The sequence below is a fragment of the Jaculus jaculus genome, chromosome 14 (assembly GCF_020740685.1).
Source record: "Jaculus jaculus isolate mJacJac1 chromosome 14, mJacJac1.mat.Y.cur, whole genome shotgun sequence".
Classification (NCBI taxonomy): domain Eukaryota; kingdom Metazoa; phylum Chordata; class Mammalia; order Rodentia; family Dipodidae; genus Jaculus; species Jaculus jaculus.
The window spans coordinates 3,179,799-3,248,975 of NC_059115.1; the positions used below are offsets into that span (position 1 = coordinate 3,179,799).

Here is a 69,177-nt window from a genome sequence, read left to right on the forward strand (position 1 = left end):
TCTCTCTCTCTCTCTGAAATATATAAATAGCCAATAAATAAATAAATAAAATTAAATCACAAAGCCTTTAATCCCAGCATTTAAGGGGACCCAGGTTTGATTCTCCAGGTCCCATGTAAACCAGATGCACATGGTGGTGCATACATCTGGAGTTTCTTTGCAGTGGCTGGAGGCCCTGGCGTGCCCATTCTCTCTGTGTGTCTCAAATAAAAATAAAAAATAAAAAAATAATAAATATTAAAGGAAAGAGTTACAAATAAATCTCACCGCTTAGATTCTGTGAAGTTTCGAACCCACAGAAGTGTTTAGAGCAGAGCCCAGCACCCAGGGGTATGACTGGCTTTATCCTATTTTTCTGACCCCGATTTGAAAGAGGAGGGAGAGTGGAGGGAGAGATTCATCTGTTACTCAGGTCTTCTCTTTCAAATATGGACTCTGTCTTCCTTCAGGAGGAGATGAACGGCTGGCTGGAGGCTGTGGCCTCCTCGGTGGCCGAACACGCTGAAAACAGGCTGAAATCGCGCGCTGGGGACAGACACTACGTACCACATCATCCACGGACCAGGGCAACCCCAAGGGCGGGGAGCGCAGGGCCAGCGGGCGCTGGAAGTGATTTCAGGTACCCCCACCCACGAGGGAGTCTTGGTCTGACAAGTGTGCCCGGGCCTGTCCTCGCCACCCTGTGGGCACAAAGACGCTTTCTCTTCCTCGAGGGCAGGAGCGACACTGGGGATGCGCCGCGGATGGACCCTGGAATGGAGGGGACTTCTGCACCTCAAGAAGCTGGGGTGTCCACTCCCACCCCGGGTGCAGTAACTGAGCGTGGTGGGGGTGATCAGGGAGCCAGCTGAGCCAAGGCGGGTGGGGAGGCCCTCCCCTGCAAGCTCCTGGCTGGAGCACCTCTCTGGGGAGTAGGGGATCGGGGTTGCAGGCAGCCCCCCCCAGGGTCACTTGGAGAAGCCGCTGGGGCCCAGGGCGTGTGGGGCGGTGTGGCAGGCGCACACTGTATGTACCTATAATAAACCCTTTGGCTTTGAAGGTCCATGCTGGTTTCTTCGTGTATGGTGGTCTGCAACAGGATTGGACCGTGGGCAGGGGTGTGAGTGTGTGTATGTGGGGGGGGGGTACCCCATAGCTTTCAGAGACCATAGATGCGCCCATTGGTGACTCCAGCTTGGGAACCCGTCCCGGCCTCACAGTGCATGCGTCTATCTGCATTCAGGGACTATACACAAACTCCTCAAACACGCCCACGACGCCTTAGCTAAACAACAGGAACCTTTAGTGCTGGAGAGATGGCTCAGCAGTTAAAGGCACTTACTTTTATTTTTATTATGATTACTTTTTTAACTTTTTAGTTTTTCGAGGTAGGGTCTCACTCTACCCCAGGCTGATCTGGAATTCACTATGTAGTCTCAGGGTGGCCTTGAACTCATGGTGATTCCCCTTCCTCTCTGCCTCCCAAGGTGTGCACTACCAGACCTGACAAAGGCATTTATTATTACTATTATTTTTCAAGTATTTATTTGAAAGAGAGAAAGAGGAAGACATATATAAATATATATAAATATATAAAGAGGGAGAGAAAATGGGTGCACCAGGGCCTTCAGCTGCTGCAAATGAACTCCAGATACATGCAACACCTTATGCATCTGGCTTAAGTGGGTCCTGGGGAATTGAACCTGGGTCCTTTGGCTTCACAGGCAAACACCTTAACTGCTAAGCCATCTCTCCAGCCCACTTATTATTATTTTAATTAAATTAAATTATTTATTTGACAGAAAAAGGTGTAAAGAGAGAGAGAGAGAGAGGGAGGGAGGGAGGGAGGAGAGAATGGGCACGTCAGGGCCTCCAGCCACTGCAAACGCACTCCAGGCGCTTGTACCCCTTGTCAAAGGCACTTATTTTAAAAAAAATTTAAAAACATTTTATTTATCTATTTTATTTATTTGAGACAGAGAGAGAGACAGAGAGAGATACAGAGAGTGAGAATGGGTGCACCAGGGTCTCCAGCCACTGCAAACAAACTCCAGACGCATGTGCCACCTTGTTCATCTGACTTATGTGGGACCTGGACAATCAAACGTGGGTCCTTAGGTTTTGCAGGCATATGCCTTAACTGCTAAGCCATCTCTCCAGCCCCAAAGGCACTTATTTTTAAGGCACTTATACTTAAAGGAAATAATTTAAAAAATGGAGAGATGGCGTAGCGGTTAAGCGCTTGCCTGTGAAGCCTAAGGACCCCAGTTCGAGGCTCGGTTCCCCAGGTCCCACGTTAGCCAGATGCACAAGGGGGCGCACGCGTCTGGAGTTCGTTTGCAGAGGCTGGAAGCCCTGGCGCGCCCATTCTCTCTCTCTCCCTCTATCTGTCTTTCTCTCTGTGTCTGTCGCTCTCAAATAAATAAATAAATAAATAAAATTTAAAAAAATTGTTTAAAAAAAAAATGGAAACCTCTGAAAGATGAGGAAGTTGGCCAGGTGTGGTGGCACATGCCTTTAAGATTGGCTATGAGTTCAAGGCCAACCTGGGACTACAGAGTTTCAGATAGCCCTGGGCTAGAATAAGCCCTTATTGAAGAAAAGGAAAAGGAAGAAAGGAAAGAAGGAAGGAAGTTAGAAAGAAAGAGAGATGGGGGAGTTATCAAACTTCCCCATAGAAGAAGCCACAGGAGGAGCTGGGAGTGGTGGCGCACGCCTTTAATCCCAGCACTCGGGAGGCAGAGGTAGGAGGATCGCTGTGAGTTCGAGGCCACCCTGAGACTCCATAGTGAATTCCAGGTCAGCCTGGGCTAGACTGAGACCCTAACTCGAGAAAAAAAAGAAAAAAAGAAAACACAGAAATTCTCTCGTTGACTCAGTCCAGAAGGCCCTCCCACCTCTGCCGGAGGCGGAGAGAACTTCACGGCGACGAGCAGGCGCTTTGTCCAATCACCGGCGGCCCCGGCAGCCCTCAGGCCAATGAGCGAGCGGCGGGGGGCGGGGTCTAAGTGCAAACCCGGAAGTAGGCGCAGTCCCGGCCGGCTCGCTGGCGGGGTGGGGTGGGCAGGGGTAGGGGGGGGCATGTCTGCGGCCGGGGCCACTGCAGCCGACGGGGTCCCGGGACGCGGGCCTCCCGGGGAAGTGATCCATCTGAACGTGGGAGGCAAGAGGTGGGTGCGGGAGATGGCCGAGGCTCCATCCTTGGGGATGGGGCACCGTGCGCGGCGGGGGTGTACCAGCCTCTCCTGCGGGGTTGGGGGCTGGGGGAATCCCTGTCCATCAAAGGTTGCCCTCTCCCTGTGCTGAAGGTGGGGGAGTCTCGTAAAAAAAAAAAAAAAAAAAAAAGTGCCAGTGGGGGCTGGAGAGAGGGCTCAGCGGTTAAGGCATTTGCCTGCAAAGCTAAAGGACCCAGGTTCGATTCCCCAGGACCCACCTAAGTCAGCTGCACAAGGGGGCGCACGCGTCTGGAGTTTGTTTGCAGTGGCTAGAGGCCCTGGCGCACCCATTCTCTCTACCTCATCCTCTTCCTCTCCCTGTCTCTCATATAAATAAATAAGTAAATAAACTTAAACAAAATGACTTCTGGGGCTGGAGAGAAGGCTTAGCAGTTAAGACGCTTACCTGCGAAGCCCAAGGTCCCAGGTTCGGTTCGCCAGGACCCACATAAGCCAGATGTACAAGGTCGCACATGCGCCTGAAGTTCGTTTGCAGCAGCTGGAGGCCCTGGCATGCCCATTGTCTCTCTTTATCAGCCTCTTTCTCTCTTCTCTCTCAATTTCTTAACAATGCCAGTGGGGGAGAACTCCCCAGATTTTGCCCGAGCAGGCAGCATGCCTCACTCTCTCTCCCCATCATCTCGCATCCAGGTTCAGTACCTCTCGCCAGACACTCACCTGGATCCCGGACTCCTTCTTCTCCAGGTGATGGGGACTGCCAGTTTGGGGTGGGGGCGGTAGAAGGCGTGGAAGCAAGAGGGTGAGGGGAGAGCTGTTCCTACTGACCCACTTCCCCCACCCCGGCCTGTGACACCTCTTTCTTTCTTTGACCGCCTTCCGTCAGCCTCCTGAGCGGGCGCATCTCCACCCTGAAAGACGAGACTGGAGCCGTGAGTAGGGCAGGACCTGGAAGGACGGGCAGGAGGAGGGACCCCGGAACACCGCCCCCTCCCCCCCCACTCACTCTTGCTCTTTGTCCTTTCCATCCTGTGTCTGCTCCCCTCTCCTCCACAGATCTTCATCGACAGGGACCCCACAGTCTTTGCCCCCATTCTCAACTTCCTGCGCACCAAAGAACTGGACCCTAGGTTGGTATGGATAAATGGGAGCGGGTTTCCCTCATATTCACGCTGTCTGAGGTCTGCTTTCCTCTCAGAATGTCCACTTACACTCTATATGCGTTTATAAAAAAATTTTGTTGATTGATTGATTTATTTATTGGAGAGCGACAGAAAGAGAAAGAGGCAGAGAGACAGACAGAGAATGAGCTCGCCAGGGCCTCCAGCCACTGCAAACGAACTCCAGATGCGTGTGCCACCTTGTGCATCTGGCTAACGTGGGTCCTGGGCAATGGAGCCTCCAACCCGGGTCCTTAGGCTTCACAGGCAAGCTCTTAACCACTAAGTCATCTCTCTAGTCCCTTATACTCTAGTCAAACTTTTCAGAATCATTTTTTTTTCTCTTTTGGGTGGGGGGTTTCAAAGTAGGGTCTCCCTCTAGTCCAGCTGAACTGGAACTCACTATGTAGTCTCAAGGTGGCTGGCCTTGGACTCACAGTGACCCTCCTACCTCTGCCTCCCGAGTGCTGGGATTTAAAGGTATGTACCACTGCACCTGATTCTTTTCAGAATCTTGATCATATTAAAATGATGTATCATCGGGCTGGAGAGATGGCTTAGCGGTTTAGCGCTTGCCTGTGAAGCCTAAGAACCCTGGTTTGATTTCCCACAACCCACCAGGTGTACAAGGTGGCCCATGTGGCTGGAGTTTGCAGTGGCTGGAGGCCCTAGTGCACCCATCCTTGTTCTCTCTTTTCTGTCAAATAAATAAAAAAAATATAAAAAAAATTATGTATCCTCCAAATTTGCATTTGCAAATTTGAACTCACAGCGATCCTCCTACCTCTGCCTCCCGAGTGCTGGGATTAAAGCATTCCTAGAATCTCGACCGAAGAGCTTTGTTATTGGCAGTACTGGGGTTTGGGGCAGTACTTGTGCTTGTTACGCAAGGGCTCTACCACTGGGCTACATCCCCAGTCGTTCCTAGGGTCAAAGTGAGTTAGTCCTCCTTGCCCAGCATTCCCTGTGCTTCATCTTCAGCGGGGCGTGGTGGCGCACGCCTTTAACCCCAGCACTCTGGAGACAGAGGTAGGAGGATCACCGTGAGTCCAAGGCCACCCTGAGACTCCATAGTGTATTCCAGGTCAGCCTGGGCTAGCATTTTTGCCCATCCCCATGCCCCAGGTAGTGACCCCTGGTCTATTCTATCACCCAGGGGTGTCCATGGTTCCAGCCTCCTCCATGAAGCCCAGTTCTATGGGCTCACTCCACTGGGTAAGTGGGGATCCCCCAGTTAGTGCCCTCAGTGAATGGAGAGCTGGCTCTCTACTGATGTTTCCTGAATATCCCCCCCCCCCCCTCATCCCACAGAAAGGTTGGGTTAGAGCTAAGAGCACTGCATTTGGACCTGGCTCTAAACGGAGTGGTGGCTCTGGGGAGAGAGAGAGAGAGATGACAGGTGTGACACGGTCTTATACCTAAGGCCAAGTTTGAGTCTTTCCCCTGTAGTTCGTCGCCTGCAGCTGAAGGAGGAGTTGGATCGATCGTCCTGTGGAAATGTTCTCTTCAATGGTTATCTACCTCCACCAGGTGGGCACTCCTGATGGACAAAATGGGTGGGCTGAAGACTACATTTCCCATGAGGCTGTAGCCCTTGGATGCCCAGACTTTGAGCTCACCAGCACCCTGGGAGTTGTAGTTCTGGATCTGATGCTTGGAAAGGAAATAGGAAAACAGCATGTTCCATGCAAGTTCTCCTTCACAGGGTGGAAGCTTGCACCCGAGCCCAATGGGAGTTGTCATCCGGGTGTGATTCCTGTCAAAGAACTGGGGTCCTTAGTGCATGAGGGGAAAATATTCAAGTGGAGTTATTTACTAGATATCCTATGAAACCTTGGATCTGCCAGCCTATCCCCCCTGGAAAGTCTGCCTCAGAGGTTGATGGGAATCATTATCCACCAGGCTTTGCTGACTGGTAGAAGGAATAGAGTTGACGAAGGCCTTGAATGGCTTTACCTCAGTCATTACCGGCTACCCACGTGACACTTGCCAAACAAAAAGACCTGTACTATTATTTTCCTTAGTTTTACCCCAGTATTATTTTATTATTTAAAAAATTGTTTTGTTCATTTTTATTTATTTATTTGAGAGAGAGAGAGAGATTGGGCATGCCAGGGCCTCTAGCCACTGCAAATGAACTCCAGACGCGTGCGCCCCCTTGTGCATCTGGCTAACGTGGGTCTGGGGAATCGAGCCTCAAACCGGGGCCCTTAGGCTTCACAAGCAAGCGCTTAACCACTAAGCCATCTCTCTAGCCCTACCCGGTTTTTTGGGGGGTGGGACTTATTTTAATAGGAGATTTAAAAAAAATTATTTATTTATTTATTTGACAGAGAAAGGGGTGGGGGAAAAGAGAATGGGTACGCCAGGGCCTCCAGCCACTGCAAACGAACTCCAGACACGTGCACTCCCTTGTGCATCTGGCTAACGTGCGTTCTGGGGAATCGAACCGAGGCCCTTTGGCTTTGTAGGCAAATGTCTTAACCACTAAGCCCTCCCTCCAGTCCTTAATGGGAGGGAGGTTTTTAAAAAAACATTTTATTTATTTGAGAGAGAGAGAGAGAGAAGAGGCAGATAGAGAGAAAATGGCCATGCCAGGACCTCCGCCACTGCAAACAAATTCCACACACATGTGCCACCTTGTATATCTGGCATTACATGGGTAGTGGGGAATTGAACTTGGGTCCTTAGGCATTGCAGGCAAGTGCCTTAACCACTGAGCCATTTCTCCAGCCCTCAATTCCAGCCCCCCCCCCCCCCCAGTAGGTTCTCTTTCTAGCCCAGGCTGACCTGGAATTCACTATGTAGTTTCAGGGTGGCCTTGAACTCATGGCGATCTTTCTACCTCTGCTTCATGAGTGCTGTGATTAAAGGTGTGCCCCACCATGCCCAGCCCCTCAGTCATTATTGACTACCCACATGACACTTGCTGAACAAAAATACCTGTAATATTCTTTTCCTTAGTTTTACCTCAGTTTATTTTTGGGGGGGGGGACTCAACTGAAATAGGAGGCTTTTATAAAATAATTTGAAAGACAGAGAAGAGGCAGATAGAGAGTAGGCACGCCAGGGCCTCTAACCAGTGCAAATGAATTCCACACATGTGTGCCACCTTATATATCTGGCATTACATGGGTAGTGGGGAATTGAACTTGAGTCCTCAGGCATTGCAGGCAAGTGCCTTAACAGCTAAGCCGTTTCTCCAGCCCCCAATTCCCCCCCCCCCAGTAGGGTCTCACTGTAGCCCAGGTTGACCTAGAACTGACTATGTAGTCCCAGGCTAGCCTCAAACTTAGAACAGTCCTCCTACCTCTGCCTCCCGAGTGCTGGGGTTAACGGTCTGTGCCTCCGTGCCTGGCTTTTATCTAAAGTTTCTTTGTATTGGTATGTTTGTGTACACAATCATGTATGTTTTAGGTTGCGCAAGCATGTGTGTGGGTGTGCATACAGAGGCCAGAGGTTGATATCATGTGTCTTCCTCAATGGCCCTCCACCTTATAATTTTTTAAAATTTTTATTTATTTATTTGAGAGTGACAGAGGGAGAAAGAGGCAGATAGAGAGAGACAAAGAATGGGCGCGCCAGGGCCTCCAGCTACTGCAATGAACCCCAGATGCGTGCGCCCCCTTGTGCATCTGGCTGACGTGGGTCGTGGGGAATTGAGCCTCAAACTGGGGTCCTTCGGTTTCACAGGCAAGCGCTTAACCGCTACGCCATCTCTCCAGCCCCACCTTATAATTTTTAAAGTTTAAAAAGATTTTTTTTGTTGTTATTTGAGGTAGGGTCTCACTCTAGCTCAGGCTGACTTGGAATTCAAATTCACTATGTAATCTCAGGGTGGCCTCGAACTCATGGCGATCCTCCTATCTCTGCTTCCCGAGTGCTGGGATTAAAGGTGTGCCGCCTGGCGAGGTCCTATGCTCTTGATCACCTGGGTCTACAGGTCTTCATCACTGGGGGCTGGCTCTGATCAGCAGGCAGTACCACACTGCGTCTGTGATGGGCTTCTGGGTTCTGAACCATGATGCTCTGTCATTGAATGCCATGGCCGTGCACCAGTGTAAATCTTCACTGGGAGTCTACGCCCCACTCCGGGAAAATGCGCGTCTGTTGGAGTTTATGCACCTGTCGTGGCTGCAGGTCGGGTAACCCCACCTCTCCTCCCTGCCCCCTCCCCCAGTGTTCCCGGCAAAGCGGCGAAACCGGCACAGCCTGGCGGGACCCCAGCAAGCTGGAGGTCGCCCAGCCCCTGTGCGAAGGAGCAACACCATGCCTCCTCACCTGGGCAACGCAGGACTACTGGCCAGGATGCTGGACGAGAGAGCGCCCCCCTCCCCGTCAGGTGAGGTTCTGTTGCTCACGCATGCGCGTGCGTGTGTATTCTTTGTACACGTTAGGCAAAAGCTCTCCACCACTGAGTTCGGTCCCTAGCCCTATTTGATTGGTTGATTTATATGTGTGGGAATGTATGGACGCACCAGGACTTCTTGCCACTGCAAAACACCACCAGATGCTTACACCACTGTTTTTTTTTTTTTTTTTTGGTGGTGGGGAGGGGGGTGAGGTTTGAGGTAGGGACCCGCTCCAGGCCAGGCTGACCTGGAATTCACTATGTAGTCTCCTGATGGCCTCAAACTCACAGCGATCCTCCTACCTCTGCCTCCCAAGTGCTGGGATTAAAGGCGTGCACCACCACACCTGGCAGAGAGAGAGAGGAGAGGGAGAGAATTGGAAAGCCAGGGCCTCTAGCTGCTGCAGACAAACTCTAGGCGCGTGTAGCACTTTACGTGGGTTCTAGGGGAGGTCAAACTTGTGTGGTTCGGCTTAATGGGCAAGCACCTTAACCGTTCAGCCATCTCTCCAGCCTTTTTGTCTTTCTTTTTTTTTTTAAAAATTTTTTTTTTTTTTTTTTTTTTTTTTTTTTTTTTTTTTGGTTTTCGAGGTAGGGTCTCACTCTGGCTCAGGCTGACCTGGAATTCACTATGTAGTCTCAGGGTGGCCTCGAACTCTCGGCGATCCTCCTACCTCTGCCTCCCGAGTGCTGGGATTAAAGGTGTGCACCACCACGCCCGGCTAAAAAAATTATTTTTATTTATTTATTTAAGAGAGATTGAGAGAGAGAGAGAGAATGGGTGCACCAGGGCTTCCAGCCACTGCAAACAAACTAGATGCGTGAGTCACCTTGTACATCTGGCTTACGTGGGTCCTGGGGAATTGAACCAAGGTCCTTTGGCTTTGCCGGCAAGTGCCTTAACTGCTAAGCCATCTCTACAGCCTCCCCCCCCCCCACACCTTTTAATTTTAGCCTTTTTTCCTTTTTCAAGGTATGGTCTTGCTTTAGCCCATACCCAGCTTTTTAGACAATATCTCATTCTTTGGCTCAGGGTAGCCTGGAACGTACTGTGTAGCCTCAGGCAATCCTCCCGCCTCAGCTCCTGAACAGCTAGACTCACAGGCCTGCGTGAATAGCCCCGGCTCACGTTCCTGTCTTCTGGAGGTTCAGGACGGCAAGTGGGCCCCTGCAACCCCGCTCCGGTCCTTTCTTTTCCCCCAAGGGCAGCCAGAGGAGCCGGGGATGGTGCGTCTGGTGTGTGGTCACCACAACTGGATCGCCGTGGCCTATACTCAGTTTCTCGTCTGCTACAGGTGCTGGGGGTCGGGGGTGGCAGGGTGGGAGGCCCTGAGCCCCGTGTGCATCAGGAGGGTCTGAGGCGAGTGCTGCTCCTGTCCCCTTTCTTTACAGGCTGAAGGAAGCCTCCGGTTGGCAACTGGTGTTTTCCAGCCCCCGCCTGGACTGGCCCATCGAGCGCCTGGCACTCACAGCTCGCGTGCTCGGTGGGGCTCTGGGTGACCATGACAAGATGGTGGCTGCCGCGACGGGCACTGAGATCCTGCTGTGGGCGCTGCGGGTGGAAGGTGGCGGCTCTGAGATAGGTAGGACTTTTCCTAGCAGCAGCCCCCCCACCACGCCGTGAAGAATTCTGTGGCCTGTGAAAGTAATCCCCACCCCACGAAACTCGTGAGCCCGGAAGAACGTTCCCCGCCACGAGATTTCTGTGCCCTGTGGGAGCGCTCCAGTCCTTCAGGGTCCCGTGTTCCGATGGAATTTTTTTGGCCTGATGGAAAGAACCACCTGTAGCCAGGCGTGGTGGCGCACGCCTTTAGTCCCAGCACTCGGGAGGCAGAGGTAGGAGGATGGCTGTGAGTTCGAGGCCACCCTGAGACTACAGAGTGAATTCCAGGTCGGCCTGGGCTAGAGTGAGACCCTATCTTGAAGAAAAAAAAAAAAAAAAAAAGGAAGAAAAAAACCACCTATGTATATATATATTTTATTTTTTTTTCCTCCATGAGAGCCCTGTCTGTTAGATCTCTTTGCACTCATTGTTTGGATTTAATTTTTGTTCACTCGTTTTAAATTATTATTATTTTAAATTATTACTATTATTTGTTGGTATTTCTTGAGACAGAGTTTCACTCTGGCCCAGGTTGAACTGAAACTCAGTCTCTAGTCTCAGGATGGCCTTGAACTCACGACGATCCTCCTACCTCTGCCTCCCAAGTGTGGGATCAAACGTGTGTGCAGCCATGCCCGGCTCATTCATTTATTTGGGGATGAGGCTGAACTCATTGTATAGCCAGCCAGGCTCATCTTGAACCTGAGATCCTTTTGCTTAACCCTCTCAAGTGCTGGGATTACAGTTGTGAGCTACCATGCCCAGCTAAAGCATTGTTTTTATTTTTATTTATTTATTTATTTTAATGTTTTTTTTTTTTTTATTTGTGTGTGTGAGGGAGAGAAAGAATGGGCATGCCAGGGCCTCCAGCCACTGCAAACAAACTCCAGATGCGTGCGCCCCCTTGTGCATCTGGCTAATGTGGGTCTTGGGGAATCGAACCTGAGCCTTCCGGCTTTGTGGGCAAGCATTTTAACTACTAAGTCAGTTCTCCATCTCTTAGTTATTTATTTACCTATTTTTGGTTTTTCGAGGTAAGGTCTCACTCTAGCCCAGGCTGACCTGGAACTCACTATGTAGTCTCAGGGTGACCTCGAACTCATGATCCTCCCATTCAGCCTCCCGAGTGCTGATATTAAAGGTCTGCACCACCACACCCAGTTTCGGTTTTATTTGCTTAATTACTTTTTTTTTTTTCTTTTTTGGTTTGTGGGGGAGGGGTCTGTGAGCACACACATGGAGGAAAAGTAGACATCAGGTGCCCTTTGCTACATTTCCATCCTATTTTTTTTAACTTTTTAATTAATTTATTTATTTAATTTGAGAGCGACAGACACAGAGAGAAAGACAGATAGAGGGAGAGAGAGAATGGGCGTGTCAGGGCTTCCAGCCTCTGCAAACGAACTCCAGACGCGTGCACCCCCTTGTGCATCTGGCTAACGTGGGTCCTGGGGAACCGAGCCTCGAACCGGGGTCCTTAGGCTTCACAGGCAAGCGCTTAACCGCTAAGCCATCTCTCCAGCCCCCATCCTATTTTTTTTTTTTTTCACAGACTTTTTTTTTTTTCCTATCTTATTTTTTACTTTTTAATTTTCCCCCAGGTAGGATTTTACTCTAGCGCATGCTGACTTGGAATTCACTATGTCATCTCAGGGTGGCCTGGAGCTCATGATGATGCTCCTACCTCTGCCTCCCGAGTGCTGGGATTAAGGGCGTGCGCCACCGCGCCCGGGCACTTCTCTTTTATTTGGCGTCATCATCTTTTCCTCCTATTATGAGGGTCTTGTATAGGTAAAAGCTCAGGTTTTGAAGCCCTTTGCTTCCTTCCTAGGGGGAGTATTGGTCTTGTTGGAAATCTCAGCATGTTAAGTATTTCATATCCCTATTAGAATAAGTGTCATGCCATCAGAATTCTGTGTAATTCCTTCCGGAATCCTCTACACCATGGGGCTCCTACGGCCAACCTAACCCTGTGGTCTTTGTTGTTCGTGTTACCTGTGTCCTCCCGCTGAAGCAATGTTCCATCTCAGCTCTCCTTGCTCCGTACAGGTGTCTTCTACCTGGGGGTGCCGGTGGAGGCCTTGTTCTTCGTGGGGAACCAGCTCATCGCCACCAGCCACACGGGGCGTATCGGGGTGTGGAATGCCGTCACCAAGCACTGGCAGGTCAGTTTGGGCCAACCTGGCATCCCGTTCCCAAGTGTCCAGACTCAGCAGGCCCAAGGCTTCCTTCCCGTCCCACTGCGAGGGGCACTGGAGGAGGGGGGGGGGCCCACGCCGCTGTCTCCCACCTTCCTTGGCCTCAGGTCCAGGAGGTCCAGCCCATCACCAGCTATGACGCGGCCGGCTCCTTCCTGCTCCTGGGCTGCAGCAGTGGCTCCATCTATTACGTGGGTGAGCAGAGGTCATCCTGCAACTAGGGACCGGCCAGGCCCTGCAACCCCCTAAAAACCCGCCCCCACCCCTGCCTGCCCCACTCAGATGTGCAGAAGTTCCCCTTGCGGATGAAGGACAACGACCTGCTTGTCAGCGAGCTCTACCGGGACCCCGCCGAGGACGGTGTCACCGCACTTAGTGTCTACCTCACCCCCAAGACCAGTGAGCCGTGCCCCAGCTTCTGCCCGCCCAGATACCAGCCCTGCCCCCCCCCCCTCCCGGCTTCCCACCCTGTGCAGCCGGCACGTGGGATTTATCAGGAGGAGCGACACATTGACTTCTCATTTCATTCACCAAATGTTTCCTCCTGACCCGTGTGTGCGCACGCACGCACACACACACACACACACACACACACACACACACACACGCACACAGAGTATTTATATATATTTTTGAGGTAGGGTCTCACTCTAGCCTAGGCTGACCTGGAGCTCATTCTGTAGTCCTTGGCTAGCCTCAAAGTCCAGGCGATCCTCATACCTCAGCCTGCCTCAGGTGTGCACCACCATGCCTGGCTCTTAAAAAATAAATAACTAGGGGCTGGAGGGATGGCTTAGTGCTTAAGGCGTTTGCCTACAAAGCCAAAGGACCTAGGTTCGATTCCCCAGTACCCATGTTAGCCAGATGCACAAGGGGTCGCACGGGTCTGGAGTTTGTTTGCAGTGGCTAGAGGCCCTGGTGTGCCCATTTTCTCCCTCCCTCTCTCTCTTGCTCCCTCTTTCTCTGTCAAATAAATAAAAATATTAAAAATCAATAAATCAATAAATGAAATTATTTATTGATTTACTGGAGAGAGAGGGGGACAGCATGGGTGCACCAGGTCCTTCTACTGCTACAAATGAACTCCAGATACATGTGTCACTTTGTGCACCTGGTTTTTATATAGGTACTGGAGAATTGAACCTGAGCTGTCAGGCTTTGCAAGCAAATGCCTTTAACTGCTGAGCCATCTCTTCAGGCCCCAGCATGTTTCTTTTGAGACCAGAGACTCCATATGTAACCCTGGCTGGCCTCAAACTCATGCTCTTCCTGCTTCGGCCTCCTGAGTTCTAGTTACAGGCCACACCTAAGCCCCCAGCCCTCCCCCCTCAGGTGGTTCAGTCTGGTCTTCGCTCTGTGCCTTTGTGTCTGGCCCTCCACTTCCCGCATCTCTGTCTCCTTGGATTTGGGCTTTGCGTCCCTGTGACACGGGCTCACGCTTTGTCCTGGGTCTCTTACCAGGTGACAGCGGGAACTGGATTGAGATTGCCTATGGCACCAGCTCCGGGGGCGTGCGGGTCATCGTACAGCACCCCGAGACGGTGGGCTCGGGACCCCAGCTCTTCCAGACCTTCACGGTTCACCGCAGTCCCGTCACCAAGATCATGCTGTCAGAGAAGCACCTCATCTCAGGTGGGGCTCCCTGCACAAGAGGGGGTTTGGGAAGGCCGGGTGCCCTGCGGGGAGACGGCTCATCGAGGCTGGTGGTAACCTGGGAAGGTCACTAATGAAGCGAGAGAAGGCTGTAAGGGTAGCTGGGTGCAGTCCCTCACTCCTGTGGTCAGGCTAAGAGGAGTCCCCCTGTGAGTTAGCCTGGACTACAGAGAGTGAGGTCTTGTCAGGGGAACACATTCCGAGAGAGTAAACTTTATTTTTATTTATTTATTTGAGAGCGATAGAGAAAGAGGCAGATGTATATGTAGGGAGAATGGCATGCCAGGGCCTCTAGCTACTGCAAACTTGAGATACATATGCCACCTTGTGCATCTGGCTTATGTGGGTCCTGGTGAATCAAACCTGGGTGCTTAGGCTTCACAGGCAAGCACCTTAACCACTAAGCCATCTCTCTAGCCCAATTTTTTTTTCGGGGGGGGGGTGTTGAGGGAGAGTTTTATTCTAGCCCAGGTTGACCTGGAATTCACTATGTAGTCTTAGGGTGGCCTCAAGCTCTTGGTAATCCTCCTACCTCTGTCTCCTGAGTGCTGGAATTAAAGGCATGTGCCACCGTGCCTGGCTTTTGTGACTAATTACTTTTAATATTATTATTATGATGATTTTTGTTATTTTATTAGGCAGGGTCTCACTCTGACCCAGGCTGACCTAGAACTCACTCTGTAGTCCCAGGCTGGCCTCTAACTCACAGTGGTCCTTCTACCTCTGCCTCCCAAGTGCTGGGATTAAAGGCGTGTGCCACCACGCCTGGTCAGTATTGTTTAATACTTATTTTTATTTATTTATTTATTTGAGAGAGAGAGAGAGAGAGGGAGGGAGAGAATGGGCACATCAGGGCCTCTAGCCGCTGCAAATGAACTCCAGATACATGTGCCACCTTGTGCATCTGGCTAACATGGTACCTGAAGAATCGAACCATGGTCCTTTGGCTTTGCAGAAAAGTGCCTTAACCACTAACCCATTTCTCCAGCCCTAATATTGTTTGTTTAATTGAGAAAGATGAAGTGTGATTACCAGGGCCTCTTGCCACTGCAAACAAACTCCCGAAACTTGTGGCACTTTTTGTGTCTGGTTTATGGTGGCTTGGGAATTGAACCCCAGGCTTTAACACACTGAGCAGTCTTCCCAGCCCCTCAGATTTCTTGCTCAAGTGTGTCAGGGTCACTGGAAAGGTTCGGGGAGGCCTGTCTGCGAAAGGACCTTGGAGCAGAAATGAAGACCCTCCGAGCGAGCAGTGCAGATTGGCAGGCACCAGCCTGCCAGGAAGGGAGCGGGCATGCGGAAGGCTCTGTGGTGGGAGGATGTTTGAGCGGCAGAGGGGACGAGGGGAGGAGATAAGCTGCCAGGTGATGAGGGTCCTGGCAGAGAAGGGCCAGGCTTGGGGTGTCTGTCATGTGTGAACAGGCTGTGGGGAGTTAAGAATGCGGGCTGCTGGGCTGGAGAGATGGCTTAGCAGTTAAGCACTTGCCTGTGAAGCCTAAGGACCCCGGTTCGAGGCTCGGTTCCCCAGGTCCCACGTTAGCCAGATGCACAAGGGGGCGCACGCGTCTGGAGTTCGTTTGCAGAGGCTGGAAGCCCTGGCGCGCCCATTCTCTCTCTCTCCCTCTATCTGTCTTTTTCTCTGTGTCTGTCACTCTCAAATAAATAAATAAAAAATATTAAAAAAAAAAAATTAAAAAAAAACTTTAAGAATGTGGGCTGCTGGGGTGGAGAGATGGCTAGCTGGAGTTCATTTGCAGTGGCTGGAGGCCCTGGCCCGCCCATTCTCTCTCTCTCTGCCTCTTTCTCTCTTGCTTTCTAGTAAAAAAAAAAAAAAAAAAAAAAGGAGGGGAGGGGGCAGGGGCTGGACAGATGTCTTAATGGTCAAGGCGCTTGCCTGCAAAGTCTAAGGATCAGGTTTTTTTTTTCTAGGTCCCACATAAGCCAGATGCACAAGGTGGCACATGCATCTGGAGTTCATTTGCAGTGGCTGGAGGCCCTGGCACACCCATTCCCACTCTCTCTCTCTCTAATAAATAAATCTTAAAAATAAAGGAACCTGGCATCATGGCACATGCCTTTAATCCCAGGACTTGGGAGGCAGAGTTAGGAGGATCGCCAGCCTGAGACAACATAGTGAATTCCAGGTCAGCCTGGACTAGAGATCGACCTCCAAAAACAAAAACAAACAAACAGAGAGACAGCTTAGTGATTAAGGCACCTGCCTGTGAAGCCTAAAGATCCAGGCTTGATTCCCCAGTACCTATGTAAGCCAGATAGATGCCCAAGGTGGCATATGTGTCTGGAGTTTGTTTGCAGTGGCTAGAGGCCCTGGCACGCCCATTCTGTCTGTCTCTCTCCTGCTTTCTGTCTCAAAAAAAAAAAAAAAAAAAAAAAAAAAAAAGGCCAGGTGTGGTAGCATATGCCTTTAGTCCCAGCACTTGGGAGTCAGAGGTAAGAGGATCGCTGTGAGTTTGAGGCCAGCCTGAGACTCCATAGTGAATTCCAGGTCACCCTGAGCTAGAGTGAGACCCAACCTCAGAAGAAAAAAATTAATAAATTAAAAATAAAGAATGGGGGCTGGGGGCTGCTGTGGTAGTCTGGGCCAGAGATGAGGTGGCTGGAACCAGGTTAGGGACAGTGGACAGGGCAGTAGGCGGTCAGACCCAGTTCATTTCAGATGTGGAGCTGACTGGACGTCTGGCCATTTGGGCGTCTGGCAGAAAGAACTCTGAAAGGGCAGTGTTCAGAGGGGTTCAATCCCGACTCCTCCTGGAGGGGCCATGATGGCTCTCGGCCCAGAGGGTCGGCCCGGTGGGCGCCGTGGCTAGGCCTGACCTTCCACTGACCTGTGTTCACCAGTCTGCGCGGACAACAACCACGTGCGGACCTGGTCGGTGACCCGCTTCCGAGGCATGATCTCCACCCAGCCCGGCTCCACCCCGCTCGCGTCCTTCAAGATCCTGGCCCTGGAGTCGGCGGACGGGCATGGCGGCTGCACTGCTGGCAATGACATTGGTGCCTGCTGACCCCCGACCTCCCTCACTGACCTGCTTGAGCCCCACTGGCCCTCACCGGCTCACCTGACCCCTGTGGGCCTCTGTCCACCCGCCAGCTTTCCTGGGTGGCCTGCACCTCATTGAGCAGTGCCCCTCCCTTTGATGCACGCTAACCCTATCTGAGGCCTGTGCACCTCGAATGTTCCAAGCCGGTCCTTGTTGAATGAACTCTGTTGGCCTGTTGTGATTCCTACTGACAGCCACCTCACCAAAGGCCTACCCCCATGGGCACAGGGCCCCTGTGAACCTCCCTTCACCCATTTTCCCTAACCCCGTCCAACTGCAGTAGCCCAGCGGCAGGACCTGGGTCTGGGAGGAGGCTCCGTAGTGGGGGGGATTCAGTGTCTTGGGGGGGGTGGACGGCCACTGAAACCTGCCTGACCAGGTCCTTACGGCGAGCGGGACGACCAGCAGGTGTTCATCCAGAAGGTGGTGCCCAACGCCAGCCAGCTCTTCGTGAGGCTGTCGTCCACAGGACAGCGGTGAGGATGGGCCACCGGATGGGGGAGGGGCAGAAAACAAGTAGGCAGAGAGGGGTCCCAGCCAAGGAGTCCTGAAGGAGCAGAGACTGGAGGGTGAATGGGACCAGAGGTGTGATAGATGTGAGGAGAGAGACCTCAGGCCATTGTGCTGGACCTCAGACAGAGACAGTACAGGCAGCTGGGGTGGGTAGGATTGGGGAGCGGGCGGAGGGTTGGAGTGGGGGGAGTGGGTAGAGGGTCGGGGTGGAATGGGGGAGCAGGCATAGGATCAAGGTGATGTGCGGCACATAGGGAGAAGGTATGGGTGCCCAGAGCAGGTGTCCTCACACCTGAGAAAGAGGCAGGAAGTATTGGGGTAGCTGGAGGTTAAGAAGGACTGAGCAAAGGAAAGGAGGGCGGGAGAAGTTAGTCCCAGGAGAGGGCCACACAGAGTGACGGTCCAACAGGGTGACAGGCCAGGTCCTTGTGTCTGAGAGCTAAGGTCTTGTCCTGAGTGCAGGCTGAGCCAGGACCACGTGTGGGGTGGACAGGAGAGGGACAGGAGGCCAAGAGGCCAGGGCTGAGGCTGGGAGCCATCTGAGAGGTGGAACAGGGTGGCAGATTTTCCTGGTAAGACTCAGCAGGCACAGGGACCAGCAGGGGGACTTGGGGACGATCCTGAGGGCCACAGGAGGTGTGAGGCCAGGATGTCCACAGTGCTGAAGCAGAGCTATATGAAAGGGGCAGGAGATGTAGCTCAGTTGGTAGGGAGCTGCCCCAAAGCCCTGAGTGAGGTCCCCAGCACCACACCAACCTGGTGGCACATGCCTTTCATCTCAGCACGGGAGAAGTGGCAGCCAGAAGATCAAGGCTTCAAAGACATCCTCTGCTACATAGAGAGTTCGAGGCTAGCCTGAGCTACATGAAACCCTGTTTTAAAAAATTAGATAGGGCCGGGCGTGGTGGTGCACACCTTTGATCCCAGCTCTTTGGAGGCAAAGGTTAGGGGGGTCGATGTGATTTCCAGGCCTCCCTGAGACTATGTAGTGAATTTCAGGTCAGCCTGGGCTACAGTGAGACCCTACCCTGGAAAACCAGAAACCAAAACAAAACAAATTAGGTAGGTAGACAGATAGCTCAGGATGGATAAGAATTGACATGGTCACTGGAGGAGCAAGACTTGAAGGAACTGTGACACGGGAAGGGTGTGAGGAGAAGGGGGACCAGGCTGGCCCCGGCACAGCCATGGTGACTGTCCACCCTTGGGTCCTGCAGCGTGTGCTCCGTGCGCTCTGTGGACGGCTCCCCCACCACTGCCTTCACCGTGCTGGAGTGTGAGGGCTCCCGGCGGCTCGGCTCCCGGCCCAGGCGCTACCTGCTCACCGGCCAGGCCAATGGCAGCCTGGCCATGTGGGACCTCACCACTGCCATGGATGGCCTGGGCCAGGCCCCTGGTACTCCTTGCCCCAGCCGGAGCCCATCCCTGCCCCCTCACTCGGCATGGACCCTTGCCCTCTGGCCTCTTCCCTCCTCCCGCTGGCCTTCCTCCTGCCCGCAAGCCTGTGCCTTCTCTCTTGGCCTCTGACCTCTGCCCAGGCATCTCTGCCTCCGTCCATCTGTCCCAAGCCCCGGTGCTTGTCCTGCAGCTCTTGGCTCTTGGCCTGAGACCCCTGACCCCGCTTCCTTGTCCCCCAGCAGGAGGGCTGACCGAGGAAGAGCTGATGGGCCAGCTGGAGCAGTGTGAGCTGGCGCCGCCTCGGGCTTCCTGGCAGGGCTCTCTTCCCAGCCCCTCACCCCGGACCTCTCTGGCCAGGTAGCCTTGGCTCCTTGGGGGAGGAGGTGACATGATGCCACCGTGGGGTGAGGGTGGGCTGCTGCCTGGTGATGCTGGGCACTGAGCCTTCCCACCCCCTTAGTCTCCACTCAGCCTCCAGCCACACCTCCCTGTCCGGCGTGGGCAGGGGGAGCCCCAGTCCACCGCGGGCCGAGGCCCAGCGCCGTCCAGGGGCAGGCAGCTTTGCAGAGCGGTGTCAAGAACTGGTGAGGGGTGCACCGGAGCCCCGAAGGCCGCCGACACCAGCGCCCCGGCCCTCTGTGGGGCTCGGGACTCCCCTCACACCTCCAAAGCAGAAACTGAACGAAACTTCCTTTTGAGCCCAGCTTGCCACGGTGCCTTGGATCTACTGGTCCCTCACGCTCCCTGTGGGAGCCCTGGGTTCAGGGCCAGGGCCTCCTTGGAGTGGTCATTGTTACTAAGCCCCCCATCTTCCTCCTCTTCCAAAAGCCAGAGTCACTAACCCCAATAAACTCCTCACTGCCAACACGGATGTCTTAATGTTCTTACATTTTTTAAAAAAATATTTTTATTTGTTCACTACAGTGAGAGAGAATGGGCGCACCGGGGCCTCCCGTCACCGCAACTGAACTCCACATGCATGCGCCACCTTGTGCATCTGGCTTACGTGGGTCCTGAGGAATTGAACCTTGCTCCTTAGGCTTCTCAGGAAAGTGCCTTAACCGCTAAGCCATCTCTTCAGGCCAAGGGTTTGTTATTTTTGGGGGGAGCTGGTGTTTCCTGGGGAAGGGAGAAATGTAGAACCCAACTAGCTTCCTTGTCTAAGCAAAGAAAGGAATGGATCGGTTAACCCACTGGCTGCCTGCATGCCAGGATCCAGGGATTCAAACACAGAATGGCTTTCCACCTCTTGTTTTCCTCTGGGCTGCATTCGAAGTCAGTTGTTTTTTACCCCCCTTTCTGTGACACATATTTCAGAAGGCTGCTTAATTGCCTGCCTGCCTCCCTTCTCCCCTCCCTCCCTTTTTCCTTCCTTCCTTCCTTTTATCCCTCCCTCCCTCCCTTCCTTCTCTCCCTCACTTTCTTTTTTCTTTTTCTTTTTTTTTTTTTTTTTGAGGTAGGGTCTCACTTTAGCCCAGGCTGACCTAGAATTACTATGTAATCTAAGGGTGGCCTTGAACTCACAGCGATCCTCCTACCTCTTGCCTCCCGAGTGCTGGGATTAAATGTGTGCACTACCATGCCTGGTTCTTTCTTTCCTTTCTTCATTGTAGCACTAATAACAAAATGACAGAACTTGGGGCTGCAAAGATAGCTCAGCGGTTAAAGGTGTCTGCTTGCAAATCCTAATAGTCTGGGTTCAAATTCTTAGTCCCTACATAAAGCCAGGTGCACAAGGTGGCACATGCATCTAGAGTTCATTTGCAGTGGCAGGAGTTCCTGATATGTGCACTCATACTCTATCTCTCAAATAACTAAAAAAAAAAAAAAAAAAAAAAAAAAAATTAAAAATAAAAAATTTAAGTCGGAGAGTTAGAGAGATGGCTTAGTCGTTATTGCCTGTGAAGCTTAAGGACCCCGGTTCCAGGCTCAATTCCCTAGGACCCACGTAAGCCAGATGCACAAGGGGGCGCATGGTTTCTTCGTGTATGGTGGTCTGCGACAGGCTTGGACTGTGGGCAAGTGTGTGGGGGGGGCACCCACAGCTTGCAGAGACCATAGATGCGCCCATTGGTGCGTGCATCTACTTTCAGGAGCTGTACACACACTCCTCGAAGACTCACCCAGATGCCATAGCTGGAAAACAGGAACCTTAGTGCTGGAGAGATGGGTCAGCAGTTAAAAATACATTTTATTTTATGTTCTTGAGAGAGAGGGAGGGAGGGAGGGAGGGGACACCAGCGCCTCCAGCGGCTGCAAAGGAACCCCAGATGCATGCGCCGCCTTGTGCATCTGACTTACGTGGGCACTGGGAAATCGAACCTGGTCCAGGCTTTGCAGGCCAGCGCGTTAACCGCCAAACCAGCTCTCCAGCCCTAAATGCACTTTCTTGCAAAGCCCAAAGGCCTGGGTTTGATTACCCAGGACCTACGTGAAATCAGATGCACAAAGTGCTGCACGCCTCTGGAGTTCCTTTGCAGTGACAAGCGGCCCTAGCGCGCCCATACTTTCTCTCATAAATAAGTAAAAACATGTAAAGGAAACAATTTAAACAATGGAAACCTTCGAAAATAGTGAAGTTGGCCAGTTGTGGCGGCACATGCCTTTAATCCCAGCACTCTGGGGCTGAGGTCAGAGGATCGCTGTGAGTTCGAGGCCAGCCTTGGCTACAGTGAGCCGTGCGTCCCCCTCCCCCATCCTACAGGCCACGCCCCCTAGATTACCCGCTTTCCTCCTTGGTAACTTGAAAGCGCTGCGATGACATCCCTTCCTGGATTTCCCGTGGTTATCTGGACCTTCCCAGGCGCAATTTTCATTTTGAAAGCGCACTCCTGCCAGCCAGGAATCTCACTTGCCTCGGTGAGAACTTCCGCCCAACCCAGCTTCCTGCCTCTTTGAGTTAGTTTCCGGGCTGGAGAGACGGCTTAGCGGTGAAGGCATTGGGAAGCCAAAGCACCTAGGTTCGATTCCCCAGGACCCACGTTAGCCAGATGCACAAGGGGGCGCACGCATCTGGAGTTCGTTTGCAGTGGCTGGACGCCCCGGCGCACCCATTCTCTGTTTCTCTCGCTCTCTGCTTGCAAATAAATAAATAAATAAATAAATAAATAAATAAATAAATAAATAAATAAATAAATAAATAAATAAATAAATAAGAAAGAAAAGAATGATAGAATGATTCCAGCGGTGTGTCTGTCCCTTTAAGAAGGTGTTGGAAGGCGGCTACGCTAACCAACGCCTTTAAGAAGGTGTTGGGACAAACCATGTGTGTCTGACATTGGGGGGAAACGACCTGAGATCTGGCGAAGCTTCGCCTTCAGCAATGCAGTAAATTAGTTTATTTCTGGAGCCTCATGCTCTTTTAAGGCGGAAATTTGCCACGTTTCTGGCAAAAGAGGGACTAGACTCCGAAAGGCGCTCACCCCCCCCCGCACCTATGCCACGTGGACTCTTCCGGCCACGCCCCCTGGGACCGCCGAACCCCGCCCCCGGGGACGCGGGCGTTGCTCGGCAACCGCCGGGGACTTGGCCGGCGCCGCTGCCGTCTCCCCGGAGCCTAGAACCGCGGCCCTCCGGAGGCATGGGCGACCCGTCGCAGAGCCCCGACCCCGCCCAGGAGCGGAGGACGTCCCAAGCCTCGAACCCGAGGCGCAGTCGGGAGTTCTCGCAGGCCCAGGTGTCGTTCCCCGACGACGGGCAGCGGGGCCGGCAGGGCGCCCGGACGTCCGGGGCTGGCCTGGGCCAGACCGACGCGCAGAGGGCACCGCGGGCCAGCCTGACCCCACGCGGGTCCCAGGGCCAGGAGGACCAGCCCGGGGGCCCAGTGTACCCCTCAGGCCTGCCCTCGGGACTCCAGCCTCCTGGCTCCGTGGCCGAGGGGACCCCACAGCATGTCCCGCACCCCCACGGTTTCTTCCAGCAGCTGCAGTCCGCCCTCCATGTCCCCAGCAGGGATGTCCTAAGCCAGCTCAACCTGTATCAGAAAGACGACGTGCAGTTCAGCCAGGCAACCCCGCACGGCCCCTACTTGAGGGATGACCCTGCCCTCCAATCCTCACCCTCCCAGCTGGGCTCCGTGTCCCCCGGCAAGCACCTGTCTGAGCCCGCGCCCCTGGAGCTGGCCGTGCAGAATGCCAAAGCCTACCTGATGCAGACCACCGATAACAATGACATCAGCCTGTGAGAGGGGGTGGCGGGGAGGCAGGGACCCGGGGTGGGGTGGGGAGGGGATGGGAAGGGGAATCACTACCCACAGTAGCTTTTAACCCGGCAAAGAATTGGGGATGTGGTGGCCCACACCTTTGATCCCAGTCCTTGGGAGGCAGAGGTAGGAGGATCACCGTGAGTTCGGGGCCACCCTGAGACTACATAGTGAATTCCAGGTCAGCCTGGGCTACAGTGAGACTCTACCTCGGGAAAAAAAAAAAAAAAACAAAACAAAAATCAGGGAAGAAATAGCAAGTGTCACCAGCATGTATACACCTGCACTGGGCATGACCCACCTCAGGGTCTCCTCACAGGTGGGATACTGTGAGGAGAGAGAAGGTGCTGAGCAAGGAGGTTCGGTCACTTAATCTCAGGAAGCAGCAGCATCTTGAACAAGACAGCTGGCTGTGACAGACCCATTCCTACCCACTGAACTTCCCTGCTGGAGGAAGGTACTTGCCACAGTCACTTAATTGCCACCACAATCCACCTGTCACCTTCCACAAGGTACGGTAGACTACGGTGGACTGTAGACATTAAAAATGGCCCAAGCAGCCGGGCATGGTGGCGCACGCCTTTAACCCCAGCACTCAGGAGGCAGAGGTAGGAGGATTACTGTGAGTTCAAGGCCACCCTGAGACTCTGTAGTGAATTCCAGGTCAGCCTGGGCTAGAGTGAGACCCTACCCAAAAAAAAAAAAAAAAAAAAATGTCCCAAGCGTGGCGGCACACACCTTTAATCCCAGCACTCGGGAGACCGAGAGAGGAGGATCTCTGTGAGTTTGAGGCCACTCTGAGACTACAGGGTGAATTCCAGGTCAGCCTGAGCTACAGTGAAACCTTGCCTCAAAAAAACAAACAAACAGGGGCTGGAGATATGGCTTAGTGGTTAAGCACTTGCCTGTGAAGCCTAAGGACACCGGTTCGAAGCTTGATTCCCCAGGACCCACGTAAGCCAGATGCACAAAGTGGTGCATGTATCTGGAGTTCATTTGCAGTGGCTGGAGGCCCTGATGCACCCATTCTCTCTCTCTCTCTCTCTCTCTGCCTCTTTCTCTCTCTCTGTCACCATCAAATAAGTAAATAAGTTTGAGGCCACCCTGAGACTCCATAGTGACTTCCAGGTCAGCCTGGGCTAGAGTGAGACCCTACCTCAAAAACAAACAAAATAATAATAAAAATAAAAATAACCAAAAAAAAATTAAAAACAACCAACCAAACAAAATGCTTTGGAATCAGACCAGCCTGGTTTACAACGGTAACTATGCCACTGTTGTGTGACCTGCTGCCCCCAACCTTCCTAAACCTTAGTTTCCTTTCAGGTGGGAGGAAGGAGTGAGGGGGAGGGATCATCATCATTGTGATGAAGGTTCAACATGGTTCCCCAGTGTTCTGTTTGGTGTCTGGATTAGATGGATGGGGGTCATTACCACATTATTACCACTGGCCTTCTCTCCTCAAACCCCCTTCCTCTACTCCCACCACACTAAACTTTCTCTATGTCTCAAGGCCTTCCTGGGTTCCCAGCCATCATCTCTGAACCATGACAGTTGTCCTTCTTCCAAACCTGCTTTTCATGTCTTACCGCATTGGCTGTGACCATCAGAACAGGATTAAATAGAATGCTAGATTTAGTTTATTGGGTTGTGTGTCATTGGCATATCAGGCTGTCGGGTACACCGGGACACTTTCGGTGTCCCTAGCACCAGACGTGAGACCAGGCACCCAGCAGTAGGCTCAGGGAACTGAGTGATGTCCCCCCACCTCTCTCTCCTCCCGGGAGGCAGGTACGAGCACATGGTGAACCTGTTGACCAAGATCCTCAACGAGCGCCCGGATTGCCCCTTGTCCATCCTGGAGTCTCTGAACCGCACCACACAGAGGGAGTGGTTCCACCCCAAACAGGACACCCTACGGGAGGAGCCCGAGATGCAGAGCACCTACGAGATGGCGGAGAAGCAGAAGGTTCTTTTCAGCCAGAACGACCAGGAGATAGAAGAGGAAGTGGTGAGTGAACCGGTCAGCAGAGGCATACCCCCCCACTCCTTGCCACACCACAAGTGATCACAGCCTAAAATATGCACCCACTCACAAAGGGGGCTTTGAACACAGGCTGGAGAACAAAGGAAAGGCTTTGGTTTTTAGCGAGTGACTCTGGTTGCGGTGGGGCGGGACCTTCCCTTTCAGCTCTCCCTCCAGAAAACAGCTGTGTCCTGCAGGCATTTTCCTGGGCCGCTGCAGCCTTGCAGAGTCTCTCTGCCCTGCATGCTTGCTTTCCTTCAACCTCCGTTTCCCCTTTTATCAGCTGGGGGCCTGCTAAGAACCCTGCCACCCACGACGCCAGAACACTACACCACCCTCCCGGTAGTCAGTCCTATGGTCCTGTTTCCAGAACCGAGGCATGCGTAAGACTTAGATGGAAAAGCCAGGTGCGGTGGCACACACTTGTAAGCCCAGCGCTTGAGCGGCTCAGGCAGGAAGGGAGCGAGGTTAAGGCCAACCTGAGAGAACCAGTTGCAACGACAATTTTTAAAATTAGGTAGAAAGGGCTGGAGAGATGGCTTAGCAATTAAGGCCCTTGCCTGTGAAGCCTAAGGACCTAAGTTCGATTCCTCAGGACCCACTTAAGCCCGATGCACAAGGTGGCGCATGTGTCTGGAGTTCATTTGCAGTGGCTGGAAGCCCTGGCGTGCCTATTCTCCCTCTCTCTCTCTCAATCCTCTTTCTCGCCCTTCTCAAATAAATGCATTAAAAATTGGAAAAAAAATATTAGCTGGGTGTGGTGGCGCACGCCTTTAATTCCAGCACTCGGGAGACAGAGGTAGGAGGATCGCAGAGAGTTTGAGGCCAGCCTGAGACTACATAGTGAATTCCAGGTCAGCCTGGGCTAGAGTAAGATCCTACCTCGAAAAAACCAAAAAGAATGAAAAGAAAGACAACTTTTACCTGAGCATATGCCTGCCTAGAGTTGCACCTGCATCAGGGCACTCCTTTTAGGAGGCTCAGCCCTTAGAAGCCCCGCCCCCTTAGCAATCTGTTCTTTCCTAGGCCAGCTCCAGGCCTTGGACAGTGCCATCCCTTTAGAATGCCAAGACCCTCCTCTTTTGTGTGTGTGTGTGGGGGGGGAGGGTTCGAGGTAGGGTCTCACTCTAGATCAGGCTGACCTGGAATTCACTATGTAGTCCCAGGATGGCCTTGAACTCATGGTGATCCTTCTACCTCTGCCTCGTCAGTGCTGGGATTAAAGGAGTGCGCCACCACACAGACCCACCTTTTTAAAAATAGAAGGAGCTGGGCGTGGTGGCGCATGCCTTTAATCCCAGCACTCGGGAAGCAGAGGTAGGAGGATTGCCGTGAGTTCAAGGCCACCCTGAGACTACAGAGTTAATTCCAGGTCAGCCTGGATCAGAGTGAGACCCTACCTCGAAAAACCAAAAAGAAAAAAGAAAAATTGAAGGAGTTCAAATTGCTTTCCTTTCTTTCTTTTCAAAAAATACTTTATTTTATTTATTTGAGAGAGAGGTAGAGAGAGAGAGAGAGAGAGAGAGAAAGGGAGGGAGGGAGGGAGGGAGGGAGGGAGGGAGGGAGAGAGAGAATGGGCACACAAGGGTCTCCAGCCACTACAAACAAACTCCAGATGCATGCACCACCTTGTGCATCTGGCTTACATGGGTCCTGAGGAATCAAACCTGGGTCCTTTGGCTTTGTAGGCAAACGCCTTAACTGCTAAGCCATTCTTCCAGCCCTCTCCTTCCTTTCTTTCTCTCTTTATTTCTTCTTTATTCAGAGGTGGAGAGGTGGAGCAAGAAAGGTTTGAATATAGTTCCCCCCCCCCTTGTTTTGGGTTGTTCAAGGTAGGGTCTCACTTGAGCACAGGCTGACATGGAATTCACTATGTAGTCTCAGGGTGGCCTTAAATTTTGCAGCGGTCCTTCTACCTCCGCCTCCCAGAGTGCTGGGGTTAAAGGCGTGTGCTACCAGGCTGGAGTTCTTAACTTAGGTTCTTGAGGAGGTAAATTTGTGAAGCCTACAGCCCAGGATTAGCACTTGTGTTTTCCATCTGGACTATGGCCGTCCTCTTCCACTTCCTTTTTCTCTCAGGTGACTGGCTAACTGTGATTCCCCAAGTACATGGGTGGAATAAACCATCCTCCCAACCCTTGCCACTGCCTAGGAATGCCACCTGCAGCCAGAATCTATACTTTACACAGGCTCAGCTCTCCATCTGCAGTTCCTGTGGTGGCCTTCCCAGGCCCATAACCCCATTCCCATGAGACTAGTCAGGAAGATCGTCAATTCAAGGACAATCTAGGCTATAGAGTGACTTCAAAGCCAACTTTGAAGTTGAGGGGAGGGCTAGAGAGATGGCTTAGCGGTTGAGGCATTTGCCTGCAAAGCCAAAGGACCCAGGTTTGACTCCCCAGGACCCACGTAAACCAGATGTGCAAAGTGGCGCACACATCTGGAGTTCGTTTGCAGTGGCTGGAGACCCTGGTGTGCCCATTCTCCTTCCCTCTCTCTCTCTGCCTATTTTTATATCTCTCTCAAATAAATAAATAAAATAAAAAGAGATGAGGGGGCTGGAGAGATGGCTTGGTGGTTAAGGTGCTTGCCTGTGAAGCCTAAGAACCCATGTTTGACTCTCCATATCCCACATGAGCCAGATGCACAGGGTGACACATGCCCATGTTCGCACGTGTGTGTAAGGTGGAGCATGCATTTGGGGTTTGATTACAGTGCCAGGAGTCCCTGATGCCCCCATACTTTCTTTCTATCTCTCTTCTTGCAAATAAATAAATAATTAAGTGCTTGCTGGCAAAGCCAAAGGACCCAGGTTTGATTCCCCAAGACCCAAGTAAAACTAAATGCACAAGGTGGCGCATGCATCTGGTGTGCACCTGCAGTAGCTAGAGGACTTGGTGCATGGTACATCCATTCTCCCTCCCTCCCTCCCCCCCTTCTCCATATATATATATATATATATATATATATATATATATATTCCTCTATCTTGCTCTCTGAGATAAGTAAAATATTTAAAAACATTTTTCAAAAACACAAAATTATTTCTTAGCAGAGGAAGGCTAGCTTTGCGTCTCTTTATCCACCCACAAACCGCAGAGTTGTATCTGCCATTCTGGGTACTTAACCACTCTTGCTCCAGTCACCAGTAGCCGCAAAGGCAGGGTGACATTGGCGCCTATCCAGCACGGCCTGACTCCATGCCATTGTCATGTGGATGAGGCATTCCCAGAGATGAGGTGACAGCCATTAATTAGTTCACGGCCAAGACATAGACTCTGACCCCCAGTGTCCACACACGTGTCCATACACATTACGAACACATGTGCCCACATGCTACACAAAAACACACATATAAAAATGTTTCTAGGGGCTGGAGAGGTGGCTCAGCAATTAAGGCACTTGCCTGCAAAGTCTAACAACCAGGGTTCAACTCCTTAGTACCCACATAAAGCTACTGGGCGCACGCAACTGGAGCTTGTTTGCAGCGTCTGGAGGCCCTGACCCAGTCATTCTCTCCCTTCCTCACCCCTCCCTCCCTCTCTCTCCCCCTATCAATCCATCGCGTTCTGCTTGCAAAGAAATAAAGATTTCTAGCTGGGCTGAGCTGTCCTGTCAACAGCCTGAGGCTCCACAGGGTAAGGCTGACAGGGAAAGGCACGTGCATTGGCTGGTCGAGTGCCTGGGGTCCTTTCACTTCCAGCCCTCACCCCTAGATTCTCATCTCAGCCATTAACCTATCTTGCTCTCTGTCACTCTCTCTCTCTCTCTCTCTCTCTCTCTCATGAACCAAGTAGGCAATCACTGGGAGGAAAGGCAGGGAGGGCCTGACTTATAGCCACCATTCTTTAGTAGCATTACTGACTTCTCTGTTCAAGACCTTTCTGTCCTTTTAAAAAAATTATTTATTTATTTATTTATTAGAGAGAGAGAGAGAGAGAGAGAGAGAGAGAGAGAGAGAGAGCACGTGCGCGCGTGCGTGGCGAATGGGTGCGCCAAGGCTGGGAGCCATTGCAAACGAACTCACTCCGGACGCATGCGCCACCTTGTGCATCTGGTTTATGTGGGTCCTAGGGAATCAAACCAAGGTCCTTTGGCTTTGCAGGCAAACACTTTAACCACTAAGCCATCTTTTCAGCCCTCTCCTCTTTTTAATTTAATTTTGTTTTGTCTTTTGAGGTAGGGTCTCACCCTAGCCCAGGCTGACCTGGAATTCACTATGTAGTCTCAGGATGGCCTCGAACTATTGATGATCCTCCTGACCTATGCCTTCTGAGGCTTTGTGCGTCTGGCTTATGGGGAATCAAGTCTGGGTCCTTAGCCTTTGTAGGCAAGTGCCTTAACTACTTAGCCATCTCTGCAGCCCTGACTTGAAATACTTTTGTGAAGGAATGCATTTGGACACAAGTCACCATTGCCTAACAAGTGGCTCTTTTCATTAATTTATTTGAGAAAAAGAGGCAGACGGAGAGAGTGAGTCTGGACTCTGGCCAGGGCCTCCTGCCACTGCAACAGAGCTCCAGGTGCATGCACCACCTTGTGCATCTGCATTCACATGGGTCCTGGGGAATCGAACCCCCGGGCCGTCAGGCTTTGCAAGCAAGTGCCTTTGACGGCCAAGCCATCTCTCCAGCTCTAGCTAAGGTTGCGTGACTCCGGCTGGAGAGAGGAGGGCTTTAGCCCTTCACCCACCCCTCTGCAGACAGAAGGCCCGGTGCCCGACATCATGGAGGCGGCCTACTACTTCCAGCAGGCCGACGTGGGCCTGGGCCTGGACGAGAGCTTGCTCATCTTCCTGGCCCTCAAGCAGCTGGCCAAGCAGCAGCCGGTCCGCACGTGCCGCTTCTGGGGCAAGATCCTGGGCGTGGAGCGCAGCTACCTGGTGGCCGAGGTGGAGCTGCGCGAGGGCGAGGAGGAGGCCGAGGACGAGGAGGCCGAGGAGGAGGAGCTCGAGAAAACGAGGGACACCCCGCCCCGGCCGCAGTGGAAGCCGCCGCCCGCCGTGCCCACCGAGGAAAGCGGCTCGGGGGCCAACAAGTACGTGTACTTCGTGTGCAACGAGCCGGGGCTGCCGTGGGCGCGGCTGCCGCCCGTGACGCCCGCGCAGATCGTGGCGGCGCGCAGCATCCGGAAGTTCTTCACGGGCCGCCTGGACGCGCCCGTGGTCAGCTACCCGCCCTTCCCCGGCACCGAGGCCAACTACCTGCGCGCGCAGATCGCGCGCATCTCGGCCGCCACGCACATCAGCCCGCTCGGCTACTACCGCTTCCGCGAGGACAGGGGCAGAGACGACGAGGAGGTCGACGACGAGGAGAAGGGCGGCGGGGGGCGCGACTCCTGTGAGAGGAACCCCGACTTCGAGGGCATACCCGTGTACGAGTTGGTCAACTCCATGGCCAACTGGGTGCACCACGTGCAGCACATCCTGCCGCAGGTGAGAGCCCGCCCTGAGCTCACGTTGCAGCGGAATGCGCCAGACCACCCACCTTTCCTTCCACCCACCAACCCAACCCTCCATTCACCTACTCGCCTATCCTGTCTATGCATCCATGCATGCACTCAACTATCCGTGCACCCACCTATCCATCCACCCATTCATCCATCCATTTGCCCATCCATCCATCCGCGCATCCATCTATCCACCCAGCCACCCATCGGTACATCCATCCACCCATTTGTCCATCCATCCATCCATCTACCCACTCAACTCATCCACCCACCCACCCATCTATCTATCCATCATCCATCAATTCATCCATCTATCTGCTTATCCATCTATCCACTACACTCATCCATCCACCCATCCATCCATCCACCCACCCATCCATCCATCCATTTACCCATCTACCTACCCATCCATCCATCCATTTACCCATCTACCTACCCATTCATCCATCTATCCACTGAACTCATCCATCCACCCATCTATCCACCCACTTATCCATCTATCCACTCAACTCATCCATCTACCCATCCATCCATCCACCCACCCATCCATCTATCCATCCACCCACCCTTTCATCCATCCATCCACCCACCCATCCATCCATCTATCCACTCAACTCATCCATCCATCCATCCATCCACCCACCCTTTCATCCATCCATCCACCCACCCATCCATCCATCTATCCACTCAACTCATCCATCCACCCATCCATCCACCCACCCACCCCCATCCTCCCACCCATCCATCTATCTATCCATCTACTCATCCATCCATCTACCCACCTATCCATCCATCCACCCATCCACCCATCCACTCAACATATTCATCCATCCATCCACTCAACACATTTATCCATCCATCCATCCACCCATCCACTCATCCACCCATCCACTCACCCACCCACCCACCCATCCATCCATCCATCCACCCATCCATCCATCCACCTGTCTGCCCACCCTCCCTCCATGCTAATCCCCAGGTCAGAAGCCCTTGGTTCAGATGTGCTTTGCGGCTCCCGATCTTGCTAATGGCTAAAGTGGCTGGGCGCACACACCGCAGGTCAAGCAAGGGCCATGCTGCGTCTGCCTGAAACCAGAATAATTGTCCATCAGTTCAGGTCAGGGCTCACGGCAGCTCATTTCTGGGGGAAAAAAAAAAAAAATCCACAGGAAACAGATACCATGACTAATGGTGCCTTTTTGGTGGAGGGCATGGAACAAGAGCTTTTAGGTCTTGAACAGTGGACAAGAGATTCTGGACTTGTGTGGGCTGCATGCCTGCTGGCTCCCACTCTGTGGCCCAGGCCTCAAATCCACGGTGATCCTCCTGCTTCAGCTGCCAAGTGCTGGGGTTATTGGAATGTGTTACTATTGCTGGGTAAAATAATGTAATTTTTTTAAAAATATATTTTGTTGTATTTATGAGAGAGAGGGGGGAGGCAGACACAGAGAGAATGGGTGCTCCAGGACCTTCAGCTGCTACAAATGAACTCTAGAAGCATGCACCACCATGTGCATCTGGTTTACATGGGTCCTGGGAAACTGAACCTGGGTCCTCTGGCTTTTCAGACTAGCGCCTTAAACACCAAGCCATTCCTCCAACCCAGTAATGTCGTTTTCTTCTTCTTCACCTTCTCCTCCTCCTCCTCCTCCTCCTCCTCCTCCTTCTTCCTCTTCTTCTTTTGAGGTAGGGGTTCACTGCAGCCCAGGCTGATGGGGAATTCACTATGTTATCTTAGGGTGGCCTTGAACTCACAGCAATCCTCCTACCTCTGCCTCCCAAGTGCTGTGATTAAAGGCGTGCACCATCACACACGGCCCAATAATGTCTTTTAAGATCAGGTCAAGTACCACTTTAAGGTCACTGGAGGAAGTAGAATTGGCTCCAGGCTGACACCTGTGTGTATTCATTATTTACAAGACATTAAACCAAGAATCCCAGGCAGGAGGGTTGAGAGTTCAAGGTTGGGGGCTGGAGAGATGGCGCAGCTGTTAAAGGCACTTGCTTACAAAGTCTGACAGCTTGGGTTCACTTCCCCAATACCCACGTAAAGCCACACGCACAAGTGGCATGCATCTAGAGTTCTTTGGCAATGGCAGGAGGCCCTAGCTCATGCCCACTCTCTCTGTATGTCTCCTCTCTGCCTCTCAAAGAAATAAATTTAAAAAAAAATTCTAAAAAAGAGTTCAAGGCTGGGCATGGTGGCAACACCCTTAATTCCAGCACTCAGGAGGCAGAGGAAGGAGGCTTGCTGTGAGTTCGAGGCTAACCAGAGACCATATAGCAAATTCCAGGTCAGACTGAGCTAGAGTGAGATCTCACTTAGGAGTTCAAGCTTGGGCTGGGGAGCTGGACCAGGCGCTTGCTGCACAAGTGTGAATCCTGACTAGGAGCCCAGCAGGCACGTGACAAGCAGGGCGCGGTGGCAGCTTCCGTCATCTCAGCGGGCCAAGAATGGGGTGGCGGTGGAGGCGGGAGAATTCCTGGGAGCTTGCTGACCAGCTGGCCTGGGGAGCAGTGAGACCCCTCTCAAAACAAGCGGGAAGGCCCCACAGGCAGCAGTTGTCCTCTGACCTTGGCATGTGTGCCTGCACGCACACACATGACTTCATTTAACAAAAAGAAGTGAAGGGGCTGGAGAGATGGCTTAGCAGCTAGCAGTTAAGGACTTGCCTGCAAAGCCAAAGGGCTCAGGTTTGACTCTCCAGGACCCACATTAGCCAGTTGCACAAGGTAGCGCATACACCTGGAGTTCGTTTGCAGTGGCTGGAGGCCCTGGCGTGCCCATTCTCTCTCTCAAATAATAAATAAATATAAAAAAAGAGGGGAGACAGGGAGGAGGGGAAATGGGAGGGAAGACATGGGGAGAGAGGGAAGGTTCTCATGGCTCTTGAGCAGGTCACAGACAAAAACAGCCATCCAATGAGAGGCAGAGGTGACCCTCCCTCCCATTGCACAGATGAACACACAAGCGCCTGTAGAATGTCAGGCAGAGAGCTTGAGGTCTCTTTTCCAGGGTGTGACCCGACAACCAGGTACTCACTGAGTCTGCGGCATGACAGGGTCACAGTCAGTGGGAGGCAGGAGCTCCCAGCTCACCAGCACCTGGCCTGTTCCCTGAGCTGTGCCTCACCTGCCCTCCTGCTCAGGGGACAGGGCCACACTCCAAGCTCCTGCCTGACCCTTCATCTCCTCCCCGCAAAGGCTGCGCTCCGTCCTGAGGTGCTGCCTGGCCTTTCTGCCACACCCCCAGGGCCGCTGTACTTGGGTGAACCCTTTCCGGAAGACAGAGGAGGAGGAGGAAGAAAAGGGAGAAGGGATGGAGGAGATGAAACAGGAGATGGGGCCGCCACTGCTGACCCCACTCTCGGAAGATTCAGGTAAGAGCTCATCCTCTGGGGCAGGCATGACTCGATAGCAGACTGGAAAGAGGCCATCCGAGTGGGGGGACAGCCGGACCCCTGGCCAAATGCCACCCATCATTGTCCTGCTTGCTCTTCTATAAGATGGGTGCCAGGCTGGACGTGGTAGCTCACGCCTGTAATCCCAGCACTTGACATGGTGTCGGGAGGATCAGGAGTTCAAGGGCATCCTCAGCTACATTTTGAGTTCAGGCCAACTTTGGCTACAGGAGACCCTGTCTCAAAACAAACTGGGCTGGAGAAATGGCTTAGAGGTTAAGGCATTTACCTGCAAAGCCTAAGGACCCAGGTTCAATTCCCTGGCACCCATGTAAGCCAGATATGCACAAGGTGCATGTGTCTGAAGTTTGTTTGCAGTGAGTGGCTAGAGGCCCTAGCGTGCCCACCTCTCTCTCTCTCTCTTTCTCCTTCTCTCTGCCTCTTTCTCTCAAATAACAAAATTAAATTAAATTAAACAAACAAACAAGGTAACAAACAAAGGAGATGAGGCAATGGCTCAGAGTTACATGAGAACCTGAGTTTGACCACAAAAGCTGAGCATGGGCTTAATGGTTAAGATGCTTGCCTATGAAGCCTAAGAACCTAGGTTTGATTCCCCTTAACCCACGTAAGCCAGATGCATTTGGTGATGCATGAGTCTGGAGTTCGTTTGCACTGGCTGGAGGCCCTGCCCGTGCTATTTCTGTCTCTAACAAATATTTTTACAAAGCCGAGCATGGTGATGAGCACCCGTAACCCCAACACTGGGGAAGTGGAGGCAGGAAGATGCCAGGACCTGCTGGCTAGCTAGTCTAGCCAAATGGGTGAGAGACCCTGCCTCAAAGGAAAGGGGAGAGGCTGGGGACATGGCTCAGCAGTTAAATATGCTTGCTTGCAAAGCCTACAGGCCTGGGTTCAATTCCCCAGCACCCATGTTTAGCCAGATGCAAAAAGTGGACTAGGTGTCTGGAGTTTGTAGTGGCAGTGAAGCTCCAGTACCTCTCCCTACATGTGCAAATAGATCACTTAATTAAATATATTAAAGAGTGGCCAGGGGGCTGGAGAGATGGCTTAGCAATTAAGCGCTTGCCTGTGAAGCCAAAGGACCCCGGTTCGAGGCTCGATTACCCAGGACCCACATTAGCCAGATGCACAAGGGGGCGCATGCGTCTGGAGTTCATTTGCAGTGGCTGGAGGCCCTGACACATCCATTCTCTCTTTCTCTCTGCCTGTTTCTTTCTCTGTCGCTCTCAAATAAATAAGAATAAACAAAAAAAAATTTTAAAAAGAGTGTCCAGGCATAGTGGCACACTCCTGTAATCCCAGCAGTCGGGAGGCAGAGGTAGGAGGATCGCCATGAGTTCAAGGACAGCCTGGGCTACAGTGAGACCCTACCTCAAAAAAAAAAAAAAATAAAATAAAATAAAAAGGTGGGGCTCCCCCAGACACAAAATGGTCTGGATATCCATGACCTCACGGTGCCTGACACTACCTACACAAGACCATCATAAGAGGAGGAAAAGATCATGATACCAAAATAAAAGAAAGACTGCTTGAGATAGGGAGGGGATATGATGGAGAATGGAATTTCAAAGGGGAAAGTAGGGGGAGGGAGGGTATTACCATGGGATATTTTTTATAATCATGGAAGATGTTAATAAAAATAGAGAAAAAACTAAAAATAAATAAATAAAAAAGGTGGGGAGGGAGGCAGTCCGGCTACTGCCTCCCTCACGGGGTTGGGTGACATGTCTGCACTGTAAATGACCTGAATCTGTCACAAGGCATGGCCTTTACCTTCGACGATGGTCTTTCTCCTGATGGGGGGAGGCAGGATGAGACATGGTTCCACTCTGTAGCTCAGGCTGCCTTCAACCTTGTGCCGGTCCTCCAACCTCAGCCTCCCAAGTGTTGGGATTTCAGGCATGTCCCTCCCCCCCGCCACCAGGATCTGACCTTTGGAGGCCATGTGGGCTTAGTGGGAGAGAGCGCGTCAGGAGCTGTCAGCACAGGCTGGCTGGAAACTGGAGTGTATTTTTTTAAACTTACTTTGATTGTTATTTATTTGAGAGAGATAGAGTAGAGAGGGAGAAAGAGAATGAGCACACCAGGGCCTCTAGTCACTGCAAACTCCAGATGCATGTGCCATCTTGTACATCTGGCTTACGTGGGTACTGAGGAATTGAACCTGGGTCCTTGGGCTTTGCAGACAGGTACCTTAACTGCTGAGTCATCTATCCAGTCCCATCTTTATTTATTTTTTGAAGTAGGGTCTTGCTCTATCCCAGGCTGACCTGGAATTCACTATATAGTCTCAGGCTGGCCTTGAACTCACAGCGATCCTCCTACCTCTGCCTCCCTAGTGCTGGGATTAATAGTGTGTGCCACCATGCCAGGCTGAGATGAGCATCTTCGTTTCCTGGTGCAGACACAGGAAGAGGCTTCCAGGGCCACATCAGGAGAGAGGGTTCCAACACTGAAAATCAATGCTACTAGCTGTTGCCCCCCACCCCCTTGCTGAGTCTCCCTCTGTCTTTCCTCTCTACCCCACAGGAGGCAGGGCATGGCAGGCGAGCCCCCTGACCTCACTGCTCCTCTCCTCCCTCCCCTGACAGAAATCATGCACCTGCCACCCTGGACCACCCGCCTGTCCTGCAGCTACAGCCCGCAGTATGCCGTGGCCCTCGTGCGCTCCAACCTCTGGCCAGGGGCCTTCGCCTACGCCAGTGGCAGGTATTGAACGAGGGGCTCCACTAAGAAATCCCAGGGTGGGCTGGGGCGATGGCTTAGTAGTAAAGCGCTTGCTGTGCAAACATGAGGACCGGGCAGTCTTGTAAAGCTCCTGTCATCCAGGGCTGGGGAGGAGAGAACAGAGAGGAGCCCTAGGGTGCACTGGCTAGCATCTAGCTGAATCACGAGCTCTGGGCCCAGGTTTGATTCCCCAGCACCCACACGGAGCCAGATGTGCTCAGTAAGAGACCTGGTATGATCACACCCACACACACACCCACACAAAATTAAACAAAATCATTCTTTAAAAAATTAAGCACTTGCCTGTGAAGCCTAAGGACACTGGTTCGAGGCTTGATTCCCCAGGACCCACGTTAGCCAGATGCACAAGGGGGCGCATGCGTCTGGAGTTTGTTTCCAGTAGCTGGAGGCCCTGGCGCACCCGTTCTCCCTCTCTGCCTGCCTCCTCTGTCACTTTCAAGTAAATAAATAAAAATAAACAAAAAGAATCAAGCCGGGGGCTGGAGAGATGGCTTGCCTGCAAAGCCTAAAGACCAAGGTTCAATTACCCAGTACCCACAGAATCCAGATGCACAAGGTGGGTGCGTACACTGAGTTCATTTGCAGTGGCTAGAGGCCCTGGCATGCCCATTCTCTCTGTTTTTCTCTCTCTCTCATCTACCTCTCTCACTCTCTCTCAAATAGGGTGGAAGGCAGTGACTGACCCCAAATGAATGTTGTCCTTCAACTTCCACAATTTGTGGCGCACATGCATATACACACATCCATCATCTTCATCGTCACTTAATCCCACATCCACAGACAAAAGGTGGCGAGAGCCAGGCATGGTGGTCCTCCTACCTCTGCCTCCTGAGTGCTGGGATTAAAGGTGTGCACACCATGCCCGGCTCCAAATAAATAACTTAAATAAAAACAAAGTAAATTAAGTTCTCCAGCCACACCACCCCCTCTCCCCGGTTCATTTCAACTGTCCCATGGCTGTTGCTGGACAGGCTCCCCGCATGGACTGGACAAGGTGCTTGGTCGCTCGGCGGTGACTATGGCCAGCCCCTGCCTCTGCTCTGCCGGCTCCTGAAGAGAATGCCTCCTTGTCTCTGCAGGAAGTTTGAGAACCTCTACATTGGCTGGGGTCACAAGGACAATCAGGAGAACTTCAACCCGACCCTGCCAGGCCCAGTCCAGCAGGAGTACACCGAGGGCCCCGAGGTCAGGGAGATGGACGACCCCACGGTGGAGGAGGAGCAGGCCCTGAAGGCCGCCAAGGAGCGCGCCCTGAAGGCGGCTCAGGAGCAGGCCCTGGAGGCCTCCGAGGAGGAAGAGGAGGACAAGGAGGAGGACGAGGAAGAGGAGGACGAGGATGACTGAGCTCCTCCCGCCCTTTCCCGAAGCAGCCACAGCCCCGCCCCCTAATGCATATTCATGTTGTTGGTATCCTGTTGGCTTCACTACTCCAAATAAAATTGCCCTGTGGTCTTCATTCAGCCATCACATTGTTGACCTGCTGGGGGCCTCTGCTTGGGGCACAGGCATTGCTTGCTGGAATCCCTGTGTTTTCCATTCATTCATGCATTTTTTTTTCGCACTTTTTTTTTGTTTGTTCTTACTTTTTTTTTTTTTTTAAGGTTGGCAGAGGGCTTTAAATATTTATGAGAGAGAGGCAGATAGAAAGAGAAAATGGATGCGCCAGGGCCTTTAACCACTGCAAACAAACTCCAGACACATGTGCCACCTTGTGCATCTGGCTAACGTGGGTCCTGGAGAACTGAACCGGGATCCTTTGGCTTTGCAGTCAAATAAATGCCTTAATCACTATGCCATTTCATCAGCCCTGTTTTTGTTTTTTTCTTTTGTTTTTCGAGGTAGGGTGTCAGTTTAGCTCAGGTTAACCTGGAATTCACTATGTAGTCTCAGACTGGCCAGAGTGATGGGAGAAATAAAAACAGCCGACACTTGGTGGTTATTTTGCTTGTAACCGTCATCGGTGGCGAAGAAATCCCTAGCGAGCCTCGTGCTGATGAAACTGCACCCCCAAGCCCAGTGGACGCCATCCAGTGAGATGGGCCAGGGGAGCAGGAGGAGGAGGGAGTCTCTGCTTTCCCTGGGGAGGGAAGGCAGGAGGTCGAGGGTGGTCGTAGGTTAGGATCTGCTTTCAGAGTTCAGAGCTGCTGGCTACGGGCTGCCCCGGTCGGGTCGGTCGTACCAGCAGGACAGCCCAGCCCTGCCCCTCCCGCCTGGCTCCACATCTGGCACTGAGGTCAACAGCTGGGGAGGGCGGTGACCATGCTTGTCAGCTCCCTCCCGGCCTCAGGGGAGGGGTGGACTCCCCCACCCCTCCCCTCACTCACTAGGACAGATGTGGGCCTACTGACACAGGAGGCCCTACCCCGGGCCAAAAACAAACTTTTACTGCAAAATGGGGAACTTTTTAAAAAAATATTTTATTTTTTGTTTACTTGAGAGCGAGAACGAGGCAGAAGAAGAGAGAGAGAGAGAGAATGGGTGTGCCACAGCCTCCAGCCACTGCAAACAAACTCCAGGCACATGCTTCACCATGTGCATCTGGCTTGTGTGGGTCCTGGGGAATTAAACTGAGGTCCTTTGGCTTTGCAGGGAAGCGCCTTAACCACTAAGCCATCTCTCCAGCCCCCAAATGGGGACCATTAAGTCACCAAGAGGTCAGATTTGGTGTTTTTCTTGATACTAGGAGTTGGAACCAGGCTCCTATATTTGGTCACTCAGCTCTTCCTGGGGGCTCTAATAGGGATCTTCATTTTATATTTTTTTGAGGCAGGCTCATCTGGAATTCACTCTGTAGCCCCAGGCTGGCCTTGGACTCATACTGATCCTCCTATCTCTGCCTCCCCGAGTGCTAGGATTAAAAGCTAGCTGAGATTTTGATTTCTTTTACATTATTTATTTATTTTTTATGAGCGAGAACATGAGTGAAAGAGAAAGAGAGAGAGAGAGAGAGAGGGAGGGAGAGAATTGGCATGCCCGGGCCTCCAGCCATTGTAACTGAACTCCAGACACGTGTATTACACCTTGTGCATCTGGCTTACGTGGGATCGGGGTGGGGGGCCAAACATGGTCCTTAGGCTTTGCAGTCAAGTGCCTTAGCTGCTAAGCCATCTCTCCAGCCCTAGGAGTTTATTTTTTAAGTGGCTGCCTGGGATATAGACCTGTAGATGTGAACACGGCCGCCTGGTGAAGGCCTGTAGGCGTGTGAACATGGTGGTCTTGGGTGTAGACCCGTACTTGCAGACACCCTGTTCACGCACATACCCTGGAAACAACACCCCAAGGGACACCCCAGCTCCCCACGCACCCTCCTTCATCTGGAATGGTGGTCAGTGGGCCGGACCAGCAACTGGAAGGCAGGGGGGATGTTGAAAAGGCCACTGACCGCTGGCTGGAGGCTCAGGGAGCCCGATGGGCATGGGGTCTCCAGCGAGAAGGCCTGTAGGATGGCGGTGAAGAAGAGGAAGAGCTCCGCTCGCACCAGGCCCTCCCCGAGGCAGACACGCTTTCCTGGCAAGATAACGGGGAAGGTGGGACTGAGCCAGCTCTGCTCACATCTGGACCCCCAGGGGAAGCCAGCGGGGAGCCTGGGAGAGGACCCAGGGTGGCACGATGCCCGTCAGTTATGACCAGCCAGCGTCTGCCGGTTATTCCCCAGACCCAGCAGATACCTAAGGAGAAGGGCAGGAACGCCTTGTGCTTCTTCAAGCGGCCATCTGCGTCCAGGAAGCGGTCCGGGTTGAACTCCTCTGGCCGCTGGAAGACCTCAGGGTCATGCAGGACAGAACCAAGGAGAGGGAAGACCTCAGTGCCCTGAAGAGGTGGCAAATGGCAAGGCCTCGTCCCCGGCAGGCAGCTCAATGGCCGAGTATGCCAGGATTCCTCGTTAATGAAGCACAGTGGTGTGAGCAGGAAAGCCCTTCCTCCCTCTTTCCCACCCTTTGCTTCCTCCCTCACACATAAGACTTCACACTGAACAGGCCCTGACAGCTCCCGCCCGCCCCCATTCAATCATTTGTTTCTTTTCTTTTCTTTTTTTGAGGTAGGGTCTTGCTCTAGCCCTCTCTGTAGTCTCAGGGTGGCCTTGAACCCACAGTGGAGGGAGGGCTAATCAAAATCTAAGAGGATATAATTAAGTCATATGGAAACCTACTTTTTTGGACAATGGAACACACAGGAGCCATAGATTGTTACTAGAAAATTTTCAGTGCCAGGGATGAGAAACCTTCCAATGAGTTGTTGGCCAGGGAGGTCCCTGATGTCCCCCAAAACATTACAGGCCATTGCTGAGGCCTTGGGATGACTCAGAAGGCATCACAGTGCTGGGAAGAAGTGACAGAGGAGTGCTCAGCACTGCAATATCTCTATCACACCTTCCAAGGCTCAGGGTCCATTGCAGAAGAGGTGGCGGAAAGAACATAAGAGCCAAAGGAAGGGTAGGACTCCTTACAACGTGCTCCTCCAGACACAAAATGGCCTGGATATCCATGACCTCACAGTGCCTGACACTACCTACACAAGACCATCAGAATAGGAGGAAAAGATCATGGCGTCAAAATAAAAGAGACTGAGACGGGGAGGAGATATGAAGGAGAGTGAAGTTTCAAAGAGGAGGGAGGGAATTACTATGGGCCATTGTTTCCAATCATGGAAGTTGTCAATAAAATAATAATTTTTTAAAAAAGAATAAAAAACTATTACTTGCAAGCAGAGAGAGTGAGAGTGTGAATGGACACAGCTGTCCTCTTGCCACTGCAAATGAACTCCTGACAAAGGCGACATTTCAGGCTTGATGTGGGTCCTGGGGAATCCAACCAAGGCCAGCAGGCTTTGCAAGCAAGTGCCTTTAACTACTAAGTCATCTCTCTAACCTACCATTTAATCTTTTCAACCACCTCATTGACTATCTCCATTTTAAAGAGGAGGAACCTTGGTGATGTGATGTGTGAACGTTCAGTGGCAGCCTAGGTGAGCTAGTGAGACCTTATCTCAGGAATTAAGAGCTGAGGAGATGGCTCAGCAATTAAAGGCACTTGCCTGTAAAGTCTGATGGCTCGGTGCCCACATAAAACCAGATGCACAAAGTGGCTCGTGCATCTGGATTTTTTTTTTTGTAATGGCAAGAGGTCCTGGCACACACATATTCACCTACTCTGCTTGGAAATAAATAAAACTGTTAACTTTTTTTTTTTCAGGGATGGAGAGATGACTTAGTGGTTAAGGTGCTGCTGACAAAGCCAAAGGAACAAGGTTTGATGCCCCAGTACCCACGTAAGCCAGATGTACAAGGTGGTGTAGGCATCTGGAATTTGCAGTGGCTGGTTGGAGGCCCTGGTGCACACATCACTTCTTACTTTTTCAAATAAATAAAAAAATTTAAAACTGCTGGGTGTGGTGGCACACATCTTTAATCTCAGCACTAGGGAGGCAGAGGCAGGAGGATCACCGTGAATTTGAGGTCACCCTGAGACTACATACTGAATTCAGATCAGCTTGGACTAGAGTGAAACCCTACGTCAAAAAAAATGTTTTTTAATGTTTTTGAAAAAGGACTAGGGATATAGCTCAGTGGTAGGGCACGCGTCTAACATAAGTGAGGCCTTGGGCTTGACACCTAGTCATATGGAGGATGGGGAGATATGGGGGAAATGAGGCCTAGTGAACTTCAGTGATCACTTTTTTTTTTTTTTTTTTTTTTTTTGCTTTTTCGAGGTAGGATCTCACTCTGGTCCAGGCTGACCTGGAACTAACTATGTAGTCTCAGGGTGGCCTTGAACTCACAATGATCCTCCAACCTCTGCCTCCCGAGTGCTGGGATTAAAGGCGTGTGCCACCACACCCAGCTCACTTTTTGTTCTTTAAAAAAATCATTTTGTCAGGCATGGTGGCGCACGCCTTTAATCCCAGCACTCAGGAGGCAGAGGTAGGAGGATCATCGTGAGTTCGACACCACCCTGAGACTACATAGTTAGTTCCATGACAGCCTGGATTAGATAAAGTAAGACCCTACCTTGAAACACCCCTTCAAAAAACTTATTTGTTTGTAAGCAGTGTGAGAGAGAGAGAAAGACATACAGAGAGGATGGAGGTGCTAGGGCCTTCTGCTACTGCAAACAAACTCCAGGTGCATGCGCCACTTTATGCACATAGTTTTATGTGGGCAATAGCACTCAGGAGGCAGAACACTCAAGACTGCTGCATGTTCGAGGCCGCCGTGAGACTACAGAGTGAATTCCAGGTCAGCCTGGGCCAGAGTGAGACCCTACCTCGAAAAGCCAAAAGTAAAAAGATGTGGCTCGATGGTGGAGTGCTTGCCTGGCATCTAGTGAGGAACTGGTGGTGTGGCCCAGTGGGAGGGGATGAAGGAGAGAGGGAGGGAATAAGAAGGAGAAGGAGAGGCAGGCACCAATCGCAACTGGCCTAGATCCCCACGCAGACTGATGGGCCATGTCTGCATACACACCTGAGGCAGGGTGTACCCTCGGAAATAAGTAGTCCTTGTGAGAGCATGGGGCATCCCCATGGGCACCAGTGCCAGCAGCCGCTGTGTCTCGTGCAGAACTGCATCCGTGTAGGGGAGGCGGGCTCGGTCTCCCAGGCTCGGCGCCCGGCCAACCCCCAGCTCCCTTTGCAGCTCTTCCCGGACGCGCTCTGCAAACAAGGGCAAAGGCGATATCAATGGTGGTGGGCTCCTGCCATGCTCTTGTTGGAAGCCCAAGAGAAACCACGCCCCTAGACCTTCGAGCCTGGGACTCTGAACATCATCCTCTGTGCGAGAGAGAGAAAGAGAGAGAATGGGCGCGCCAGGGCCTCCAGCCTCTGCAAACAAACTCCAGATGCGTGCGCCCCTTTGTGCATCTGGCTAACGTGGGTCCTGGGGAACCGAATCTCGAACTGGGGTCCTTAGGCTTCACAGGCATGCCCCTTAGCCGCTAAGCCATCTCTCCAGCCCTGCTGGGCAATCTCTTGATTCCCATAGCAACCCTGAGAAATGGGTACCATTATTGAGTTCTACTTTCCAGATGAGAAGACTGAGGTCCAGAGAACCCAGGTCACTCGCCCAGCATCACAGCTCATTTCATCAACGCCATCAGGTCTCTAAATTCCACATTTCAAGTCGGCTCACATCACCACCCTAAGGGCATGTGACAGTTTCTCCTGGACAAGGCGGTTCCTACCTATCCCTGCCTGTTAACCCTCACTGCTGCAGCTTTGGTAGCAGCCTATGACAATGATGGTACCTCCCTCTTTTCCCCCACCACCCTGACAAGGTCTCACCCTGTAGCCCAGCTTCTCCTTGAACTCACAACATAGCCCAGGCTGGTTTTGAACTCATGATCCCTCTGAGTTAGCCGCCCACATTCTGGCATTACAGAAGCGCATTGACACATTTGGCTGACAATTCCAATTATTATTATCAGTTTTAAAGTCATTTGACTATTATATTTATTGAGGGAAGTACAGAGCCGAGGAAAGGCGCCCGCATGGCTAGAGATCCCACATGGAGGGCCCAGGGAAACCATGGAAAGAAAAGAGAGAAAAGAAAGATCAAGGAACTCCTGCCATGTGGGGAGCTGGAGGGGAGAAAGAACCCATGTGGTCGCCCGGCGTGGTGGAGCACGCCTTTAATCCCAGCACTCGGGGGATCCCAGCTGGGCTCAACCTAGCTGGGCCTGGGCCAGGACCTGACCCTGCTGAGGGAAAAACCCACCCACAAGCTTGAAGTTCCCAAGTCATCAGAGAGCGTGTTCTCCCCTTGCAAAGGTATTTATAACTTAGTGGTGGGCTGTCTTCCAGCTCAGGTGAAGCAGAGGGACAACTGCTTGGTTAGAGCTAAGGGGGCTGTCCTATTATCATTTTCCCTTTGTTCTTTCTCTCTCTTTTTTAAATTTTTTTTGTGGTTTATTTTATTTATTTCAGAGTGACAGAGAGAGAAAGAGACAGATAGAGAGAGAATGGGCACACCAGGGCCTCCAGCCACTGCAAACGAACTCCAGACACGTGCGCCCCCTTGTGCATCTGGCTAACGTGGGACCTGGGGAATCGAGCCTCGAACCGGGGTCCTTAGGCTTCACAGGCAAGCGCTTAACTGCTAAGCCATCTCTCCAGCCCTCTTTTTCTTTTTTTTTTAGAGGCAGGGTTTCACTCTAGTCCAGACTGACCAGGAACTCATGCACCACCATGTCTCATTGATAATTCCAATTTTTTTTGTAATTTGTGTGTGTGTGTGTGTGTGTGTGAGAGAGAGAGAGAGAGAGAGAGATTATGCACTAGGACTTCCAGATATTGCAACTGAACTCCATATGCATGCACCACCTTGCACGCTTGTGTCTCCTTGTACATATGGCCTATGTGGGTCCTGGGGAATTGAACCTGGGTCCTTAGGCTTCACAGGCAAGTGCCTTCACCACAAAGCCATCTCCCCAGCCCAATAATTCCAATTTTCAATCACCAGTACTGGCCTGGGTCTCTTGTGGCTTTTGAGATTCCTCCTCTCCCTGGGCGTGCATAAACCCTTCCAAACTGACCTCAGTGTCTCCCTTGATTTCTATATTTTTAAGTTTATTTTTATTTATTTATTTGCAAGAGAGAGGGGTGGGGAGAGAGGATGGGCGTGCTAGGGTCTCCAGCCACTGCAAAGGAACTCCAGACGCATGTGCCCTCTTGTGCATCTGGCTTATGTGGGTCCTGTTGAATTGAACCAGGGTCCTTTGGCTTTGCAGGGAAATGCCTTAACAGCTAAGCCATCTATCCAGCCCCTCCCTTGATTTTTTTTCTTCCTCTCCCTCACTCTTCTATTTCTTTAAATATCTTATTTATTTATTTATGACAGAGAGGAAGAGGCAAATAGAGAAAATGGGCACGCCAGGGCTTCCTGCCACTGAAAACAAACCCCAGATGAATGTGCCACCTTGTGTATCTGGATTATGTGGGGACTGGGGAGTTGAACCTGGGTCCTTCAGTTTAGCAGGCAAGCACCTCAACTCCTAAGCTATCTCTCCAGTCCCTTTTCTCCCTCTCTTATTGAGCCAATGTCTCACTGTGTAGCTAAGACTGGCCTTGGATTTGTGGCATTCTTCCTGCAATACTGCTGAGCCACACCACAGCTCTCACTGTGGATTCTAGACAAGTACTCTACCCCTGACAGACGCCCCCAGCCCCTCACTGTAGATCCTAGACAAGTGCTCTACCCCTAAAAGACGTCCCCAGCCCCTCACTGTGGGTTCTAGACAAGTGCTCTACCTCTGAGCCACGCCCCCAGCCCCTCACTGTGGATTCTAGACAAGTGCTCTACCTCTGAGCCACGCCCCCAGCCCCTCACTGTGGATCCTAGACAAGTGCTCTACCTCTGAGCCACGCCCCCAGCCCCTCACTGTGGACTCTAGACAAGTGCTCTACCACTGAGCCACGCCCCCAGCCCCTCACTGTGGATCCTAGACAAGTGCTCTACCTCTGAGCCACGCCCCCAGCCCCTCACTGTGGACTCTAGACAAGTGCTCTACCTCTGAGCCACGCCCCCAGCCCCTCACTGTGGGTTCTAGACAAGTGCTCTACCTCTGAGCCACGCCCCCAGCCCCTCACTGTGGGTTCTAGACAAGTGCTCTACCTCTGAGCCACGCCCCCAGCCCCTCACTGTGGATCTAGACAAGTGCTCTACCTCTGAGCCACGCCCCCAGCCCCTCACTGTGGATTCTAGACAAGTGCTCTACCTCTGAGCCACGCCTCCAGCCCCTCACTGTGGATTCTAGACAAGTAGCATTTGTCTAGAGTTCCCTTGTAGTGACTAGAGGCCCTGGCATGCCCTTCTCTCTCTCTGTCTGTCTTCCTCTCTCTGCTTGCAAATAAAAAAAAATAGATAAGAGCCAGGCATGGTGGCACACACCTTTAATCCCAGCACTTGGGAGGCAGATGTGGGAGGGAGGATTGCTGTGAGTTTGAGGCCACCCTGAGATACAAAGTGAATTCCAGGTCAGCCTGAGCTAGCGTGAGATGCTACCTTAAAAACTAAATAAAACAAATCAAACAAACAAAAAAAAAAAGGTGCTGGAGAGATGGCTTAGCAGTTAAGGCACTTGCCTGCAAAGGCTAAAGGACCCAGGTTCAATTTCCCAGGACCCACATAAGGTGGATGCACAAGGTGGCACATGCATCTGGAGTTTGTTTGCAGTGGCTGGAGGCCTTGGCATGCCCATTCTCTCTCTCCCTCTCTCTCTTCTCTCTCTCTCTCAAATAAATAAATAAAATAAATAAATAGGGCTGGAGAAATGGCTTAGTGGTTAAGACATTTGCCTGTAAAGCTAAAGGACCTCAGTTCGATTTCCCAGGACCCACATAAGCAAACAGATGCACAAGGTGGCGCATGCATCTGGAGTTCGTTTACAGTGGCTGGAAGCCCTGGCATGCCCATTCTCTCTCTCCTGCTCTCTCTTCTCTCTCTCTCAAATAAATAAATAAAATAAATTTAAAAATAAATAAATAGCCGGGTGTGGTGGTACACGCCTTTAATCCCAGCACTAGACAGGCAGACGTAGGAGGATCGCCATGAGTTCGAGTTCAGCCTGAGAATATGTAGACATAGTAAATTCCAGATCAGCCTGAGTTAGAGTGAAACCCTACCTTGAAATACCAAAATAAATAAATAAATAAAAGTAAAATGAAATGGAAAAAGAAAACCCACCTGGAACCAAAACCAAAAAAGAGGCCAAATTTTTTCCTGCCCTCCTGGGCTTAAGGACCTTCCACAGTTCCTCACGACTGAAGTTCAGGTTTGCAGTGTACTTGAGGTGCCTCAGGGGCCCCTGAGCTTATCTCTTATCATACCTCACCCTACAGCTGGAAGCCCTCTGACTTCGGGCTGCTCAGATACTCCAAACTCTGCACCCCCCCCATTTATTTATTTATTTTTTGGTCTAGGCTCTGGCTCAGTTCTGGGAGCAGATTCTGTCCTCAAACCCCCGCTCCTGTTCCAGGGGGCTGGCTTGTGGCAAAAGGTCTTACTGTGGACTTGGGGAAACTTCAGAAGCAGCAGCAGGGCGTAGCGGAGAGTGGCCCCGACCGTCATTGTCCCAGCAAACAGCAGGTAGGCCACCGTCATCAGCATGTTCTTCTCAGTGAACTCCGTGCCAGGGTCGCGCTGCTCCTGTGTGTTTGAACGCATGTTTGGAAGAAGTTCAGAAATGGGTTCCCGATTTTAGTTACCTACATTTGAAACACTTTTATTCTTTTAAAAATTATTTTTTGGAGGCCAAGTGGCACACGCCTTTAATCCCAGCACTCGGGAGGCGGAGGTAGGAGGATCACTATGAGTTCGAGGCCACCCTGAGAGTGCATAGTAAATTCCAGGTCAGCCTGAGCTAGAGTGCGACCCTACCTTGAAAAACCTAAAAAAAAAAAAAAAAAAAGAAAGACTGATTGAGAGGGGCCAGGGATATGGAGAGTGGAGTTTCAAAGGGGAAAGTGGGGGGAAGGAGGGGATTACCATGGGATATTGTTTACAATCATGAAAGTTGTCAATATAAATAAATAAGTATCCCAGCACTCGGGAGGCAGAGGTAGGAGGATCGCCGTGAGTTCGAGGCCACCCTGAGACTCCATAGTGAATTCCAGGTCAGCCTGGGCTAGAGTGAGACCCTACCTCAAAAAAACCAAAAAAAAAAAAAAAAAAAAAAGAAAGAAAGAAAGGAATAGAGAGATAAAAAAATGTGGTTCCAGGGGCTGAAGAGTTACTCAGTGGTTAGAAGTGCTTGCAAAGCTTGCTGGCTTGAATTCAACTCCCCAGACACCCACATAAAGCTGGAGTGACGTTCGTTTGCAGCAAGAGACCCCGGCGCACCCATACACATATGCAAATAAATCAATAAAAATTAAAGAAAAAAAAAACAAAACAAAACTGTTGGCTTGTCCCGGCCACCAGTCTCATTCCAGAGGGACCCCTGCACCTCCCCTCCTCTCCCCCCCCCCCAGTTTTTCCTACCTGTTCCATCTTCATGAGGAAGGCATCCACGACATCACGTGCAGGGCCCGAGGTCTGGCGGTTCCCCTGGTGCTGCGACACCTGACGGGCGGCGAAGGCGGCCAGGGTCCCTAAGTGGCGCTGGACCTGTGTGTGGGGGCCTGGCAGGAGCCTTAGGAGCCTGAAGAACATCTCGTAGGCCTGTGGGTGGCAAGAGGACCTGTGGTTTCCAGGGTAACGGCATGAACCTGGGGGCAGGTGCCACTGAACCCTTGTACCACCCCTGCCCCCCCCCCCGTACCTGGCCCCATGGGGAGCTGATGCCCAGCAGGGTCCCGCTTGCTGCCTGGACCACAGTCCGGAACTCCTCATCCTCATAGGAGAATCGGACGCCGAAGGTAAGGGAACAGATGACGTTGGAGGTAGCCTGGGCCAGCAACAGGGAGGGGTCGAATGGATGTCCTGGGTGGGGGACGGAGGGAAAGAGAGGCAGACAGGCAGGGTTAGGAAAGAAAGAAAAGAGGTGAAAAGAGAGAAACAGCTGGATGAGGCGGCTCACGCTTGCCATCCCACACTGAGGCAGGAGGGTCCTCCATGAGTACCACACCGGCATGGACCACATAGCAAGTTCCAGGCCAGCATGGACTACATAGTGAGACCATACTTCAAAAACAAAACAAAGGGCTGGAGAGATGGCTTAACAGTTAAGGCACTTGCCTTCCAAGCCAAAGGGCCTCGGTTCTATTCCCCAGGACCCACATAAGCCAGATGCACAAGGTGACGCATGCATCTGGAGTTCGTTTACAAGGCTGAAGGCTCTGGTGTGCCCATTCTCTCTCTCTCTTTTTCTCTCTCTGTGTCTCTGCCTTTCTCCTCTCAAATAAATAAATAAGAATATTTTTAAAAATAACAACACAGAGAAAGACACAGAGAGAGAGAGGGTGACCCCAGGGACCTAGAAAACAACTGTGGCACCCACTGAGAATGAAAGGATCCCCCAGTATCTCTTCCCGCACATTCCCCACTCCCAAGCACAAATGGGGACCCCCCCCCCGCACCTTGGTTGACCCCAACAGCTGACCTTCTGTGTCCCGGAATGCCTCCACCAGACACTGCACCTCCGCTTGGATCAACTCCTCGCCTTCTCGCTTCCCCATGCCCAGGTCCCGCAGCGCAAGCAGGGTGAATTTTCTCAACTGCTTCCACCGCTCTCCATTGGCAAAGAGAACCCCTGTACAGAGGGCTACATTCAAGAAGGGACCCAGCAGCCGGGCATGGTGGCGCACACTTTCAATCGCAGTGCTCAGGAGGCAGAGGTAGGAGGATCACTGAGCCTTTGAGGCCTCCCTGAGACTACATGGTGAATTTCAGGTCAGCCTGGGCTAGAGTGAGACCCTATCTCAAAATACCAAAAATACAATTAAAAAAAGGAAAAGAAAAAGAAGGGGGTTGGAGAGATGGCTTAGCGGTTAAGGCGTTTGTCTGCAAAGCCTAAGGATCCTGGTTCGACTCTCCAGGACCCACGTTAGCCAGATACAAAAGGGGGCGCATGCATCTGGAGTTCATTTGCAGTGGCTGGGAGGCCCTGGTACGTCCTTTCTCTCCCTCCCTTCCTCCTCTCTCTCTCTCTCTCCCAAATAAATAAAAAGAAGGGACCTAGCGGTGGCTCAGTACATAGAGCTCTTGGTCTGTAAACACAGCCGGGCAGGGCGGGGCGGGGCCCAGAGTTTAGATCCTCAACACCTGCAATCCAAGAATCTGGAGGCAGAGACGGGGCATGTGTCTGGGACAAGCTAGCCAGCCAGACCAGCAGAATCGGTGAGCTCTGGGTTCAAGTGAGATTTCCTCAGTAAGAGTGACCCGGTGAGCCGGGCGTGGTGACGCACGCCTTTAATCCCAGCACTCGGGAGGCAGAGGTAGGAGGATCGCCAGGAGTTCAAGGCCACCCTGAGACTGCATAGTGAATTCCAGGACAGTCTGAACGAGAGTGAGACCCTACCTTGAAAAAACAACAACAACAACAAAAAAAAAAAGCAAGGAAAACAAAAAGAGTGACCGGGGCAGATGACAGAAGTCAACCTCTGGCCTTCACATGCATATACATGCATGTCCACTTGGACACATGCACCCACACTCAGGAACATGCATACATCCAGGCATGCATCACACATACACACACACACCTTTAATCCCAGCACTTGGAAGGCAGGTAGGAGGATGGCTGTGAGTTTGAGGCCAGCCTAATATTGCAGATTGACTTCCTCTCAGTGAGACACTCCCGGGGTTCTCTCCCAAGTTTACACCAGCCTAGCTCAGGGATCAGGACTCAGTATGTGTCAAATAAATCCGTAATCAGGGCCGGGAGATGACTCAGCAGTTAAAGGGACTTCCTTGCAAAACCTGTCAGCCTTGGTTTGATAGCCCAGAACCCAGGTATAAAGCCACCAGATGCAAAAAGTGGCGTAGTCACCTGGCATGCATTTGCAGTGGCGAGAGACCCAGATGCGCCCATGAACGTCCGTGGGGTGGGGGGTGGGGAGGCAAACACACACAGCTCAATAAACAAAAATATTGTGGGGATAGGAGGATCGCTGTGAGTTCAAGGCCAGCCTGACATATAGTGAATTCCAAGTCAGCCTGGACTAAAGCAAGACATTACCTCAAAAATAAATAAATAATTCTATTAAAAAAATAAATCTGGGGGCTGGAGAGATGGCTTAGCAGCTAAGCGCTTGCCTGTGAAGCCTAAAGATTCCTGTTTGAGGCTCGATTCCCCAGTACCCATATAAGCCAGATGCACAAGGGGGTACACGCGTCTGGAGTTCATTTGCAGTGGCTGGAGGCCCTGATGCACCCATTCCCTCTCTCTCTCTCTCTGCTTCTTTCTCTCTCTGTCTGTCTGTCACTCTCAAATAAATAAGCAAAAATCAAAATAATTAAAAATAATCTGCTGGGCATGATGGTGCAGGCCTTTAATCCCAGCACTCCGGAGGCAGAGGTAGAAGGATCACTGTGAGTTTGAGACCACCCTGAGATGACATAGTGAATTCCAGGTCAGCCTGAGCTAGAGTGAACCCTACCTTGAAAACCCAAAAATAATAATAACGATAATAAATAAATAACAAAAATCCATAATCCAACTGGGTCCTCAAATCCAACCTGGGTCCGAGAGTCCAGTCTCCCACTTGTTTTTCTGAAGGAAGGGTCTCACTCTAGTCCAGGCTCACCTAGAATTACTGTGTGTCCCAGGCTGGCCTCGAACTCACAATGATCCTGCTACCTCTGGCTCCTGAGTGCTGGGACTGAAGGTGTGTGCCACCAACACTTGGTAAGTTCCCACTTGCTGAGTGCTGGCTTGTAGTGGCGTCTGGACGTCTTTTCCTGGCAGTCCCTTGCTTACGTCTGAAAGCAGCCTCGGGTCTCTCCTCTCAGCTCAGCACTTATCCCCAAGCCTCTGGTCCAAGCCCTGGGACCTTCTACCTTCCAGCCATCTCTTCCTGTCCATTCTCAAGAACTTGCCCTGGTCCACCTGGTGTCCCCCCTTGGTTCCCAGCCTTCACCTCCACCCCTCTCCTGCCCGTGCCCCCACAACAGCCCTTCCTTGCTTAAAATATACAGTGACCAGAAAACCCAAAAAGCTCAGCGGCTCTGGTGTGACTCACAGACTCCCTGTGACCAAAGTCCTGCTGACTTTTAGCTTTATTAATCATCCACTACAACTTCTCTCACTTCCTCAAAGGTGACATGCCCCTCCCCAACCCCACCTCTCATTCAACAATGGCTCCAAATGTTTTTTTTGGCTGCATCTCTGCTAATGCCTTTCCATCAGTTTGGGGGGATACTGGTCATGGAACTCAGGAACAAGAGGTGCTACTAACCAAGAGTTCTACTGCTGAGCCACGCCCCCTGCGATCCCTGACTGTGGATCTAGACAAGTGCTGTACCTCTGAGCCACGCCCCCAGCCCCTCACTGTGGATCTAGACAAGTGCTCTACCTCTGAGCCACACCCCAGCCCCTCACTGTGGGTTCTAGACAAGTGTTCTACCTCTGAGCCACGCCCCCAGCCCCTCACTGTGGATCTAGACAAGTGCTCTACCTCTGAGCCACGCCCCCAGCCCCTCACTGTGGGTTCTAGACAAGTGCTCTACCTCTGAACCACGCCCCCAGCCCCTCACTATGGGTTCTAGACAAGTGCTCTACCTCTGAGCCACACCCCCAGCCCCTCACTATGGGTTCTAGACAAGTGCTATACCTCTGAGCCACGCCCCCAGCCCCTCACTGTGGGTTCTAGACAAGTGTTCTACCTCTGAGCCACGCCCCCAGCCCCTCACTGTGGATCTAGACAAGTGCTCTACCTCTGAGCCACAACCCCAGCCCCTCACTGTGGACTCTAGACAAGTGCTCTACCTCTGAGCCACACCCCCAGCCCCTCACTGTGGATCTAGACAAGTGCTCTACCTCTGAGCCACGCCCCCAGCCCCTCACTGTGGGTTCTAGACAAGTGCTCTGCCTCTGAGCCACGCCCCCAGCCCCTCACTGTGGATCTAGACAAGTGCTCTACCTCTGAGCCACGCCCCCAGCCCCTCACTGTGGGTTCTAGACAAGTGCTCTGCCTCTGAGCCACGCCCCCAGCCCCTCACTGTGGATCCTAGACAAGTGCTCTACCTCTGAGCCACGCCCCCAGCCCCTCACTGTGGGTTCTAGACAAGTGCTCTACCTCTGAGCCACGCCCCCAGCCCCTCACTGTGGATCTAGACAAGTGCTCTACCTCTGAGCCACGCCCCCAGCCTCTACTCTCCATCCCCAGCCCTTGTTTTTGTTTGTTTGTTTTGTTTTATTTACTTGTTTTTGGAGGTACGGTCTTGCTGTAGCCCTGGATGGAATTCTCTAAATAGTCTCAAGGTGACCTCGAACACAAGGCAATCCTCTTACCTCTGTCTCCCAAGTGCTGGGATTACACCAGCCTTGCCTTTGGTTCTTTGTTGTTGTTGCTTTTGAGCCCAGACTGGCCTTCAGCTATGTAACCTAGTTTGCCCAGTCCTCTTACCAAGAAGCAGGGCTGTAGGTAGGTATGCAACATTACACCCCAACCTTTCTTTCTTTCGTCTCTTTTTATTTATTTATTTATTTATTTAGGCTCCAAGGTAGAGTCTCGCTTTAGCCCAGGCTGGTGTCGAACTCACAGCGCTCCTCTCCCCTCTGCCCCCTAAGAGCCAAGTGTCCGGATTAAAGGCCTGTGCCACCATGCCCGGCTCAGGAGCACTTGCCTATTAAGTCCTCAACTTCTGGAAAAGTCTCCCATCCTTGGGCTTCAGTGATTATTCTCATTGTTACAAGCTGGTGATTAGTGAGTGCTTAATGGGTCCAAGTTCTGGCCTGCATTCAGTGCTTTGTACTACATGTGACACAATTATCGCCCCAATTCACAGCCGAAGAAACTGAACCCCTAAGCCATGGACAGTACAGTAGTGAGCTAGGCACCTGCTGCAAGCAGTGGCAGGACCCAGCAGCCCCCCGACACCCCTCAACTTGCTCTGGAGACTCACCATGACCGTCAAAAGTCTGGTCCAGCATTGCCAACATTCCTCGACCATTGAATTCCTCAGCCATGTCGCCCAGGGCCTCCTGCACCACCTTGTACCCAACTAGGACTACCACGCGTCGCCAGGGACCCAGGTGCACGGTGAACACAGGCCCATACTTCTTGCTTAGCTGGTGGGGGGTGGGGTGGGAGGAACGCAGAAAGAGAAGGGGTGGGGCTGGAGGGATGGCTTAACCGTTAAGGTGTTTGCCTGCGAAGCCAAAAGACGCAGGTTCGATTCCACAGGACCCACGTTAGCCAGATGCACAAGAGGGCTCACGCATCTGGAATTCGTTTTGTAGTGGCTAGAGGCCCTGGCGCGCCCATTCATATTCATTATCTCTCTCTCTCCCCCTCTTTCTCTGTCAAATAAATAAATAAATGAGTAGCCGGGCGTGGTGACGCACGCCTTTAATCCCAGCACTTGGGAAGGCAGAGGTAGGAGGATCGTCATGAGTTCGAGGCCACCCTGAGACTACGTAGTGAATTTCAGGTCAGCCTGAGCTAGAGTGAGACCCTACCTCAAAAAAATAAATAAATAAAACTAAAATGCTATTAAATAAATAAATAAAAGGAGGAGAAGGGGTGGTGGCAGGTCACAGGGAGCTGTTCCTGCCAGCCAGGCTGTCCCTGGATAAGCCATCTGGTCTGGCTTCTGTTCCCTATACCAGGGACCTGTCCCCTTTCCAGTCCCAAGCAGGAAAGAACCCTTTGGGATGCTCCGTTTGCTTTTTGCACGCGGTGGGGACGAGACTTTCCAAATGCGTCTTCCTCTAACGCTCATCCTCGCTTCCTGCCAGGTCCTAACCCAACACCAGGGAGGGGTTCTACTCGATTCCTCATCCCTTCCCGGATATGCAGCCACTCTTTTTAACTTCTCCTTAAATCCAGGAGCCACAGCTGCTGTTTCCAGCACCTGCCCTCTCTTCCTCCCCTCCGCAAAAATAAAAGAAAAAAAAAAAATCCCACATACGCTCTCAGTCCTTAAAGTCTCTCTTCCTCTCCCTGTCCTTAAAGTCCCCCAGAATCTTGACTGGGGAAGTTCATCATCCCCCCCCCAACTGCAACTGCACCCCACCACAGGTTAGGGGAGCTTCCCCTTCCTCCCACCCAACCTCAGGAACCTCCAGCTGAGCTACACCCATCCTCCCACTTGGGGAGTCTCTCTCAGGCAGATTCCTTCACCCCCCCAAGACGCCCTCCCTCCACCGGAGCTTGCCATCAACCCTCCTCCAGTCTCTGCAGCCTCCACAGCTCCCCCTCCACCTCAGGTGTCCCCCTGAAACCATGCCACCTTCCTCTTGAGGGCGCTGGCTACTCAATATTGGTCCCTGCTCACCACCTTTCCCAGCATTCTGGGAGGCGGGGTGGTCCTTCTGTCCTGGGCACCCCCGCCTCTTGCCCTTCTGGGTCGTGCCAGTCCAGCTCCCCAGTCTTAAACACCCTTCTCAGGCCCGCACAACCCAGGACACGTGTTTCTTTGCTCAGAGACCCCTGTTCCCCCCCACACACAACACACACACCCAGGGGTTCCGTGCTCCATCCCCCCACTCACACTCTTTGGAGCTCGGTTCCCCCCCCCCAAACTCTGTATCCTCCCCTTCCCTCAGCTCAGGTCATTCTGATGCTGTCCCCCCCAACTCAGGGCATCCATAGAGGGCCCCTGGGGACTCTTGCCTCTGTCTGGAGACAATCCCCCCGCCCAAGGCCCTCCTCCGCCTCTGCTCTGGCACTCAGGGGACCACCCACCCACTAACACACCCCCCCCCCCGAGCCCCCTTTAACCTTGGCTAGGACCTCCTTGCGTCTCCCTCACCCGCAAGAGCCCGGGGTACAGCGCCCCGGGACGCAGCTGCAGGAGGTTGCCCAGCAGAGGCAGTGGCCTGGGTCCCGGAGGCAGGTGGCCTCGGGCACGGGTCCTGGGCACCGCCAGCTTCAGCAGCAGCGCCAGCAGCAGCAGCGCCAGCAGCAGAGCCCAAGTGCCCGTGGCCTCCATCTTCGCAGGTCGGCTTCTTCACCTTCCCTGGAGCTTCGCCTCCTCCCGGAGCTCGGGGCCGGCTGGGGGTGGGGGTGGGGTGGGGGGGCGGATCCCGCCCCCAACGAAATCAGGCGGAGTGGGCGGGGCCGCCGCCCGATGTTCCCGACACACCTGCAGCAAACCGATCTCCCAGGTCACCCAGGTCTTTCTTTCTTTCTTTTCTTTCTTTTTTTTTTTTTTCGAGGTAGGGTCTCTCTCTAGCCCAGGCTGACCTGGAATTCACTATGTAGTCTCAGGGTGGCCTCGAACTCACGGCGATCCTCCTACCTCTGCCTCCCCAAGGTGTGCGCCACCGCGCCCGGCTCTATTTTTTTTGTTTTGTTTTGTTTTTTTCCTCTCTTCCTTCCTTTCTCCTTTTCTTCTTTTCTTCCTTCCTTTCCTCCTTCCTTCCTTCCTTCCCTCCCTCCCTCCCTCCTTTCTCTCTCTCTCTCTCTCTTTCTTTCTCTCTCTCTCTCCCTCCCTCCCTCCTTTCTCTCTCTCTCTCTCTCTTTCTCTCTTTCTTTCTCTCTATCTCTCTTTCTTTCTTTCTCTCTCTCTCTCTCTCTCTTTCTCTCTCTCTCTCTCTCTCTCTCTCTCTCTCTCTCTTTCTTTCTTTCTTTCTTTCTCTCCTTTTCCTCCCGGAGTGGCGGTGGCTCCTGGGAGGGCGCTGCAAACAAATCAGAGGAGACTTCGGCCAGGTCAACCCGCGACCTCCCCACCGGTGACGCGGGTGCGCACGTGCGGAGCCTCGGAGCCGGTTCTCTCCAGCGTCCGCGCCTCCACCACCCAGGGCGAGGGACTTGACCTCCCAGCGACCCCCTAGGCTAAGTGGCCGAGCGGTTGGGAACCCGGGCTTAGACTGATTGGTGGAGTCTCGCCTCGGTTCTGCTTCGTTTTGGAGACAAGCCCTCCAGCAGCCCGGGCTGACCTTGAACTCGCGATCCTCCTGCGTCTACTTCCCCAAGGGGGGCTGGGATGATGGGCGGGTGAGGTGTCATGAGGCCTGGCTGGGAGATTCATACTGAACATCCATTCATGCTCCTGGAGCCAGCTCTGCACGCTGGGGGTAGGGAGCTGCGCAGCCCCAAGCCAGGCGATTTGAATTTGCTGCCTGCTTTCTGAACTCTGGTACAATAATAGGGCTAGATTTTAGGATCTAATAGGTAAAACGTGGGCACACTATTTGAAACTGGGCCAGGTGCTCATACCACCAGCACTAGGGGTTTGAACCCAGGGCCCTGTGCGTGCCAGGCAAGCGCTCAGCCCCTCTCCAACTGTTCATTTGAGATTTAACTTTAAACGCGGCTTTGTTCTACACCCGAGGATTACAGCTGTGAGCAAGCCAGAAAAGGACTCTGCCCTCCAGAAGCCTGTGTCTACATGCAAATGAAATTAAAATCAGATAATCAGGAAGTTCCAGGGACTGCTGGGGCTGGGCACTGGGCTGGCAGAGGGAGGAAGCAGCTGCATAGGAGAGAATATTGTTGGGATTGTTTCTTTACTACATCCCTAGCATCTGATGCATCTAATGCAGGGGAGGGGAATGGAGAGATGGCTTAGCTGTTAAGGTGCTTGCCTACAAAGCCAAAGGACCTAGGTTCACGTCCCCAAAACCCATGTAACCCAGACGCACAAAGTGGCACATGCAGCTGGAGTTGGTTTGCAGTGCCTAGAGGCCCTGGCACGTCCATGGTCTCTCTCTCTCTCTTGCTCTCAAATAAATAAAACTTATATAAAAAAAGCATTTGTGGGCTGGAGAGATGGCTTAGCGGTTAAGCGCTTGCCTGTGAAGCCTAAGGACCCCGGTTCGAGGCTCAGTTCCCCAGGTCCCACGTTAGCCAGATGCACAAGGGGGCGCACGCGTCTGGAGTTCGTTTGCAGAGGCTGGAAGCCCTGGCGCGCCCATTCTCTCTCTCCCTCTATCTGTCTTTCTCTCTGTGTCTGTCACTCTCAAATAAATAAATAAAAAATAAAAAAAAAAAAGCATTTGTTGTGGGCTGGGGAGATGGCTCAGTAGTTTAAGGCATTTACTCGCAAAGGCTACTAGCTAAGGTTCAGATTCTCTAATACCCACATAAAGCCAGATGCACCAAGTGGTGCATGCATCTGGAGTTTGTTTGCAGCCTCCAGAGGCCCTGGCATGCCCATATTCTCCCCCACCCCAACCCACCCTGCTTGCAAATACATAAAATATTTATTAAAGCGGGGCGTGGTGGCACATGCCTTTAATCCTAGCACCCAGGATGTCCAGGTAGTGGGATTGATGTGAGTTGGTGTCCAGCCTGAGACTACATAGTGAATTCCAGGTCAGCCTTGGCTAGAAGTGAGACCTTACTTCAAAAACCTAAAAGTAGGGCTGGAGACATGGCTTAGCGGTTAAGGTGCTTGCCTACAAAGCCAAAGGAACCAGGTTCAGTTCCCCAGAACCCAAGTAAATCAGTTGCACAAGGTGGCACATGCGTCTGGAGTTTGTTTGCAATGGCTGAAGGCCCTGGCGTGCGCAGTCATTCTCTGTCTATATCTCAATAAAATAAAATATCTTTTTAAAAAGCTCATACAGTTGCTGGGTGTGGTGGCACACACCTTTAACCCCATCACTCGGGAGTCAGAGGTAGGAGGATCGCCATGAGTTTGAGGCCACCATGAGACTACACAGTGAATTCCAGGTCAGCCTGAGCTAGAGTGAAACCCTACCTCAGAAAACCAAATATATATATATAATTTATTTATATTATTTATTTGCAGGGAGAGAAATGGAAATTTGAAAGGGCACACCAGGACCTCTTGCCACTGCAGATGATCTCCAGATGCGTGCACCACTCTGTGCACCTGGCTTTAACTGGGCACTGGGGAATTGAACCCAGGCCATCTTTGCAAGCAAGCACCTTTAACCACTGAGCCATCTTTCCAGCCAAATTTTTTTTATTTATTAGAGACAGAGAGACAGCGAGAGAGAGAATGGGCGTGCCAGGGCCTCTAGCCACTGCAAACGAACTCCAGACGCATGCGCCCCCTTGTGCATCTGGCTTTTGTGGGACCTGGAGAATTGAACCTGGGTCCTTTGGCTTTGCAGGCAAGCACCTTAACTGCTAAGCCATTTCTCCAGCCCTCTTTAGGCCGCTTAATAGCCACTTAATACCAGTTTGTGTATGTGAGCTCACATCTTTGTGATAAAACTGACGTGCCCATTCTCTCTCTCTTTCTCTCAAATACATAAATAATAAAATAAAATAAACTTTAGGAATGCATTGTTAAACTGAGCAGACTGATAGCTTCTACCAACCTTATATCTAATAATGTTATATCTAATAATGTTATATCTAAATATTTGCGTGAGAGAGAGGGAGAAAGAGGCAGATATAGAGAGAATGGTCATGGCAGGGCCTCCAGCCACTGTAAACAAACTCCAGATGCATGTGCCACCTTGTGCATCTGGTTTATATATGTCTCGGAGAGTTGAACCTGGGTTCTTTGGCTTTGCCGGCAAATGTCTTAACAGCTAAGGCATCTCTCCAGCCTCAAGAAAACATCTTAACCCTGTAAGAGATTTCTGATCTCTGTTGTAAAACCACCTTCCTGAGGCCTCTACCAATGGATTTGGTAAATGCACTGAGTTATGACTTTTGTTTCGTGACTGTCAAAGTTCATGTCATTTCTTCCACAGTGCAACAGGTCATTCACAGTAACTTGTATCCATGGTCCCAGGCCATGGTCACTTGTACTTGATTCAGAATAAGCTATTTTATATTCCCTTTGGAGCAAGAACCATGAGGTGAGATGCCAGAGATGAACCACTGTGCCCAGAGGAGTCAGCTGGCTGCGTGCCAGGTACTAGCATGGGCCCTGTGTGTGTGTGTGTGGGGGCTTGAATGTGAATGTGTGTCCCCCATAGACTCAGGGGCTTACTGAAGCCTGCAGCTGTGTCTCCAGCCTCCTGGCTGGAGGAGGTGTCACTGGCAGTGGATCCTGGGAGACAGCCTGGAGGTATGTTTGGGGGGGGGCGGATCTGATTCTAGTCCCAAGGTGTGTAGAGCCCTGGTGGAGTTTGGTGTTTGCTGGCTGGTGGTGGTCTCTCTTCTGCCACTGATAGGACTTCCCCTGAATCTGTAAGCCTACAATAAATCTCTTCTCTCATAAAACTGTGTCTGAGCTGGGCGTGGTGGCACACGCCGTTAGTCCCAGCACTCGGGAGGCAGAGGTAGGAGGATCGCTGTGAGTTCAAGGCCACCCTGAGACTTCATAGTGAATTCCAGGTCAACCTGAGCTAGAGTGAGACCCTACCTTGAAAAACCAAAAAACATAAAACAACAACAAAAACCTGTGTCTGGTTGACACGTTCATCCCAGCAACGTGAAGCTGTGTGTCACTCCCCCACGTTTCCTCTCCCGTAGACATTGCTGAGTTCCTCCAGCATGGCCTTTTTTTTTTTTTAATTTAATTTATTAGTTTTCTTTTCAGTAAATACAGGCAGTTTGGTACCATTATTTAGGCTCATCTGTGATCTACCCCTTCCCATTAGACCCTCCTTGTTAATGAAAATGGGTCGTGCATTGTGGAGTTAGCCCCCAGTTATTGGTATGATAAATGTCTCTGCAAATCATGACCCAACAATCACGGGGTATAAGACGGCCTAAACCTACCATACAGTCTATCAAAAAAGTAAGTCTTATCTCAATTTTCCGGGTGCTAACTTTCTCTCCGTTGTAGAATCTGCTTCTCTTTTCCAGATAGACGCAGATCCTAAGAAAAGAGCTGCCCCAACATACCTCAAAAGGGGCCCAACTGAAACTAAGGACAACTGGCGAAATCAGCATGGCCTTTTGTTTTGTTTGATGGTCTTCTGATTTCTTCTGAGCTGGTAGTTTTATTGAATATCCTGGGATTGTTTCCAGAAACTTGTCAGAACAATTGTTTGCTAGCATTCAGCATTTTCCCCCTCCTGCCCATCCTTCAATACACGCCTTTGCTTATTTGTCTCTTTCTCTTCTTCGTTGGCCCTTTGAGGATAGAGGTTCTCTGGGGCCTCATCACAGAGATGCTAAGATAAGAGGCTGGGTCCCTTGAGGCGAGGCGGGTGGGGGGGGCAGGGGAACTCCTAGGGCAACAGAGGCCCTCCTAGTGAAGATCGATGACCACATATCTTGTTTGGGGTCAGAAGCATTCTTACTGGGGTCTGGGGAGATGGCTTTCGGTAAAGTGCTTGGCTTGGGTGCCTGACAGCCTGCGTTGGTTTCCCGGGACCCCACTCAAAAATGTGAACATGCGCCAGGCATGGCGGCCCATGCCTTTAATCCCAGCACTTGGGAGGCAGAGGTAGGAGGATCACTGTGAGTTCGAGGCCACCCTGAGACTACAGAGTGCATTCCAGGTCACCCTGGGCTAGAGTGAGACCCTACTTCGAGGAAAAAAAAAAAAAAAAAAAAGAAAGAAAGAAAAGGGTAAACATGCCAGGTGAGGGCTGGAGAGATGGCTTAGTGGTTAAGTGCTTGCCTGTGAAGCCTAAGGACCCTGGTTCAAGGCTCGATTCCCCAGGGCCCACGTTAGCCAGATGCACAAGGGGACGGATGTGTCTGGAGTTCGTTTGCAGTGACTGGGGGCCCCTATGCGCCTATTCTCTCTCTCTTTCTCTCTCTGTGCCTCTTTCTCTCTCAGTCTGTTGCTCTCAAATAAATAAAAGTAAACAAAAAAATTTAAAAAGAAATGTAAACATGGCCAGCTGAAGTGGCACATGCCTGTAATCCCAGCACTGAAAGGCAGACACAGGTGGATCCCCGAGGCTGGCCGGCCAGCTAGTCTAGCCTAATCTGTGAGCTCCGGGCCAAGAAGAGAGCCTGTCTCACAACACGTGGTATTCCCGAGTGACGACGCCAAGAGCGGTATGCTCTGGCCTCCACAGGCTTGTGCACATATGTGTACGTGCATTCCATGTGCACACCCACACCTGCACACACTCACAAGTTAAAACAAACAAAAGATGGGCTAGGGAGATAGCTCAGCCATTAAAGGCACTTGCTCGCAAAGTCTGACAGCTCGGGTTTAATTCCCCAGGACTAAGGTAGGTAATACCAGATGCACAAAGTGGTGCATGTGTCTCAAGTTCATTTGCAGCAGCAGAAGGCCCTGGTGTGCCCGTGCTCGTTTTCTGTCTGTCTCTCTGTAGAAGGAAGGAAGGAAGAAAGGAAGGAAGGGAGGGAGGGAGGGAGAAGGAAGAAAGAAATAAAGACAGAGAAAGAAAGGAAGGCCAGGCGTGGTGGTGCATGCCTTTAATCCCAACACTCGCGAGGCAGAGGTAGGAGGATCGCTGTGACACACATAAGGTGTGGCCACGCAGTGCCTGGAGCCCCAGCATATCTCCATAAACACTCAGGGTAAACACCAGACATGGGGGAGGATCTGAGGATCTTTGGGTGCAACCAGAGTGAGTTACTCCCATAAAGTGCACACAAACTCTTTTAGGTTGCAGACAACGTTGTAGCTTTTTCAGGGGAAAAGGCACCTTTGTTAAAATGGGAAGCAAGGGCTGGAGAGATGACTTAGCGGTTAAGGTGTTTGCCTGTGAAGCCAAAGGACCCTGGTTCGATTCCCCAAGACCCACATAAACCAGATGCACAAGGGGGCGCATGCATCTGGAGTTTGTTTGCAGTGGCTGGAAGCCCTGGCGTGCCCTTCTCTCCCTCTCTCTCTACCTTTTTCCCTCTCTCAAATAAATTAAATAAAATAGATTTTTAAATGGGAAACAAAGAGCCGGGCATGGTGGTGCACGCCTTTAATCCCAGCACTCAGGAGGCAGAGGTAGGAGGATTACTGTGAGTTTGAGGCCAGCCTGAGACTACATAGTGAATTCCAGGTCAGCCTGAGCTAAAGTGAGACCCTACTTCGCAAAACTAAAACAAAACAAAAAAAGTTAAAGAACGGGCATGAATGTCTGCAGGCCCAACACTTGGGAGGTGGACGTAAGGCAGGAGGAATTCAAGGAAGGAGGTAATGTTTGGAGAGAAACTGCCATCTGGTCTACCAGCTGTTTTTATGTTTGATAATTATGATAACTTAACTTGCAAATATTTGAAAAATGTGGAAACTAAAGATAACTTGAATTTATGTTTTCCTCAATGGTGAACATGCAGTATTTCTAAATTGGTTCTTTTGTGGCTAAACTAGAAGTCTTAGGTAAGAAAAAAGTAAAGGGCATGAATTAGAAGTCTTTTTTTTTAATTCAAATTTTGAAGCATCTAAAAATAAATGACATTCTCTCGCTCATTCTCACCACTTTTTCTCTCAAATAAATAAATAAAATATACCTTCGAAAAGGGGGCTTGAGAGATGGCTTAGCGGTTAAGGCATTTGCCTGTGAAGCCTAAGGACCCAGGCTTGATTCCCCAGGACCCACGTAAGCCAGATGCACAAGGGGGCGCAAGCATCTGGAGTTCGTCTGCAGTGGCTGGAGGCCCTGGTGCACCCATTCTCTCTCCCTCTCTCTCTCTCCCTCTTTCTCTCTCAAACAAATAAAATGTTTTTTTTTAAAGAAATGATCAAATTGTAATTTACAAGCAGTTCATAAGTATTTTGTCTTTTTTGTAAAAATAATTTATTTGGGACTGGGGAGATGGCTTGGCAGGTAAAGGCTTTTGCTTACAAAGTCTACTGGCCAGGGTTCAGTTCGCCAGCCACCCACAGAAAGCCAGATGGGCATTTGTTTGCAACAGCAAGAGACCCTCGTACCCCTTCCTCCCTCCCCACCAACATGTGGGAATAAAGTAATTAATTAAAAAATAACTTATTTATGGGGCTGGGGGGATGGTTCAGTGGATACAGGCGCTTGCTGGCAGAGCCTGTTATCTTGGGTTCAATTTCCCAGATGCATGGTACGGCGCATGTATCTGGAATTTTTTTGCAGAAGCAAAAGGTCCTAGTGGGCACTTGTCTTTCTCTCTCTCAAATAAATAACTTTTAAAAATCTTTATTTATTTATTTACTTGCAAGCAGAGAGAGAGAGAGAGGAGACAGAGAGAGAATGGGCGCGCCAGGGCCTCCATTCACTGCAAACGAACTCCAGATGCATGTGCCCCCTTGTGCATCTGGCTTATGTGGGAACCAACGTAGGTCCTTTGCCTTTGCAGGCAAGCATCTTAACTGCAAAGCCATCTCTCCAGCTCAATAAATAATTTAAAAAAAAAAAAAAGAATGTGTGTGTGTATGTGTGTACCAGAATCTCTTGCTGCTGTAAATGATGCCACATGTGCCCAGATTTACATGGGTGCTGGGGAATGGAATTTAGGTTGGCAGGCTTTGCATGTAAGTGCCTCTAACTACTGAACTATCACCCCAGCTAATACATGTTTTTGTGTGTGTGCTTTTTTTTTTTTTTTTTTTTTGCTTTTAAAAAATATTTATTTATTTGAGAGAGAAAGAGGAAGGGAGAGAGAGAGAATGGGCACACCAGGGCCTCCAGCCACTGCAAACAAACTCCAGATGCATGTGCCCCTTGTGCATCTGGACTACATGGGTCCTGGGAAATTAAACCGAGGTCCTTTGGCTTTGTAGGCAAGTGCCTTAACAGCTAAGTCATCTCTTCAGCCCCCCTTTTTTGCATTTTTTTAAAAAAGTCACATTCTAGAAAGAACGGTAAGCGCACACTGTCAATTACAAGTTTAAATTGTTTTTCTTTTTAATTTTGTTTTGTATTTTTATTTATTTATTTATTTGAGAGTGACAGACAGAGAGAGAGAAAGACAGATAGAGGGAGAGAGAGAGGTAAGTGGGCGTGCCAGGGCCTCCAGCCACTGCAGACAAACTCCAGACGCCCCCTTGTGCATCTGGCTAACGTGGGTCCTGGGGAACCGAGCCTGGAACCTGGGTTCTTAGGCTTCACAGGCAAGCGCTTAACTGCTAAGCCATCTCTCCACCCCTTAAATTCTTTTTATTTATTTTTATTTATTTATTTGAAAGTGACAGACAGAGAGAAGGAGGGAGAGAGAGAGAGAGAGAATGGGCGCGCCAGGGCCTCCAGCCACTGCAAACGAACTCCAGACGCGTGCGCCCCCTTGTGCATCTGGCTAACGTGGGTCCTGGGGAATCAAGCTTCAAACCAGTCTTTAGGGTTCACAGGCAAGCTCTTAACCGCTAAGCCATCTCTCCAGCCCTTTATTTATTTATTTATTTTTGCATTTTTATGAGAGAGAGAGTGAGAGAAAGATAGCAAAAGAGAATATTGGTGTGCCAGGGCCTTCGGCCGCTCCCAACAGCTTGCAACCTTGCATACTTGTGTCCCCTTGTGCGTCTGGCTTTTGTGGGTCCTGGAGAGTTGAACATAGGTCCCTGTTTTTTTTTTTTATTGAAAAAAAAGATGTTGGCATACACTATGTTCATGTATGAAAATTGTCAATAAAAAGTTTAAAAAGGGCTGGGAGGATGGCTTAGTGGTTAAGGCACTTGCGTGCAAAGCCAAAGGACCCAGGTTCAATTCCCCAAAACCCCCATACTCCAGATATTCAAGAGGGTGCATGTGTCTGGAGTTTGTTTACAGTAGCCCTGACATGCCCATTCTCTCTCTAGCTGCCTCAAAAAAATATTGCCAGGGGGCTGGAGAGATGGTTTAGCAGTTAAGATATTTGCCTGCAAAGTCAAAGGATCCCGGTTCGATTCTCCAGGAACCACGTAAGCTAGATGCACAAGGGGGCACATGCATCTGGAATTCATTTACAGTGGCTAGATGCCCTGGTGTGCCCATTCTCTCTCTCTGTCAAATAAATAAATAAGTAAAATATATTTTCAAAATTATTGCCAGGTGTGGTGCCGCAATAGAAGGAAGAGGATCACCATTAGCTCAAGGCCACCATTCCACATCAGCCTGGGGTAGAGTGAGACTTTACCTCGAAAAACCAAAAAAAAAAAAAAAAATTAAAGTTAAGAAAAAAAAAGATGTTGGAGGACAAGAACTTAACTAGAAAATCTCAGAGTTTCTGCTAGAATACAGGAAGCAGCAGCTGCGACAGGTCTCATTCTGGGAAAGGCTGAGAGGGGCTCCGGCAAGGGGGGTCAGGTCACTGGAATCCTGTGGTAAGGCCTTGCCATGGGGCCCTGGGCTACTTCAAGGAACTGATAATGAGCCAAGGGATTTGGACCATTTCAGGGAAATGGCAATTCATTTATAATTGACACAGGAGGCCTGGGTTACTGCTAGGAGACAGAAGCTTGCTTACACATTGTAAAATGGCAGAGTTGAAAAAACAAAACTGGAGATATTTTCGTATAGTACATGTAGTATAATAGTAAGTTTCTGACAGAACTTATGATCAATTCGGAGGAATCTAACTTTTCTCCCTTGCTTCTGTCTACTCTTCCTGTCTTTGCCTTCTCCACTAGAAAAACCTGGCCGTTTATCAGCCTTCTCTCTCTTGTCCAAGAGGGAACAGTATTCCGAATCAAAGGAAAGCGTTGTTATGGCTCCCTTTAAGATAAAGCCTTGGGGTAGAGGAGGTTCTGGTGTGGCTATATTTCCTGCACGGAAGCTGAGATGGAAACAGTTTTAAAAAATTAATATTGGGGGGCTAGAGAGGTGGCTTAGCAGTTAAGCTCTTGCCCGGTTCGAGGCTTGATTCCCCAGGACCCATGTTAGCCAGATACACAAGGGGACGCACGCGTCTGGAGTTCATTAGCAGTGGCTAGATGTCCTGGTGTGCCCATTCTCTGTCTCTGTCTGTCTGTCTGTCTGTCTGTCTGTCTCTTTCTCTCTCTGTGTCTGTCACTCTCAAATGAATAAACAAAAATAAAACAAAAAAAGTGTATCAGGCTAAAAAAAAGATAAAGTTTTTTTTTTTTTTTAAATTAATATTGGGAGCTGGAGAGATGGCTTAACGGTTAAGGCACTTGCCTCCGAAGCCTAAGGACCCAGGTTTGTCTCTCCAGGTCCCATGTAAACCAGATGCACATGGTGTTGCATGCATCTGGAGTTCGTTTGCAGTGGCTAGGAGCCCTGGTGCCAGATTCTCTCTCTGTGTGTGTCTCTAATAAGCAAATCAGAAAAAATACTAGAAAGCAGTTTCTAAGAAAATGATAATAATATTGCCAGGTGTGGTAGTGCACACCTTTAATTCTAGCACTCAGGAGTGGGTGTGTGGGTACTGGGGAATCAAACCTAGGTTGTTAAGCTTCGCAGGCAACCACCTTAACTGCAGAGCCATCTCTCCAGCTCTCCTATTTTTTATTTGTTTATTTTTATTTATTTATTTTGTTTTACTTTCATTTGCTTATTTGAAAGCGACAGACACGGAGAGAAAGAGGCAGACAGAGAGAGAGAATGGGTGCACCAGGGCCTCCAGCCACTGCAAAGGAACTGCAGATGCATGCGCACCCTTGTGCATGGGTCCTGGGGAATCGAGCCTCGAACCAGGATCCTTAGGCTTCACAGGCAAGCACTTAACCACTAAGCCATCTCTCCAGCCCCTATTTTTTTTTAAATATTTATGTTTATATATTCTAGAGAAAGAGAGAGAATGGGTGTGCCAGGGCATCCAGCTGCCACAAACAAACTTAAGATGCATGCACCACCTTGTGCATCTGGTTTACATGGGTCCTCGGGAATCGAACCTGGGTGCTTTGGCTTTGTAGGCCTTAACTGCTAAGCCATCTCTCCAGCCCCATATATTCTATTTTGATGTCCCCATTTCCCCCTCCTGTTAAGCAGGTCTTGTATGAGCAGCGTCAGCCACTGTGAGGTCACGAATACTAAGGCCACTTTGTGTCTGGAAGACAATGTTGCGATGGAGAAGGACAAACTTAATTTGTACCTGTTGTCATCGAAAGAAACAGGGGAGGAAATAGAAGTTTGGATTTTGGGGGAGGCAAAAGCGGGCTGAGAAAGAAGCTCCCGAATACGGGAGGGAGTCAGCAAGGGCAAAGGCTGTCTTGGGATTCAGATAAAGTTGCTCAGGAACCTAAAAGGAGTGGCTGACGGTGGGTTACAAAGTCCAGGGTTTCCGCCCACTAAGGCTCAGGGACCATTGTGGAAGATGTGGCAGAAAGAATACATGAACCATGTGGTGGCGCACGCCTTTAATCCCAGCACTCAGCAGGCAGAGGTAGGAAGATCACTGTGAGTTCGAGGCCACCCTGAGACTCCATAGTGAATTCCAGGTCAGCCTGGGCTAGAGTGAGACCCTACCTCGAAAATCCAAAAACAACCAACCAAACAAACAAAAAGATGGTAGGAACCAAAGGAAGGAGAGGAGTGCTTACCCGACCATCTTCCAGACACAAAGTAACCTTGATGTTCCTTACCTCACAGTGGCTGACGCTACCTGCACAAGACTCATATAATAGGAGGCAAAAATATATCAAAATGGAAGGTAGAGGGGTGGAGAGATGGCTCAGTGTTTAAAGTGCTTTCCTGCAAGGCCTGATGACACAGGTTCGATTCCCTAGCTCCCACATAATGCCAGATGCACAAAGGGGCGCATGCATCTGGAGTATGTTTGCAGTGGCTAGAGGCCCTGGCCCACCCATTCTCTCTCTGCTTGCAAATAAGAATATTAAAAAGAATATTTGTTCTTTTGTTTTGTTTTATTTTTTCCTTTCCTTTCTTTTCTTTTCTTTTCTTTTCTTGTTTTTTCAAGGTAGGGTCTCACTCTAGTTCAGGCTGACCTGGAATTCACTATGGAGTCTCAGGGTGTCCTCGAACTCACAGTGATCCTC

At 51.3% G+C, this 69,177-nt stretch overlaps 3 protein-coding genes across 4 annotated transcripts; 2 read left to right on the forward strand and 1 right to left on the reverse strand.

Annotated features, from left to right (window-relative positions):
• Positions 1-3,058: 3,058 nt before the first annotated feature.
• Positions 3,059-19,957, forward strand: Shkbp1 (SH3KBP1 binding protein 1). Of its 2 annotated transcripts, none has more exons than XM_045134431.1 (18): positions 3,059-3,149; positions 3,846-3,899; positions 4,039-4,084; positions 4,209-4,282; positions 5,469-5,527; positions 5,762-5,842; positions 8,493-8,654; positions 9,868-9,958; positions 10,056-10,246; positions 12,316-12,431; positions 12,572-12,659; positions 12,747-12,863; positions 13,926-14,096; positions 16,977-17,132; positions 17,559-17,655; positions 18,910-19,088; positions 19,330-19,447; positions 19,551-19,957. In XM_045134431.1, the coding sequence occupies exons 1-18, from the start codon at positions 3,061-3,063 to the stop codon at positions 19,786-19,788; spliced, it is 2,127 nt and encodes a 708-aa protein (XP_044990366.1). In that variant the 5' UTR covers positions 3,059-3,060; the 3' UTR covers positions 19,789-19,957. The 2 variants fall into 2 exon arrangements, with proteins under 2 accessions (XP_044990366.1, XP_044990367.1); XM_045134432.1 differs by having other exon boundaries at positions 19,333-19,447.
• A 2,569-nt stretch (positions 19,958-22,526) lies between these two features.
• On the forward strand, positions 22,527-38,405 carry LOC101608372 (radial spoke head protein 6 homolog A-like). Its single transcript, XM_045134186.1, has 6 exons — positions 22,527-23,269; positions 25,083-25,302; positions 30,020-30,751; positions 34,019-34,145; positions 36,782-36,899; positions 38,018-38,405. The coding sequence occupies exons 1-6, from the start codon at positions 22,527-22,529 to the stop codon at positions 38,280-38,282; spliced, it is 2,205 nt and encodes a 734-aa protein (XP_044990121.1). The 3' UTR covers positions 38,283-38,405.
• A 1,550-nt stretch (positions 38,406-39,955) lies between these two features.
• LOC101608077 (cytochrome P450 2S1) lies at positions 39,956-56,500 on the reverse strand. The gene is made up of 9 exons (XM_045134307.1): positions 56,287-56,500; positions 54,436-54,601; positions 49,970-50,119; positions 49,190-49,350; positions 48,910-49,089; positions 47,934-48,075; positions 43,399-43,586; positions 40,607-40,748; positions 39,956-40,445 (listed from the first exon to the last, which is right to left on the reverse strand). Exons 1-9 carry the CDS (start codon positions 56,464-56,466, stop codon positions 40,249-40,251), a joined length of 1,506 nt encoding a protein of 501 aa, XP_044990242.1. The 5' UTR covers positions 56,467-56,500; the 3' UTR covers positions 39,956-40,248.
• Positions 56,501-69,177: the final 12,677 nt, after the last annotated feature.

Bases quoted from the DNA above. Each gene is read 5' to 3' on its own strand.
- LOC101608077 (XM_045134307.1), bottom strand. From the start codon at position 56,466: ATGGAGGCCACGGGCACTTGGGCTCTGCTGCTGGCGCTGCTGCTGCTG. The intron at 48,076-48,909 runs GTAGGAAAAACT...TCAAACACACAG, and splicing joins TCCTCATGAAGATGGAACAG to GAGCAGCGCGACCCTGGCAC. The intron at 40,749-43,398 runs GTGTGTATGCAG...CCACCTCTTCAG, and splicing joins GAGGGTACACCCTGCCTCAG to GGCACTGAGGTCTTCCCTCT.
- LOC101608372 (XM_045134186.1), top strand. From the start codon at position 22,527: ATGCCACGTGGACTCTTCCGGCCACGCCCCCTGGGACCGCCGAACCCC. The intron at 25,303-30,019 runs GTGAGTGAACCG...ACCCCTCTGCAG, and splicing joins AGGAGATAGAAGAGGAAGTG to ACAGAAGGCCCGGTGCCCGA. The intron at 34,146-36,781 runs GTAAGAGCTCAT...CTCCCCTGACAG, and splicing joins CCCACTCTCGGAAGATTCAG to AAATCATGCACCTGCCACCC.
- Shkbp1 (XM_045134431.1), top strand. From the start codon at position 3,061: ATGTCTGCGGCCGGGGCCACTGCAGCCGACGGGGTCCCGGGACGCGGG. The intron at 4,085-4,208 runs GTGAGTAGGGCA...TCTCCTCCACAG, and splicing joins TGAAAGACGAGACTGGAGCC to ATCTTCATCGACAGGGACCC. The intron at 5,528-5,761 runs GTAAGTGGGGAT...TTTCCCCTGTAG, and splicing joins CTATGGGCTCACTCCACTGG to TTCGTCGCCTGCAGCTGAAG.